We start from the raw sequence: 72,089 nt of genomic DNA on the forward strand, positions 1-72,089 counted from the left end.
AGCTCCAGAGCTGAAGTTTTTGTTTTGTAACTGGCGAACTTCAGCTCTAGAGCTGAAGCACTACAATTAGCAGTGATTTTTTAAGAAAAATAGTGTACATATTCTCAGCTCAAATACGAATAAACATACAAAAACTCCAAAATTTTACAGCTCATCCTATTAGTAACTTAAACTTTTTCCTAAGACTAATTTGCTGTAAATTTGGAGCAGAAGTACAATTGCCGAACTGTTCAATTAAAAAAAATTGATCTTATAACTAAAGCAGCGTTGCTTCTGGAGATAAATACCAGTTTGTTTTGTAACTTGAAGAAGAAAATGAAGGAGGAGAAAGGGGGCTGAAGTTATTTAAAAAGTGGATACAAGTTAAAAGTTTTAAAAAAATGAGTATATGTTAAATGGGGGCAACCAAATAGAACGCCCCGTGCAAATTTTACTGATTTGTTGCTTCTCTTCATGTGTTCCTGAATGGCTTCCTGCCTCCTATTATTGGGCTCGGTGGATCCAAAGAAAAATTGAAAAATTAATACTCTTTAGTCGCCCTCATAATAATAGCTGAAATATACACACACACACACACACACACACACACATATATATACATATATACATATTTTTTATGGCTACCAGATGTAAATAGTTTCGAGCGTGAGTTTTTCGGCATGTTTGACAGTTCTTCTAAGAACATTCATCAACATTAAAAAAGGGCAGCCCGATGCACATGGTATCCCTCGTTCACATAGGGTTAAGGTAAGGACCATACTCCACGAGACGTGATGTAGATAACCTACCTTAATACAAGTATTAGTGACGGCTTCTATTGCTTGAATCTGTAACCTATAGGTCACAATCAACTTTACCGTCGATCCAAGACTCCCTCCAACACTCATCAACATTGATCTCCCCAAAATCATTTCCAAAGTGTTAACAATTGATCCACATATGAAAGTGCGAATACTTTTCTGTATAGAATAAATTCTTTTGAGAGTAGAGAAGAGATGAAGGAAATTAGTATCACTGAAATTATTCAGTTTTGCGTCCCGCTAAATTTCCACTTTTTCCTTCAGTCTAAACGAAAGAACTTCATCTTATTTCCAATTCTTCAGTTTCTACTAGACAATTCTTACGTTTCACAATCTAAGAAAGCTAGGAGTACAATTCTTCGAACACCAATTGAGCGTTCACGATGTTAAGTTTGGCAGAAATGTTTGTCCCACATCGGTGGGAAATGAATAATTGGGGGGATTTTCCCCCTATAAAAGAAGGCCTAATGTTTAGGATTGAAATACACCTCTCATTTGCCTTCTCATCTGTTTAAGGCATTTGCATCTTCTCTCTTTAGTATCACTTGTATTTTTGGAGTGGAATAAAATATTGGCTGTGTCCGAGGAGTAGGCAAAATTAGCCGAACCTCGTAAATTCTGATGTTCCCTTTATTATTGCTTTATTGTCTTATTTATTATTTGGTGGCTGTCATAATTTTTAGTATAGTAGTTGTGACTTATTCACACTATATACATTTGGCTTCCGCAACAATTGGTATCAGAGCCAAGGTATTGTCTAAGTATGCTCTGTGGTTGCAGCATAGTCTGATCTTCCACATCAGAAAAGATTTATCTTGGTAACTGAGTCAAGGTTCTGTCTGAGTATGCTCTGTGGTTGCAGCTTAGTCTGATCTTCCACACCAGAAAGGAAATAATCTTGATTTGTGTCGTCAGCTATTAAATAATATTTGTGTCAAAGATGGGAGACAATAAACAAGAAGAATCTACATCAAGTGTCAACAATACGTCATCATTGACATCTTCGCTTATGACAAGAATTGTGTCAAATGCGAAATTTGCGGTCGAAATCATTCATCGTGGTACCAGGAACATAGGTGAAGTGAAACAGTCTCTTCTTCATGTACAATTTATTTTGACTGTTTTTCTTCAAAAATTTATCCTCCAGTGCTTTCCATAATTTACTTGCAGAAGTTTCCTTTGTGTATGGATATTTCTGCTCTCTAGCAAGGTAGGATCGAATGGTACCGCAAGCAACACGGTTGATAATTCTCCAATCTTCTTCTCCAATAACATCTGGTTTCTTTTCTTCAATGGCCAGATCTAGCCCTTGTTGAAAAAGGACATCTAGAACCTCGCCTTGCCACATCCCAAAATGTCCGGACCCGTCAAATATTTCGACCGCAAATTTCGCATTTGACACAATTCTTGTCATAAGCGAAGATGCCAATGATGACGTATTGTTGACACTTGATGTAGATTCTTCTTGTTTATTGTCTCCCATCTTTGACACAAATATTATTTAATAGCTGACGACACAAATCAAGATTATTTCCAAGGGCTAGATCTGGCCATTGAAGAAAAGAAACCAGATGTTATTGGAGAAGAAGATTGGAGAATTATCAACCGTGTTGCTTGCGGTACCATTCGATCCTACCTTGCTAGAGAGCAGAAATATCCATACACAAAGGAAACTTCTGCAAGTAAATTATGGAAAGCACTGGAGGATAAATTTTTGAAGAAAAACAGTCAAAATAAATTGTACATGAAGAAGAGACTGTTTCACTTCACCTATGTTCCTGGTACCACGATGAATGAACATATCACCAGTTTCAATAAGTTGGTCACAGATTTGCAAAATATGGATACAACTTATGATGATGGTGACTTGGCCTTAATGTTGTTGGCGTCACTTCCTGATGAGTACGAGCACCTTGAAACTACTCTACTCCATGGAAATGACGAAATTTCTCTCAGAGAAGTTTGTTCGGCTTTGTACAGCTATGAACAAAGAAAGCGAGAAAAACAGAAGGGCGGAGAAGGAGAAGCACTGTTTGTGAGGGGTCGTCCTCAAAATCAAACGAGGACAAAGAAGGGAAGATCCAAGTCAAGATCCAGACCCAGCAAAGATGAATGTGCCTTTTGTCGAGAAAAAGGGCACTGGAAGAAAGACTGTCCGAAGTTGAAGAATAAGGCCAAACATAACAATGGAAAGGCTATTATGGATTCAAATGTAGCTGATTGTGATGATTCAGACTTCTCATTAGTTACAACAGAGTCATCAACATCATCAGACATATGGTTGATGGACTCGGCTTGTAGCTATCATATGTGTCCCAACAGGGACTGGTTCGTGGAATTTCAAGAAGGAGAATATGGAGTCGTCCACACAGCGGATAACAGCCCTCTTACCTCATATGACATTGGTTCAATACGATTAAGGAACCATGATGGAATGATCAGAACATTGATAGATATTCGATATGTACCGGATTTGAAGAAGAATCTCATCTCTGTGGGAGCCCTAGAATCAAAAGGGTTCAAAATCATTGCAAAAAATGGAGTGATGAGAGTATGCTCCGGTGCACTAGTGGTAATGAAGGCTAATCAGAAGAATAATAATATGTACCGCTATCGTGGCAGTACAGTTATTGGGACAGCGACAGTGACATCCAGTGATGACAAAGAAGCAGAAGCAACCAAGCTATGGCACATGCGCTTGGGACATGCTGGAGGAAAATCCTTGAAAACTCTATCAGATCAAGGATTGTTAAAAGGAGTAAAGGCTTGCAACTTGGAGTTTTGTGAGCATTGTGTTAAAGGGAAACAGACAAGGGTTAAATTTGGTACAACGATCCATAATACTAAAGGCATTTTGGATTATGTACACTCAGATGTTTGGGGTCCTTCCAAAACACCTTCATTGGGTGGGAAGCACTATTTTGTAACCTTTGTTGATGATTTTTCCCGAAGAGTATGGGTGTATACAATGAAGAGCAAAGATGAAGTGTTGGGAATTTTTCTCAAATGGAAGACGATGGTGGAGAATCAAACAGGCAAGAGGATCAAGTGTATTCGCACAGACAATGGAGGTGAATACAAAAATGATCATTTCAATAAGGTCTGTGAAAATGATGGCATCGTCCGACACTTCACTGTTAGACATACACCACAACAAAATGGAGTGGCAGAACGTATGAACCGGACCTTGCTGGAGAAGGTACGGTGTATGTTGTCCAATGCTGGCTTGGGCAAAGAATTTTGGGCTGAGGCAATTACATATGCATGCCACCTCATTAATCGTCTACCATCTGCTGCTATTGATGGCAAGACACCATTTGAAAAATGGTATGGAAAACCTGCTGTAGATTATAACTCTTTGCACGTGTTTGGCTCAACTGCATATTATCATGTGACAGAGTCAAAATTGGATCCAAGGGCAAAGAAAGCTATTTTTATGGGAATTACTTCTGGAGTCAAAGGATATCGCTTATGGTGTCCTATGACAAAGAAAGTAATATTCAGCAGGGATGTTACCTTTGATGAATTTGCTATGGTAAATAAGGTAACAGAAGATACCAAACAAAATGAAGGTGCTTCTAAGCAGGTGGAGTTTGAGGGAAAATTTATTTTTCCTACACAAGAAGCAGATGAGGAAACAAATGAAGATTACCCTCTGGAAGGAGAGCCAGTACAGGAGATTCCAACTCAGGAACCTCAACAACAACTTGAATCAATAGCAACCAGCAGGCTAAAAAGAACAATAACGAAACCTGTTCGTCTCATAGAGACGGTTGCTTGTGCAACCTCAATTGTAGCTGATGATATTCCTACCACTTATAAAGATGTTGTCCAAAGTTCAGAAGAAGATAAGTGGAGGATTGCCATGAATGATGAAATACAGTCCCTTCATCAGAATCATACATGGAGATTGGCCAATCTCCCGAAGGGAAAGAAAGCAATTGGGTGCAAATGGGTATTTGCAAAGAAGGAAGGATTTCCTAACCAAGTAGATGTTCGCTACAAAGCAAGATTGGTGGCCAAAGGATATGCTCAAAAGGAGGGAATTGATTACAATGAAGTGTTTTCTCCAGTTGTAAAACATTCCTCCATTAGAATTATGTTGGCTTTGGTAGCACAATTGGATTTGGAACTAGTTCAGATGGATGTAAAAACTGCGTTTTTACATGGAAACTTGGAGGAGGAAATCTACATGACTCAGCCAGAAGGATTCAAAGTTGTTGGAAAAGAAAATATGGTGTGCAAACTTGAAAAATCATTGTACGGATTGAAACAATCTTCTAGACAATGGTACAAGCGATTTGACGAGTTTATGTTGCGGCAAGGGTACAAGAGAAGCAAATACGATCATTGTGTGTATTTGCACAAGCTTAAAGATGGTTCCTTTGTATATCTTCTCCTATATGTTGATGATATGTTGATAGCTTCCAAGAATTCGGAAGAAATTGATAAGTTGAAGATTCAACTGAAGAAGGAGTTCGAGATGAAGGATTTGGGTGAGGCAAAGAAAATTCTTGGCATGGAGATAATTAGAGATAGACGTTCAAAGAAACTCTGTTTATCTCAAAAGGAATATTTGAAGAGAGTACTTCAACGTTTTGGCATAGATGACAAGACTAAGCCAGTTAGTACTCCACTTGCTTCCCATTTTAAGCTAAGTACTACTATGTCGCCAATGGATGAAGCTGAACGAGAGTATATGTCAAAGGTACCATACGCAAATGCTGTTGGTAGCTTGATGTATGCAATGGTTTGCACAAGGCCTGACATTTCACAAGCTGTTGGAGTTATTAGCAGATATATGCACAATCCAGGGAAGGAGCATTGGCAAGCTGTGAAGTGGATTCTACGGTATATTCATAATACTGTAGATGTCGGGTTAGTTTTTGAGCAGGAAGACAATCAGTCTGTAATTGGATATTGTGACTCAGATTTTGCGGGTGATATGGACAAACGAAGATCAACTACTGGTTATGTGTTTACTTTTGCAAAGGCACCAGTTAGTTGGAAGTCTACTTTGCAGTCAACAGTTGCTTTGTCTACAACAGAGGCAGAGTACATGGCTATTACAGAGGCTGTGAAAGAGGCAATTTGGCTTCAAGGATTGCTAAAGGAGCTTGGTGTTGAACAAAAAGGTATCACAATTTTTTGTGATAGTCAAAGTGCTATTCAATTAGCGAAGAACCAAGTTTATCATGCAAGGACGAAGCACATTGATGTTCGGTATCATTTCGTACGAGAAATCATAGAAGAAGGTGGAGTCACGGTGAAGAAAATTCATACTACGGAGAATCCTGCTGATATGCTGACAAAGGTGGTGACTGCGGTCAAGTTTCAACATTGTTTGGATTTGATCAACATTGTTGAAAACTGAAGATTGAAGATGAAGACACAATCAAATTTTGTTATTGAGAGAAAATTGAAGATGTGAAATTTTGCCAAGGTGGAGATTTGTTAAGTTTGGCAGAAATGTTTGTCCCACATCGGTGAGAAATGAATAGTTGGGGGGATTTCCCCCCTATAAAAGAAGACCTAATGTTTAGGATTGAAATACACCTCTCATTTGCATTCTCATCTGTTTAAGTCATTTGTATCTTCTCTCTTTAGTATTATTTCACTTGTATTTTTGGAGTGAAATAAAATATTGGCTGTGTCCGAGGAGTAGGCAAAATTAGCCGAACCTCGTAAATTCTGGTGTTCCCTTTATTATTGCTTTATTGTCTTATTTATTATTTGGTGGCTGTCATAATTTTTGGTATAGTAGTTGTGACTTATTCACACTATATACATTTGGCTTCCGCAACAATTGGTATCAGAGCCAAGGTACTGTCTAAGTATGCTCTGTGGTTGCAACATAGTCTGATCTTCCACATCAAATTCAAATGTTGTGCAAACCGTTTTATTAAAAACTGAAGTTGTCAATACTTTCTTATTTATTTTAGTTGTTGTAGTTTATGATGGTGAAAATAAACCAAAATCTAGTGGTCGCAATGAGTTCCTCAGTTCGAGAGAGCTGTCAAGCCATGTGCCTCGTCTCCGCCAGCAAAATTCCCACATCACAATATATGCCACTTGGCCGCCAGCCAACACTAGATCTCCACAAACCACATATCTTTGCTTCCAAATTTATTTCCACACATTATCTGTTTCCCACATGACATCACATTCTTCTATTTGAGAAAAGCCTAAAGATGTACTATTCATTATCCACTTCTTTTACTTGTAGATAGAGAATGATGAAAGCCTAGTTGGCCACACCATTAACATGAGAAGACAAGTAATAGCTCGCAAGTTCAAAACATAATGCTAAATTGAATGCCGGGTACACAAGGCATTTTGTGTTCATGCAGGATCGGGGAAGGATCGCACCCCAAGGGGTGTGACGTTGACAGCTTACGATAATGCAGATTGCTTCCACACTATTCCAACATGTGACCTATATGTCACATGGAGACAACTTTACCTTGCTTCAAGGGTCTCCTTCACATTGCTAAACTGAATATGATTAAGTTATATATACTGATAATGTTAATACTATTAGTGATCCGATCGATGAATATGCTATTTTATTAATTACTTTAATTTTTGAAGTATCATATCATGTTTACTATAGAAAGTTGCATGTTATTGTAAATTTAAAAAATTTATATTGCCCACTGTTGGCCATACAAAACTTAATGAGATATGTTAAGATAACAGAACCACAAATGAAACGATGTTGCCAAGTATGTTGGTGTTAAAGTAGGCCAGGCATATGAGTTACCTAAGTGTCAAACCAAAGTCATCACATATTCACATGCATGAGTTTACATGCGCCATAGATGTTGTGCCAACTCTGCATTAATACTTTTGTGTCTATATATACACAAGCTGTTCCTTTGAGTTTGCATGAACCAAAAGCAAGCTTGAAATTATGGGTTACAGAAAAAGGCTAGGCGTAGAAAGGGTACTCATGAAATCAACAAAGAATACAAGGAGAATTAGGGGGAGGAGGAGATCAAGAATGGGCTGTGTTGATCTTCAACAGCAGCAAGACAAAGTGGTGAAGCTACAGAGGCTAATCCCAGGCGCCAGACAACTACCTTCTCATCAATTGCTTCTTGAAACTGCTAATTACATTATGCAATTAAAGCTGCAAATTCATTTCTTGCAATCTCTTTTAATTTTCTCTTCATCACCAGATAATCATCATGCTAGCTAAGCATCTTAAATTATAGCCTAATTTGCTTTCGAGGGTAATTATTTGTAGTTTTTTTCTTGTAAGAATCTCATTATGGTCATTTCATCAGAAAACACATACAGCTTTAGAACATATTTTGTGCTCAATTGAAATTAAAATGTACCTTCGTACTTTGACATGTTATAAAGTTTCCCCCCCTCAAAATGAATGTTTGAATTATTTAAAACTTCTCTGTTTCGTTATATTGATAATATAGCTTTCTTGCAAGTTTTCTTAGAATTTGGGATTCTCAACCCTACTCATGGATTGACAGTTATATTAGCTGTTATTGAATACTTCAAAATATTAACTAAATATCCTTATTTTACTCTCTATGTATTGGTATATAGTACTTGTTAAGTCTAATTTTTTCATGCAAGTGTCCTACAGATCGAGCTAACCTATAGCCAATTATTGCTATCTCTCCTGAGATTAGAATCCTATTGATTCAATTTCATGTTTCAAGAGTCTATAGAAGAACAACAAAAAGAGGAGAAAGAAAAAAAAAGGAAAAAAGAGAACACAGAAAGGAAAAACACAGGTAGAGATAGCAGAAATTTGTGACAGTGATACCATTCCTTTTGTGCAAATAATAAGAGGTCCCATCTAATAACTCAATCAATTCTTGTGCAGTAGTTACGAACCATGCAATAATCTCTCTGTTTATAATAGTAAAAGAACCTGTAAAGTAATTTATCTGTTTACAACATTGAATGAAAAGATATATTCATTGTGATTCCATATTAATTATCAGGCTAAGGTCTGTGAATCACAGAAACAGGCTACATTCATCATCCTGATATCACACTGCAGGGACTAAAGACTTTTAATTTAGTGCAGAAAAACCTCATTTCTTAATCGAAATTTACAAGAAAACACACATCTTTAAAGGTTATAAAAGCTTACAAAACATGAGTGCGAACATAAGAAGATTTTACAATAGCTAGGTAGCACTGCAAAAGATGTCAATAGGTTAACCAGGTTGGATCTTATGAATCTATCTCGGAGATAAAAAGAGAGGGAGCTGGCTTTGAGTCAAACCAACTAATTTATCCATGAGACTCTTAATGAAATGGCCTGCTGCATAGCCAACACCTGAGGCCATACTTGCAGCTATACCATAGAATAGGACAGTTTTGACGTATTTACTGAACTTGTTTGCTCCTCGCGTATAAGCCTTTGCAGTAGCAAGCATGATAATGCACATAGAAGAAGCGATGGCAACTGCTATAAGCTTGCATTCTTTGTTATCACTCTTAAGATATGTGAAGCCATATACTAATGGTGGAACAAGGCCAAATATAAAATATGATAGCAGGGCAACAATTGCATGAAGTAGGAAATGCTCTTTTGGGCCAAGTAGTTCTTGGTATCGATCGATTTGATCACTTAAATTGGAACCTACTCTGGTATATTTAATTTTCAAATCCATCAACTGCAAGCTTACATGTGATTCAAGAAAAGGATTAAGATGCAAGAACTGATGCAGAATACCAACTGTAGAGTTGAACTAGAATTATGGAATACTCACATTCTGACAAATGACAAAAAGTCCACCGATCAAATTTGCCACTCCAATAATTAGGATCTTAACTGCAGTATCAACAAAACTCTATAAGCCATATCATATTCTGTCAAAGACTAACCAACCAAAAGAGCAGAGATTGAGAACTCAAAGACTTACGTGTATCAGCGTCGGAAGCAGCTGCGGAGAAAACCACAACTAAGCTTGTAATTGACTCTATTAAACCTCCATATACTATGCTTTTTACGATCTCCATTGATTGGAATTTTTCACTTTAACTACAAGAAATAGATTTTGTGTCACGCTGGAATTCACTGGTTTGAAGGAAGATGTATAAAATATTTGCAACTTTGATCAAACGTATCAAAGGAACAACCCGTGATTGTACTGGTTACTGTGTGCATCTAGATTTCAGTCAACCGAAAGAAAAGAAACAACAAAATGAAGAAACTATTGTACAAATTAACACCACCTGGCTTAGTCACTTTGCCTTTATCTGTGAATGATTTGATATGCTCCCTTCGCTTCCCAAATAACCAATGAAGATCAAAGCATCCTTCTGTTCAGTTTTATAGTATCACATAAAGTCCAAAACTCCACGTCAAGGACTGAAGAACAAAGAAAATATCTACTCTCTTTAGAACCACTTCTTCCTTCAATGGTTCAGCAGTAACTAAATCAGTGGAGTATTAAACAACTTAACTAGTCACACGAGAAAGTGGATTGAGAACCTGGATTTGTGAATGGCTTTCCCCTTTCATTTGCAGAACCAGAAGGTTCAGAGTATTGAGCCTCTTTCCTGCATAAATCAAACAACCATCTGAAAAATGCATACAGGGACCAAGATTCTTTTTCCCTTTAAATCATATGTGGAAATTTGATGGATACAGTGGCGAAGCCAGAAAGTTTTATAGGGGTGTTTAGATTTGAAAGAAATAAACAAAATTCCGGACAAGAGTGTTCAATATATATTTTATATATCTAAAATCAATACATGGTCTAATTTTTCGTAACGACCAACCTTAGCAAAAGGTGGCTCGCCGTGATTGATTGGCCGTTCATCTAAATAGAGATTAATATATAGTCTATACTTTATCCTAAACTTGCACGAAAAATTCCTTTTACACACATTTTTATTGCAGGTACTTCAATTTGTGAAAAGTGGAATTATTACCCCTATCAGGCTTAGAGAACAACAAAGTCAAGCACGTGAAGAACGGTAAAAAAAAAAACTTGTATCTGAGACCCTATTTGAATGCCACGTGTCCGACAAATTGCCTGTCACCCGGTTTTTTGCACCAGATTGAAGAGAGATATGGTGTGGGGTTTACCCATGACGACAATTATGAATGTCATTAGGAACAAAGCCAAATGGGTTGTTGATACAGTCCCTTTTATATACCTTTTTAAAATTTTTTATACTATTGTTAATTGACAATTTATAGAATCAGAGCTTTGATCTTGCCTCAAACTTTGTAAAATGTTTTAATAATGTGGACCCAAAGAGATCTATTTTGCTGATCTCTTTCCACCGACTAGCTCTCTCCCCCAATCTTATACTCGAATTTCTGATGAACATTCAGTCATAGCAGCCACTTTATTCTTAATTTCAACCTTTAAAACTTAAATAAGCATTCTCGTAATCATTAATTATTTATATTATTGCTGTTTGCATTCTCATGTGACTGTTTTATTAGGATGTGTTATTGAGGTCTAGTGGCAAAGTGAAAAAAAAAAGATATCCGCGGATATTATTCACTAAAGAATGAGTTGGATAATGAACTTTTTGACTATGAGTCATGAATAAGATCCATATTATCCACTTAAAAATAGATAACCAATGAGTTTAAAGTCACATTTGCAAAGATTCAAATTGGGATTCCTCAAGTTTTGAGAGAGTAGTAATTCTCCCAAGAGATCATATTCAAGAAGTCATAGATAATATGTACATCTATATTATCTGTAGGTGAACTCATTTTCTATCCATATTAAATATGGATCGGATCGGATAATTTATTTGTTCTTTGTATTTCTCATTTTCGACCTGCTCATATCCGACCAGAACCGCCCGTTTGCCACCGTTGTTAAGGGGTAAGCTTTTGAATATTTGAGGTTTTGAACAGTTGAAACCATTATCTGGATTATTGAACCGTATGAAAGATTTAGATGATGTAACGCCTGGAGCTGACTTCACAAGTGTTCCGGACTCTTAATTAGCATTCATCGATTTGGTTCTCATTTTCTTTTACACTGATTTTCCCGGAGAGTAAGTTATTTGTTGCTTCCTCTTTGGAGCAATCATTAAGCATTCAATGAGATAGTGGGAAGAAGAGAAAAGCAAAATTTCCTGCAGATTTTAGCTGAGGGATGCACGTGTACATATTATACAGAAAAATAACAAGTAAAAATTCTTGTTTTTGTAGGTTTGTAGTGTTCTATGTATTCTTCCTTTTGATACAAGTGGTATATAGCAGGTGGGAAAAGTCATTGAAAATAACTTTGTTATCGTGAAGCGCTTTGGACCTTTTAGAATGTTAGTCGTAGTGATGCATAAGAAAAGGACCACTTGGATCATTCTTAATCTCTATAGTAATGCATCTACTCAGAAGCAAACTTACAAGGAGGAACCATGCAAATCTTTGATACTTTTGCCGGCCTTCAATATTTTAAATACTTCTTCTCCTTCTGTTGCCAATTTTCATTAGATCATCTGTTTTTTGTTATGATTGAGTCTGCACTATATTGACCACGTCTTTGCAGAATCAGCCAACTGGCCTGTTTAGCATTAGCTAGACCCTATTCATACTTTGTTAGCAAAATGCCAATTACCAATCATTTCATCATTACATACTGAAGAGGTCTAAGCTAAAAGAGATTTCAGCTTTTTTAGTCCCTTCCACCTGAAATGATTCCAGTTACAAAATGGGTAATCTTGAGCATATTCTTTCACATGTTATTAGTACTGTCAAATTCAGAAACTTTCGAAGTGAGACAAGCACTGGTCAAGTTCATGAACGAGATTTCTCTTGGAAATATCTCAAAAGATGTAAACTTTGGATGGAATTTATCATCTGATCCCTGTACAAACAATTGGGAGGGCATAGCTTGTGATACAGGAAATCAACATGTAAAACACATCGTTCTTGATCAGAAGAATCTCACTGGAATTCTTGATGCTGCTTCTGTCTGTGAGGCTACTTCCCTTGCTGTACTAAGCTTGAATGAGAACAAAATTATTGGACTTTTACCACAAGAAATATCCAACTGCAGGCGTCTCACACACTTGTATTTGCATGGAAATAAATTCTCAGGCAGTCTTCCAAGCTCTCTTTCGCGATTAAACAATTTGAAAAGGCTTGTTCTTTCAGACAATGCCTTCTCAGGGCAGCTACCTGATATGTCAAGAATCTCAGGGTTGCTAACTTTTTTGGCTGAAAGAAACCAGCTAACAGGGCAAATACCAAATTTCGATTTTTCCAATCTTGTAGATTTCAATGTCTCCTACAATAATTTAACTGGTCCAGTTCCTGATGTCAAGGACCATTTTGATTCCAACAGTTTTTTGGGTAATCCTGGATTATGTGGAGTGCCATTGTCAAACACATGTCCACCATCGCCATCGCCACCTCCTCCTCCAGTTTCTAAGAAGAAGAAAATCTCATTCCTTATCTATCTTGGCTATGCTATTCTTGGGTTGATTATCATATTTCTACTTGCATTAAAGCTTTTTAAGTGCATCAGGAAGAAAAAGAGCAAGAGTACTGCTCTAAAGGATCAGACCAAGAACAATAGCCCTGGTGAGTCAAAGGCTCCTGGAAACAGGTCAGAATATTCAATAACATCTCCAGAAAACTCAATGTTCTCAGCATCTTTTGAAATCCTTTCAAGTCCTATGGCTAACAAATTGAGATTCGAGGATTTGCTTCGAGCTCCTGCTGAACTGATTGGTAAAGGAAGACATGGAAGTGTTTACAAGGTCAAAGCTGATGGAGGAGTAACATTGGTAGTAAAGAGGATCAGAGGTTGGAATATTTCGAAAGATGATATCAAGAAGAGGATGCATGGAATACATAGAATGAAGCATCCTCATGTGTTGCCCCTTATTGCTTTCTACAGTTCCAAGCAAGAGAAGCTAATAGTTTACAAGTACCAACAGAATGACAATCTCTTCAAGCATCTCCATTGTAAGTTTATCATTTGTAAACATAATTATTCTCCCTTCTAGTAAATCAATTTTCGCTTGGAGTCCAGGCCCTAGAAGAGTAATAGGCCACCCTACAAGACCTATGAAGAATTAAGGGAAGCCCGGTGCACTAAGCTCCAGCTATGCGTTGGGTCCGGGGAAGGCCGGACCACAAAGGTCTATTGTACGCATCCTTACCATGTATTTCTGCAAGAGGCTGTTTCCACGGCTTGAACCCGTGACCTCTTGGTCACATGACAGTAACTTTACCGGTTACGCCAAGACCTATGAAGAATTGATTACACTAAAGGAAAATATAAAAGAACTATAGGCCACTTTCCAGATTCAGGGTCCATCCAAGTCAAAATCTCAGGTGCTCTTTGGTTGATGAAGTAGGATAGAACTAATTATTTGTTTGGCTAGCATATGGACATGCTTTCATTGGAATTTAACTTCCTGAACCTAGTTCCCGAAATAATGTCAGCATATCAGAGTTTTTCTTCTATTAAAAATAATTGATTTTTTGGTAATAATAGCATTTTATTTACCAAATCAAAACAGTACAGCTCAACGGAAGAAAAGAAATCTGAACCATGGACATAAGCCCCATCATAAGTAGCACCTCAACTAACTATATCAGCAGTTAACTCCCCTATACAAAAACTAGACTCTCAGCAGTCAGCTCTCCTTCAAGTCCCACAGCTCTAAATGTGTCTATTCCTTCGACAACACAATTCATCTCTTTCCAGAGAGAGCAAAGACACACCCAGTCAGCGCCATTCTGTATAGTTCAGCTCTTGCATTCCTACTCTGGCATGTGTTACTGCCCATTTGATCTCATTCTGCCATGTCATTAACTGTATACTGTTGCGGAAGCCAAATGTATATAGTGTGAATAAGTCACAACTGCTATACCAAAAATTATGACAGCCACCAAATAATAAATAAGACAATAAAGCAATAATAAAGGGAACACCAGAATTTACGAGGTTCGGCTAATTTTGCCTACTCCTCGGACACAACCAATATTTTATTTCACTCCAAAAATACAAGTGAAATAATACTAAAGAGAGAAGATACAAATGCCTTAAACAGATGAGAAGGCAAATGAGAGGTGTGTATAAATCCTAAACATTAAGCCTTCTTTTATAGGGGAAAAGTTTCCCACCAACTCCTTAACCCACCGATGTGGGATGGAAATTTGACATAATTCAACAAATCTCCACCTTGGCAAAATTCCACATCTTCAATTTTCTCTCGGTAACAAATTTTGGTTGTGTCTTCATCTTCAATCTTCAGTGTTCAACAATGTTGATCAAATCCAAACAATGTTGAAACTTGACCGCAGTCACCACCTTTGTCAGCATATCAGCAAGATTCTCCATAGTATGAATTTTCTTCATCGTGACTCCACCTTCTTCTATGATTTCTCGTACAAAATGATACCGAACATCAATGTGCTTCGTCCTTGCATGATAAACTTGGTTCTTCGCTAATTGAATAGCACTTTGACTATCACAAAAAATTGTGATACCTTTTTGTTCAACACCAAGCTCCTTTAGCAATCCTTGAAGCCAAATTGCCTCCTTCACAGCCTCTGTAATAGCCATATACTCTGCCTCTGTTGTAGACAAAGCAACTGTTGACTGCAAAGTAGACTTCCAACTAACTGGTGCCTTTGCAAAAGTAAACACATAACCAGTAGTTGATCTTCGTTTGTCCAGATCACCCGCAAAATCTGAGTCACAATATCCAACTACAGACTGATTGTCTTCCTGCTCAAAAACTAACCCGACATCTACAGTATTATGAATATACCGTAGAATCCACTTCACAGCTTGCCAATGCTCCTTCCCTGGATTGTGCATATATCTGCTAATAACTCCAACAACTTGTGAAATGTCAGGCCTTGTGCAAACCATTGCATACATCAAGCTACCAACAGCATTTGCGTATGGTACCTTTGACATATACTCTCGTTCAGCTTCATCCATTGGCGACATAGTAGTACTTAGCTTAAAATGGGGAGCAAGTGGAGTACTAACTGGCTTAGTCTTGTCATCTATGCCAAAACGTTGTAGTACTCTCTTCAAATATTCTTTCTGAGATAAACAGAGTTTCTTTGAACGTCTATCTCTAATTATCTCCATGCCAAGAATTTTCTTTGCCTCACCCAGATCCTTCATCTCGAACTCCTTCTTCAGTTGAATCTTCAACTTATCAATTTCTTCCGAATTCTTGGAAGCTATCAACATATCATCAACATATAGGAGAAGATATACAAAGGAACCATCTTTAAGCTTGTGCAAATACACACAATGATCGTATTTGCTTCTCTTGTACCCTTGCCGCAACATAAACTCGTCAAATCGCTTGTACCATTGTCTAGAAGATTGTTTCAATCCGTACAACGATTTTTCAAGTTTGCACACCATATTTTCTTTTCCAGCAACTTTGAATCCTTCTGGCTGAGTCATGTAGATTTCCTCCTCCAAGTTTCCATGTAAAAACGCAGTTTTTACATCCATCTGAACTAGTTCCAAATCCAATTGTGCTACCAAAGCCAACATAATTCTAATGGAGGAATGTTTTACAACTGGAGAAAACACTTCATTGTAATCAATTCCCTCCTTTTGAGCATATCCTTTGGCCACCAATCTTGCTTTGTAGCGAACATCTACTTGGTTAGGAAATCCTTCCTTCTTTGCAAATACCCATTTGCACCCAATTGCTTTCTTTCCCTTCGGGAGATTGGCCAATCTCCATGTATGATTCTGATGAAGGGACTGTATTTCATCATTCATGGCAATCCTCCACTTATCTTCTTCTGAACTTTGGACAACATCTTTATAAGTGGTAGGAACATCATCAGCTACAATTGAGGTTGCACAAGCAACCGTCTCTATGAGACGAACAAGTTTCGTTATTGTTCTTTTTGGCCTGCTGGTTGCTATTGATTCAAGTTGTTGTTGAGGTTCCTGAGTTGGAATCTCCTCTACTGGCTCTCCTTCCAGAGGGTAATCTTCATTTGTTTCCTCCTCTGCTTCTTGTGTAGGAAAAATAAATTTTCCCTCAAACTCCACCTGCTTAGAAGCACCTTTATTTTGTTTGGTGTCTTCTGTTACCTTATTTACCATAGCAGATTCATCAAAGGTAACATCTCTGCTGAATATTACTTTCTTTGTCATAGGACACCATAAGCGATATCCTTTGACTCCAGAAGTAATTCCCATAAAAATAGCCTTCTTTGCCCTTGGATCCAATTTTGACTCCGTCACATGATAATATGCAGTTGAGCCAAACACGTGCAAAGAGTTATAATCTACAGCAGGTTTTCCATACCATTTTTCAAATGGTGTCTTGCCATCAATAGTAGCAGATGGTAGACGATTAATGATGTGACATGCATATGTAATTGCCTCAGCCCAAAATTCTTTGCCCAAGCCAGCATTGGACAACATACACCGTACCTTCTCCAGCAAGGTCCGGTTCATACGTTCTGCCACTCCATTTTGTTGTGGTGTATGTCTAACAGTGAAGTGTCGGACGATGCCATCATTTTCACAGACCTTATTGAAATGATCATTTTTGTATTCACCTCCATTGTCTGTGCGAATACACTTGATCCTCTTGCCTGTTTGATTCTCCACCATCGTCTTCCATTTGAGAAAAATTCCCAACACTTCATCTTTGCTCTTCATTGTATACACCCATACTCTTCGGGAAAAATCATCAACAAAGGTTACAAAATAGTGCTTCCCACCCAATGAAGGTGTTTTGGAAGGACCCCAAACATCAGAGTGTACATAATCCAAAATGCCTTTAGTATTATGGATCGCTGTACCAAATTTAACCCTTGTCTGTTTCCCTTTAACACAATGCTCACAAAACTCCAAGTTGCAAGCCTTTACTCCTTTTAACAATCCTTGATCTGATAGAGTTTTCAAGGATTTTCCTCCAGCATGTCCCAAGCGCATGTGCCATAGCTTGGTTGCTTCTGCCTCTTTGTCGTCACTGGATGTCACTGTCGCTGTCCCAATAACTGTACTGCCACGATAGCGGTACATATTATTATTCTTCCGATTAGCCTTCATTACCACTAGTGCACCGGAGCATACTCTCATCACTCCATTTTCTGCAATGATTTTGAACCCTTTTGATTCCAGGGCTCCCACAGAGATGAGATTCTTCTTCAAATCCGGTACATATCGAACATCTGTTAATGTTCTGATCATTCCATCATGGTTCCTTAATCGTATTGAACCAATGCCATATGAGGTAAGAGGGCTGTTATCCGCTGTGTGGATGACTCCATATTCTCCTTCTTGAAATTCCACAAACCAGTCCCTGTTGGGACACATATGATGGCTACAAGCCGAGTCCATCAACCATATGTCTGATGATGTTGATGACTCTGTTGTAACTAATGAGAAGTCTGAATCATCACAATCAGCTACATTTGAATCCATAATGGCCTTTCCATTATTATATTTGGCCTTATTCTTCAACTTCGGACAGTCTTTCTTCCAGTGCCCTTTTTCTCGACAAAAGGCACATTCATCTTTGCTGGGTCTGGATCTTGACTTGGATCTTCCCTTCTTTGTCCTCGTTTGATTTTGAGGACGACCCCTCACAAATAGTGCTTCTCCTTCTCCGCCCTTCTGTTTTTCTCGCTTTCTTTGTTCATAGCTGTACAAAGCCGAACAAACTTCTCTGAGAGAAACTTCGTCATTTCCATGGAGTAGAGTAGTTTCAAGGTGCTCGTACTCATCAGGAAGTGACGCCAACAACATCAAGGCCAAGTCACCATCATCATAAGTTGTATCCATATTTTGCAAATCTGTAACCAACTTATTGAAACTGGTGATATGTTCATTCATCGTGGTACCAGGAACATAGGTGAAGTGAAACAGTCTCTTCTTCATGTACAATTTATTTTGACTGTTTTTTTTTCTTCAAAAATTTATCCTCCAGTGCTTTCCATAATTTACTTGCAGAAGTTTCCTTTGTGTATGGATATTTCTGCTCTCTAGCAAGGTAGGATCGAATGGTACCGCAAGCAACACGGTTGAGAATCTTCCAATCTTCTTCTCCAATAACATCTGGTTTCTTTTCTTCAATGGCCAGATCTAGCCCTTGTTGAAAAAGGACATCTAGAACCTCGCCTTGCCACATCCCAAAATGCCCGGACCCGTCAAAAATTTCTACCGCAAATTTCGCATTTGACACAATTCTTGTCATAAGCGAAGATGCCAATGATGACGTATTGTTGACACTTGATGTAGATTCTTCTTGTTTATTGTCTCCCATATTTGACACAAATATTATTTAATAGCTGACGACACAAATCAAGATTATTTCCTTTCTGATGTAGAAGATCAGACTAAGCTGCAACTACAGAGCATACTCAGACAGAACCTTGACTCAGTTACCAAGATAAATCTTTTCTGATGTGGAAGATCAGACTATGCTGCAACCACAGAGCATACTTAGACAGTACCTTGGCTCTGATACCAATTGTTGCGGAAGCCAAATGTATATAGTGTGAATAAGTCACAACTACTATACCAAAAATTATGACAGCCACCAAATAATAAATAAGACAATAAAGCAATAATAAAGGGAACACCAGAATTTACGAGGTTCGGCTAATTTTGCCTACTCCTCGGACACAACCAATATTTTATTTCACTCCAAAAATACAAGTGAAATAATACTAAAGAGAGAAGATACAAATGCCTTAAACAGATGAGAAGGCAAATGAGAGGTGTGTTTAAATCCTAAACATTAAGCCTTCTTTTATAGGGGGAAAATCCCCCCAACTTTTGTTTTCCCACCGATGTGGGACAAACATTTTGCCAATTTCAACAAATCTCCACCTTGGCAAAATTCCACATCTTCAATTTTCTCTCAATAACAAATTTTGGTTGTGTCTTCATCTTCAATCTTCAGTGTTCAACAATGTTGATCAAATCCAAACAATGGTTAGTGCATAGAACTTAAACTCTTTACTAATTAGTACCTTATAACTGACCTGACTGTGTAAATATATTTTTTAAACTATCCTTGCGTATAACTTAATCTAGAAAAATAATGAGGTACTGAGTTTGTATATTACTTCATAACGGTTCATTTCAGCCTCTCAGGGCAGCCAAACATTCGACTGGGCGAGCAGACTAGGCATTGCGGCCAGTGTAGCAGAGGCCTTAGCTTACATGCATGAAGGCCTTCAGAATGATGATATTCCTCATGGAAACTTGAAATCCACCAATATTTTGCTGAACGAAGACATGGAAGCCTGTATCAGCGAGTATGGTCTAATGGTCAACAATCAAGACCAGTCATTTGTTGTTCAAAGCGATCATAGCATCAGAGAAGATGATTCGGTTGCAATTAGTGCACGTAACGCTTTCAAGATGGATGTTTATAGTTTTGGAGTGATTCTTCTTGAATTGCTCACAGGAAAGCCTGTTCAGGCTAGTGGAAATTATTTGGCTAGGTGGGTAAATTCAGTGGTTAGAGAGGAATGGACTGGTGAAGTTTTCGACAAGTCCCTTATTAGAGATGGTGCAAATGAAGAAAGAATGATCAATCTGTTGCAAGTTGCTCTCAAATGCATAAATCCATCACCAGATGCAAGGCCAAACATGAAGGAAGTTGCTTTAATCATCAATTCTATTAAGGAAGATGACGAGAAATCCTTGTCCATATTCAGCAGTGAGGTCTGATTAATATTCACATGAACTGGTATATTTTTAAGAACCAAGATTCTTTTGCTTTCTTGTGTTTATTGTGGAATTTTAGCATAGTGTCGTTTGCTTTAACTGTAATCAGAATGGTTTATGGACTTGCAGTACTATATTGGTTTACATTCTCCTCTTCTTTTGCCGTTTCCTTTAACTGTACACAAATATATGGCTAATCATAAAGGTTTTAGGTGTCTCTTTTAATAAGGATATGTGTTAGGTGTTTAATTTTCAAAGTATAGTCTCTTTTGCCTCAAGAGTCGTCAGGATAGACTATGGGCTTATATAATATCAAGGGTTTAAATACTTAATTTTAAAATTACAAAGGATTGATCCACAAGTGTCATATTATGAGGGTGTTTGAAGTAATTTAATTTTAAAAAAATCACGGTGACAGCTAATGACTAACTATCACTTCAATAAAACTGATTATTTTAGACTCAATTGTCAATGATAGTTTCTTAATCCAAAATGAAATTGGAGGTTGTTAACATCGAAAACTCTCTATCATTTGTTGTAGAATGCATTTTAAATGAAAGTTTATCAAATTCTAGAAGAACTTCAATTCATGGAGTTTATGTCTTTTCAAAGCTTTAATCTAGCTGGGATTGTAATTCTTTACTTGGTAATTAATAAAATTCTTCTGGTTAGCAAAAAATAATAGTAAATCTTTAACAGGTGTAGAGGTACAAGTTAGATTTATGCGTTAAATGTGAATCACTATACATGGAATCTAGCTAGATTGTGAGCAAATATTTCCACAACTACTCAGCTCATAAGTCACAGTATTTAGTGAACTGCCTCTTCTACTTCTAGATAACCTAATGACCCTTTAAAATATTTCCAGCAAAACTTAATTTTACCTAACTAGACCTTAAAATGGTTCTTGAACTATCATCCATCTTGACCAAGAAACATCACTAGATTTTCAATTGGGCAAGTGCAAAGAAATGAAGAAGCAGACAAGTTTTCCAACTACTTTTGTCGGTCGGGCTTTAAACATCACATAGATTAGTTAAAATCACTTGCCCCACATGATTAGTTAAATTCAACATCTTCAATGATTCTGTTACGTAACAAAGATGGCAAAGCGTGCGGGAACCACCCATAAATAGACACCTTACTGTATAATTTCTTGTCCATGCGCTTCTTTGTCATCATATACAGTTCCTAAGAGTCAACTCAGGTCAAGGATGATTATAGTAATCTATTGGGTCCACTCGATGCAAATCCAGATTAGTCGGCCAGGCCAGTTAATTTCGAATACAGATAATTAAAAAGAAAAGGAGAAGTTGAGTAAAAAATGGAGGAATCTTTACCAATTACCAACCTATCTTTTCTGACCTTTTTCTTTTTGGGATCCCTCTATCACGGGACCATCATTGAGAAGGGATGCCAAAATGCATAATTAAGGCCAAAGTTTATATGGTAAGTAGACCTACCAGGATGAGTAGAAAACTGCCTTGACAAGAAGGCAATGAAAGAAGAAAATAATGTGTATCACTTGAATAATACATGGACACAAGCAAAGTGGTGGACCAATTAATTATGCCATGTATTCTTTGTGGGCTGTCTAATATTTATCAAACTATAAGATGGAAAAAGCAATGTGAATTGGAGATTTCATAATCATTAATTGCAATGATTTGTACCATTTGACTACCCTAGTTGTTAATTTAGAAAGCTAGTTTTTGTTCAAGGCTGCGTGATGAATGCAATTTCCAATAGTATAAAATAAAAGTAGTAGAAACATTAATTAGTTCCTTAAAAACCCAAAGAAAGTGACAGAAATGAACCAAGTATTATGTATTGTTTCAATTAAGCCACAGACGACAATGTTGTCCAGGGAATAAGATAATTGCATCCACAAATACACAAAAAGGACAGCAGTGACAAAGACACATGTGGCAATCCTTGAAAAAGTCAGTTTATGTCATAAACTGAATTTATAATCTGGGAAGCATTGTCATCAGGCCTTGTCTTTAGTAACTTCACCTTTCCCTTTTTCTTGTTCTGTTTTGCCCACATCTAAGCACAGTGTTGACAAGCAACTTATCAATAGGGAGCAAATCACTTATTTTGGTCATATTTCTATGGCCATATCTTTTACCTATCAAATCCAGCATACATAAGTCCATCCATATACTGTATTTTTCTCTCCAGGGTAGAGGTAGGTCAACTGCTACTTCTAGATTTTTATTCCTTCTGATAATCTTTGTATGCTGCCTCTATTTTTGTGTAATTCTGGACATTTCTTGTCTATTTCATACTCTCTTTACCTCAAGTCTTTCATAAGCCATCAGTGAAAGATCAGTCTTCATTTTATATATTCTTCTATTCAAATAAAGCAAGTTTCTTGGAAGGTGCTTAGCTTATTAAAGATTTGTTTTACCCCACATCTTTCTGAAAATGGCATGCCAGTAGTAATATAATGATTTATTTTGAAAACTTTTTAAGCTTTTTGTGCTCTAATTCCTCTCCACTTTTCACTAACCAGAGTTAGAAGTCAGGATTCTGAAAGATTTACTAGCAAATTTTGACAACAAATTGTTATCCATGAGCAGAATCAGCCCAATTCTCCTGTTGGTAATAGTAGTTGTTGCTGTTTTATTTTTTGTCTTTGGTCTTCTTCATCTTCTGATTAGGTATTGTTTAAAGATGCCTTCTTTTTCATCACTTTCTCATTCCAATAGAATCCCAGAATCAAGTAGTTCTCAGGCTCTACAAAGGCAGCTTCAACAGCTCTTTCGGCAACATGATTCTGGTTTAGACCAATCTATCATTGATACTCTGCCTGTGTTTTTGTATAAGGATATTATGGGGTTGAAGGAGCCATTTGATTGTGCTGTTTGTTTATGTGAATTTTCAGAACATGACAAACTCAGATTGCTCCCTTTGTGTAGTCATGCTTTTCACATCCATTGTATAGACACATGGCTCTTATCAAACTCAACTTGTCCTTTATGTAGAGGTGTAATTACTTCAGGAATTTCTATGGGAAACTCCTTGTTTAGCTCTAATTATGAGTCAAGAGAACATTGGAATTTCCATTTGGAAGATGGAATTAGACAGAGTCACAAGCCAGGAGTACTCATGCAAGAAAATGTTGGAGAAATGAGAGTTTTCTCAGTTAGATTAGGTAAGTACAAAAATGTAAATGAAGGGAGTGAAAATTATGAAGACAAAAGTCAAGGGGAAATTAGCAGCAGCAATTTGAATGCAAGGAGATGTTTCTCAATGGGTTCATTTCAATATGTGGTTGGTGATTCAGAATTGCAGATAGCTTTGCCCAATGTGAAGATTCTCAAAGCTAAGTGTGAGAACAACAATTTTGGTGCCTGCCGCACTTGCTCAAGCTTGATAGGCTCCTTGCTATACATCATTGAATTCTCAATATCACGATATCCTGAAGTCAATGAAAATAGCAAAGCACATGCAAGCGTCTCCTCCTCCCTTTTAATTCCTGCAATCTGTAAGTCCATGACAAGTTTATTAAACGCATCTAAATGATCTTGTAACGAAGTACCTGACCCCATCTTAAATGTGTGAAGACGCCGTTGTAACAACATTCTTGTTGTCACTGATCGGTCTTGGTATAGCCCTTCTAGCTTTTCCCACAACTGTTTGGCCGTCTCTTCGGTACCCGTACTCACTTCACAAAGCACGTTAGGTGCAAGGGATAGTTGGATTGCACTCAATGCATCCCCTTCAATCTTCTCCTTGTCGGGAGCTGATATATCCGTAGGATACTTTCCGTCAATAGCATGGATTGAACCTTCCCTCCGCAGTAACGCCATCATCTGGATCTTCCAGATATTGAAGTTGTTGCGTCCATTGAATCTATCAATTTCAAACTTCATGGAACTCATATTTGCTTGTTCTTTCTCCTTGGATCGTTAAAGAATCCTGTCGCTCTGATACCAATTGTTAGCGGAAACGTAAAAGAAAGAACACAAGATTTAACGTGGTTCGGATCAAAATAATCCTACGTCCACCAGAGAACAATTGCCCTTTTAATATTAACAAAGGAAGGGGAGATTTCCCAATTACACTTAAGAGAATTTCTCTCTTAACTCTCTACTCACTACAATGTATTGTATTATTTTGGGATGATTTCTACAAGTGAAGGAGTGCATCTATTTATAGAGGTAAAGACCTCCTCTTGATGTCATTGCTGACATCAAACTACCTCCTCTTGATGTCATGGGTGACATCAAAGGAGGAAGCTTCCTCCTAGCATCCACACCAACTCTTTCCACCAACTCTTCCAATTGGCATGCCATTGTTGACTAAACATAAACCAACATTTTCAGCATGCCATTGTTAACTAAACATAAACCAACATTTTCAATCTCCACCTTGGTTTGCGTTTCGAGCGTGTGAACAACTCTGGCCAAAACTTCTAAGCTTACTGGGCAACCCCGTTGTAAGAAACAAGAAGAATCAAACCATTGTTGAACATACCACCTCCACCTAGCAACTGTTCTCTTCGGAGTTGCATCAGTTGATGCACACCCCCGCCAAGTCCTTGCAGTGTGCAAACTTAGCGAGCGGGACTATCTTGGTCAACATGTCTGCAGCATTATCGTCTGTGATAACCTTCACGACCTTGATAGTTCCCTCATCAATAACATCTCGAATAAAATGAAATCTGACATCAATGTGTTTAGTGCGCTCATGAAATCTCTGATTTTTCATTAGATGAATAGCACTCTGACTATCACATCTAAGAGTTGATTCCAGCTGAACCAAACTCAATTCCGCTACTAAACTTTTCAACCAGATAGCTTCCTTTACCGCCTCCGCTGCTGCCATGTATTCTGCTTCTGTCGTAGACAAAGCGACAATCGACTGCAAAGTCGACTTCCAACTGACGGCACTGCCAACGAGGGTAAAGATGTATCCAGTTGTGGACCTTCTTCTGTCAAGATCTCCTGCATAGTCAGAATCCACATAACCGAGAATTGAAATACCTGTACCACTTTTTCGAAAGGTAAGACCAACACCAGAAGCTCCTTTGAGATATCTCAATATCCACTTGACAACTTCCCAATGCCTCTTTCCTGGGTTGGACATGTATCTACTTACCACACTTACAGATTGAGCAATATCTGGACGTGTGCATACCATAGCATACATAATACTACCAACTGCACTGGCATAAGGAATCTTTGACATATGCTCCACCTCATCCTCGGACTGAGGCATTTGTGACTCTGAAAGTTTAAAATGAGGAGCTAATGGTGTACTTACAGGCTTGCACGTTTGCATATTGAATCTTTCGAGAACCCTTTCAATATACCTCTTCTGAGAAAGATGTACAACATCGTCTTCTCTTGAAATCTCCATACCAAGGATTTTCTTTGCAGCTCCTAAATCCTTCATGTCAAATTCCTTACTCAATAGTTTCTTCAAAGCATTTATCTCTGTAATGTTGTTAGCAGCAATAAGCATATCATCAACATACAACAGTAAATAAATCATTGAGTTACCAGACATCTTCTTGTGATACACACAACTATCAAATGCACTCCTTGAGAATTCATGTGTAGTCATGAATGCATCAAACCTCTTGTACCACTGTCTAGGGGATTGCTTCAAACCATACAAAGACTTCTTTAGTTGGCATACGTGATCTTCTTTTCCCTCAGCTAGGAAACCTTCAGGTTGATCCATATAGATTGTCTCTTCTAGATCACCGTGTAAGAAAGCAGTTTTGACATCAAGCTGTTGAAGCTCCAAGTCAAATTGTGCAACCAATGCTAGTAGCACGCGAATTGAGCTATGCTTCACGACCGGAGAGAAAATCTCATTGTAGTCAATTCCCTCCTTTTGGCTGAAACCTTTTGCAACCAATCTCGCCTTGAACCTAGCATCTTCCACTTCAGGAATTCCCTCTTTCTTTCGGTAGACCCACTTGCATCCAACTGTCCTCTTCCCCTTTTGTCTTTTCACTAAGACCCATGTCTGATTCTTGTGAAGAGACTCCATCTCTTCAGTCATGGCTAACCGCCATTGTGCGGCATCCTTGCAAGAAGTTGCTTCAATATACGAGGAGGGCTCCAGATCTTTAATCTCTTCTTGTGCAGCTACGAACGCATATGCAATCAAGTTTGCTTGATTTATAAGGCGTTCCGGTTCTCGTGTCTGCCTCTTCTCCCTCCCCTTCGCAATTGTGTATGGTTCATTGACAGCAAGTTCTTCAACGCCTACATCTTCTGACTCATCTTTAACCTGAGTCTCTTGATCCTTTTCCTTGGCAAGCTCCACCGGAAGCTCCACCTGCTCGTTGTTCTTGTTTCCTGAAAACTCCACGGAAACTTTACGGGGATCAAGTATAGAGGATTCATCGAAGGTGACATCTCTACTAACTATAAATTTGAGTAAAGACAAACACCAAAGTTTGTACCCTTTTACTCCATCCACATACCCTACGAATATGGCCTTCTTAGCCCTTGGTTCAAGCTTTCCTTCATTAACGTGATAATAAGCTGGACACCCAAATACTCGTAAGTATGAATAGTTAGAGGGTTCACCTGACCATACCTCATTCGGAGTCTTAAAGTCAATTGCCGATGCTGGAGATCGATTGACAATATGAGCAGCAGTGTGAACTGCTTCAGCCCAAAATACTTTGGACATTTTGGCTTGTAGGAGCATACAACGAGCCTTTTCAAGAAGAGTTCTGTTCATTCTCTCGGCAACTCCATTCTGCTGTGGGGTATGCCTGACAGTCCTATGTCTTGAGATCCCATGAACCTTGCAGAATTCATTAAACTCTTCATTGCAAAACTCCAAGCCATTGTCTGTGCGAAGATACTTGATTTTCCGCTCCATTTGATTTTCAACCAAAATCTTCCACTCTTTAAATGCTTCAAAAGCATCACTTTTTGCCTTCAAAAAATACACCCAAACCTTTCGTGAGAAATCATCAATAAAAATGAGAAGATACCTCTTTCCGCCCTTCGATGGAAGTTTAGAAGGACCCCATAAATCTGAATGGATGTAGTCTAGCACTCCTCTTGTCTTGTGTTTGCCAGTGCTGAAGCTGACCTTCTTCTGCTTCCCTAGAACGCAGTGCTCACAGAAGTCAAGCGTGCTGATCTTCTCACCTTCCAAAAGTTTACGATTGCTCAACATCTCCAGTCCACGTGCGCTCATATGACCCAGTCTCATGTGCCATAGTCTTGCCTTGTCATCATTAGATAACTGCACTGTAGATGCATTTGCAGAGCCAACAATGGTGCTTCCGGCCAATGTGTAAAGGCCGTTCTCCAGCTTGCCTTTCAGCATGACTAAAGAACCTTTAGTCACCTTCATAGTTCCTGCTTCGCTCATGTACCTGTAGCCTTGTTCATCCAGAGTACCCAAGGAGATCAAATTCTTCTTCAGATCAGGAACATGACGGACTTGTGTAATAGTCCTCACGATTCCATCATGGCAGCGAACCCGAACTGAGCCAATGCCAACTATTGCACAAGTTGCATTATTGCCCATTACTACGGTTCCTCCACTTTTCTCGTAGCTGCTAAACCAGTCTTTTCGGAACGTCATATGCAGAGTACAAGCAGAGTCTAACACCCATTTGTTTTCATAACTACTATTATTATTACACGATGTTGTTAGTACATAATCATTATCAAAATTATGTACCTGTTCAACTGTAGATGCACTCGCCTTTTCCTTGGACTTTGACATTGGGCAATCTCGTTCAAAGTGCCCCTTCTTGCCACAACCCCAACACTCTGTATTCTTCTTGTTCACACGAGACTTTGATCTGTGCTTTGATTTGGTCTTTCCCTGTTGGCTAGTCCGGCCTCTTACAAAGAGGCCACTTGCCTGGTCATCTCTATCTCCTTCAATGTGCCTCCGCACATCACTAGAGTTAAGTGCCTGCCGCACTTGCTCAAGCTTGATAGGCTCCTTGCTATACATCATTGAATTCTCAATATCACGATATCCTGAAGTCAATGAAAATAGCAAAGCACATGCAAGCGTCTCCTCCTCCCTTTTAATTCCTGCAATCTGTAAGTCCATGACAAGTTTATTAAACGCATCTAAATGATCTTGTAACGAAGTACCTGACCCCATCTTAAATGTGTGAAGACGCCGTTGTAACAACATTCTTGTTGTCACTGATCGGTCTTGGTATAGCCCTTCTAGCTTTTCCCACAACTGTTTGGCCGTCTCTTCGGTACCCGTACTCACTTCACAAAGCACGTTAGGTGCAAGGGATAGTTGGATTGCACTCAATGCATCCCCTTCAATCTTCTCCTTGTCGGGAGCTGATATATCCGTAGGATACTTTCCGTCAATAGCATGGATTGAACCTTCCCTCCGCAGTAACGCCATCATCTGGATCTTCCAGATATTGAAGTTGTTGCGTCCATTGAATCTATCAATTTCAAACTTCATGGAACTCATATTTGCTTGTTCTTTCTCCTTGGATCGTTAAAGAATCCTGTCGCTCTGATACCAATTGTTAGCGGAAACGTAAAAGAAAGAACACAAGATTTAACGTGGTTCGGATCAAAATAATCCTACGTCCACCAGAGAACAATTGCCCTTTTAATATTAACAAAGGAAGGGGAGATTTCCCAATTACACTTAAGAGAATTTCTCTCTTAACTCTCTACTCACTACAATGTATTGTATTATTTTGGGATGATTTCTACAAGTGAAGGAGTGCATCTATTTATAGAGGTAAAGACCTCCTCTTGATGTCATTGCTGACATCAAACTACCTCCTCTTGATGTCATGAGTGACATCAAAGGAGGAAGCTTCCTCCTAGCATCCACACCAACTCTTTCCACCAACTCTTCCAATTGGCATGCCATTGTTGACTAAACATAAACCAACATTTTCAGCATGCCATTGTTAACTAAACATAAACCAACATTTTCAACATATATTATTACTTGACATAGCAGTTTCTAGGATACTAGTTTCTAGGTACTTGTATTGCACGTATATTCCTTGTCAATTGATTTAAATTTTGTATAACAATGATAATTTTACTTGCATGTAGACCTATTAAATTTACTTAGATATTTGTTGATTTCGCTCTATATTTCTAAATAATTTTCTAATTATGGAATGTCATGCTGCAAAGCTTTTTTTTCTTCTTCTTTTTATCCACAAATAATTAAGTTCCGAAGCAATTTAGGAAAAGAAAAAGAGGCCTAATGAATCAAGAAATAGTCATATACTGGTGGTGGTTAGTGAATCAAGTTTTATTTTGTTTGACTAATTTTACCGAGATTCTGTTACCTTCTTTTGTAGTTCAACTTTTATGCATGACATAATTGAAAGTTAAAGAGTTTGGATGTGAAGTTGTCTTACAATTACGAAGATACCTGAATGCATGATCCTAGACGGATTAATCACAAATTTGGTTTGCTTCGGAATACATACTCATTATGATTCAAAGCTCTTCTCTAATGTCTCATAAATCTTTGGTATCCATGCATATTAACCTTCAAATAAACTTGTATTTTGGGGCTTTATATCTCTATGACTATCTTAGTATATATGGGTCGAGTGAAGACCGTTTAAAGCAAATAAGAGATGTGTCATGATTATCTGAATAATTTTAATATCTCGTGTCCAAACACTTTGACAAGTCCCAAATATCTCCAAAAATCAGTGTTTGTCCCTAGTTATTTACCGAGTCAATAACAAAGTTATTATAATTAGAGAAAGCTAAAGGAGATCATAAAAGAGGTCATCCAATGAGATCTTACATTAAAGGTAATGATAGAGAATTTTTTCTTGAAGAAATATGCATCATCAGCCATTGTTTATTAGATCAAGTATCACGAATTAGGATAAAGATAGTACAATACTAACCCAGTTGTTTCTCCATTACGCACATAACACAAATAAGGAGTCTATTATCCAATAATGACGAAAATATTCCTCCAATCTGTATGCAAAATTCTTCAATTTTCACTTATCAAATAGGTTAAAGAAAAGGTAAAATTAAAGATCCATATATATAAATGTCACGACCCAAAATTCACTAAGGGTCGTGATGGCGCCGGACGCCGCTGTCAGGCAAGCCAACCAAATTACTTAATTAAATTCTCATTTTAATAATTTTGAAAACTATGATTTTTCCTTCGCATTTACTAGTAAAAGGTAATCATTTCAAATTAAATATGATGTTAAGAGGTTAATACAAGGTACCCAATAATCATCACAGAACCCGGTGTCACAAGTGCATGAGCATGTACTAGGAAGTGCAATAAAATACAGTAACTGTTCGGAATACAAAGTGGACATAAATAAAAATACAGTACAATACTCTGAAGGAGACTCTGCTGGCTGCGAGTCATCTCGATAAATACAGCTCACATAAGTCTCCGTATCAACCATGCCGCTATGCCACTGTCGCCCCCCTTTTTCCCTCTTCACATCGGAAAATCGGGTTTATGACATTTTGGGTATGAGACAACTCATTCCTTTTGGGAATCGGGGTTGCATTTGAAAAGTCGCCACCTAATGATTTAAGGTGCATTAGGACACCTATAGGGTTCATTTCTAAGTTTGTTTGATAATCAGAGATAAGATAAGGGCTTGAGATTATCCTAAGGGGAAAGTGTTAGGCACCCCTCAGGATCTACTAGTGTGGTTCCAGGCAAGACAGTTTTGTGAATTTTGTACAATTAGCAAATAGACAAGTATAGGCTCAAATAGTAGGAAATTTAGGTTTAAACACATAAGGGTTTGAAAACAACTATTAAAAGACGAATTTTGAAAAGGAGTTACAGTTTACACATACTTGAGAATGTAAAAAAATGAGGGGGGGGGGGGTCCTAGGTTTGTTTATAATATGGATCACATCAATGCAATACCCGGTATGACACTCCTCAGAAGAGGGGATACACGTGGTATTAGCGCACCGTGTCACACCTCCTTTTTCCTACACCCCGAAAAGGGGTATAAGGGAGTTTTTTCCAACTTAAAGTGACAATCGAAATGAGTTCATTTTTATTAAAAATTCAGAGTCGCCACTTGGGATAATTTATGGTGTCCCAAGTCACCGGTTCAAAACCCAAATCGAGGAAAAGATTGACTCTGTATTACAGTCCGCGAACCAGAAATCCGGGTAAGAAATTCTGTTAACCCGGGAGAAGGTGTTAGGCATTCCCGAGTTCCGTGGTTCTAGCACGGTCGCTCAACTGCTTTAATTGGCGTAGTTATCTGATTTGAAACATGTTTTAACCTATGGTATAATTTTAACTTTAAACCGCTTTTAATTATTTTAAGGAAGATTTCAACGTCGTCCAAAATATGTCTTTGGACCGCGCCACATGAAATGCACCCGCAGTCCGAAACACATTTTATTCAACGTTGTTGAGATTTGGAGTTGGGTCACATGAAATGCACACCCGAGTTTAGGAAAGTAATATTATTAAAATAATGCGCCTAAAGCAACTACATGTTTTTAACTTTGCGAGGGCCATGAAAAATTCGCTAAACGGCACACCTTGAATGCTAAGGATTTGAAAGAAATAATTAAGTGAGGGCCATGCATTTTTAGATTTTACTTGGCACAACACACCTCAATTCTAATTTTCAAGGGAAATCGAAACTAACTTTGGAGGGCCATAAGCTATTTATGTTACCCAATATAGCACACCTCTAATCTAATTTTAAAAGTTAATTAATTAAATAAAGAAAAATTGTGGAACTTCTACTTATTTTATGAAATTGTTAAACTAAGTTTTGGTAACCAATGTTGGCATTGAACAACCCACATCTGAGGGTGAAACAAAGAATTTGGGCCAACACAATAAATAATGGGAGGGCCGGTCAACAATAGCCCAAAACAAATCCAAGTTTCATCTGGTACGTGCTCTCAGATTTGGTGCCGGGAAAGCGATATAAACTAGAATAACACTTAGCCCAAAACTTGGCTAGGTTGCCCCGCCTGGGCCCGTGATAGACCCAATAGAGGTCCTCCTTGATACTATTTATTTTAACACACACATACAACCTGGACGGGACAATATTTGCCAAAACTAACCTCACTACACATGCATCTAACGTTCAATTGTTATTAAGCCATTACAGGAATTTCGACTTAGCAAGTTAACGTGAAGTAAGAGAATAGGCCCAATTCCAATAGTATGCTATTGTCTTTCAAAATAACTTACTAATTATCCCACATTCTTATACAATTGTCATCATCGAATCTAGAGCATGCCATAGTAACAACCAGACTTACAAACTTCTTTTGAATTGCAACCTAAAAATGATGTGATTTATTCAACTAGCATAAGACTATACCCACACCTCTCAATATGTTTAACAGTCAAAAATCCCGTCCCAAACAGCAACCCAATATATGACACTAAGGGACTAGACTATAGCTTGCTAACAGAGTAATAAATTATCCATACTTAGACATTAGCCTTTGCAGTTATGCAAACAAAACTGAGTTTCATAAATACAAAAATTGCAGAACCTAATCATTCATAAAGGATCACTGCTACATATATCTAAAGCTAAATTCTAACTTGCATGAATGAGATAAAAATAGAACAAAAACAGAATTGCTATTCAAAATCTGGAATTCAAGCCATGTATTCACATAATATTTGCTAGTGAGGCAACTGATGATCCAAATCCTCAAGTACACGGTTCAATGGCTAAGGGCCTGTTCAATATACATACCTGGAAATGAAAAGAAATAAGAAATGAGGGATCAGCAGTAGTAATAGCAGGAGTCAGCACCAGCAGAGCCAATTGCAAACCAGAATATGATATGCAACAGTCCAAAAAAAAAACAGTTTCAATCGAACAGTAACCCAACAACTTCAAACCAAACTTCTGCAAACCCAAGTTCAATCCACTTTTAACCCCCAAATGATTCAGAAATTACTTCAGAAGTTGAAAACCTCAAAGATTATAGAAGAAAATTCAATGGAACAGTAATTTTTGGTGTTTCTAGCCGTTTGTGATTTTTATTCAATCTGATCTCTATCCTTTTTTGAATGCTAAGTTAAAGAGCCTTTATAGGCAAGGCATTTAGGGCAGCTTCAATGAATTCACAATTGCACTTCAAACCTTCAAAATTTTTCGTTTTTGCTTAGGTGTCCTTAAGGTAAAATATAGAAATTCAGAATAACCCCAACCCCAGCTTCCTAGAAGCTTCCCTAGTTAGTTACACCTAGATTCCTTAAGCCAATTACCTAGACTACCCCTTTAAAACCTTATATTACCCCTGAGCCCAATGGGTCAAGTTGACCCGTTAAAGAAACCAAAAGTGGGTTCAATTCTGACCAAATGACCCAAATCATACCCCCATTGGGGTGAGGTCTGCAATGGCTTTAAATCTCAAACATAGATAGACTGAATCAAATCAGTCAAAGAGCAAATACTTGAAAAATTCCGAGATATAAGCATGTACCAATCAACTGATTACCCAAATGAGCAAGAAATTAATCAAGTTATCCAAATAGCCCTAATTAAATTAACTAGGTGACTAATTGGAACAATAGCCATGCCATTTAATCAAACGAAACCAAACAAATCAAGCAGGACCGGAGAACAGTCTTGGAAGCAGAAATAACAAAAAAAAAAGAAAAACCAGCGAAAACTAAACAGACAGATCCCAAACTCGGCCGAAAATTTGGTTAAATTTCAAATAGGGAAAAGTAAAAGAAAGAAGAGGGACAAAAAGTGAGAATGAAACCAGAAATAGACCCAAAAAATGAAATAGAACTCACCGGCTAAACTCGAACTAGAGACCTGACACTCCAACTTCATCCCCAAATACGGTTAGTCACTTGTTCTTTGTCAAGAACAAGTGAACAACACTATTTCGTGACAAAACCGGCTCTAAAAACTCATGAGGGTTGGAGCAATCATCCTGCATGCCCAGGTTTGGATTTGGCTCTTAGAACTCGGATTTTGAATTTAAGATTCGAGGAGTTTAAGGAGGGTTTGAGGGAAATAAATTGTGGATTTAGTATGAGGGGGTCTTGATGGTTCCGTGGTGTGAATTTGGGATGGATTAGGACCGATGTCGCCACCAGAGGGGAGGGGGATTTTAGGGCGGTGCTAGGGTTTGGGAGTATAATTCTGAGAGAGGGGTGTGAGAGAGACGGGTTTGGGGGGGGGGAGGAGGTTCCGACATTTATATGCTAAGATAGCATTAGTTCCGGACCGTTTGATCAACGGTCCAGATTGAAGTGCGAACAGTAGTGCGATAACCCAGCAATGCAAAAGGCAGCTTCTCATGCCATTGCCTGGAGCCTTCCACCATTTTCCGAAGTATCTTCTTTATATTCTTGTTGGCCGCCTCAACTGCTCCGTTTGCCTTGTGGCGGTAAGGTGTGGAATTGCGATGCGTAATCTTAAATTGCTGAGATACCTCTTTCATCAGATGACTATTGAGATTAGCCCCATTGTCTGTAATGATCACCTTTCGTATCCCAAATCGATAAATGATATTTCAGTGCATAAAATCAACTACCGCTTTCTTGGTTACGGACTTGAACGTTTTAGCCTTTACCCACTTGGTGAAATAGTCAATGGCCACCAGAATGAACCTGTGCCCATTTGATGTTGATGGCTCAATTGGCCCAATGACATCCATGCCCCACGCAACAAAAGGCCATGGTATAGACATTGTGTGCAGTTCATATGGTAGAGAATGAATCAAATCTCTATGCACTTGGCACTGATGACACTTGCACACAAAATTGATACAATCTCGCTCTATAGTGAGCCAATAATAACCTGCTTGGAGGATCTTCTTTGCCAATACGTATCCGCTCATATACGGTCCACAGACTCCGTAATGTACTTCGGTCATGATAGCTGTGGCCTGTCTAGCATCTATGCATCTCAACAATCCAAGATCCGGAGTCCTTTTGTATAAAACCCCTCCGCTGAAGAAAAATCTGCTCGCTAACCACCGAATTATTCTCTTTTGATCGCCTGTGGCTTGTCCTGGATACACCCCCATCCTGATATATTCCTTGATATCATGAAACCAAGGCTCTCCATCAAGTTCTTCTTCTACCACATTACAATAAGCATGCTGATCATGAACCTGAATATGCAACGGGTCAACATAAACCTTATCCGGATGATGTAATATTGACACCAAGGTAGCCAAAGCATCAACAACTTCGTTATGGATCCTTGGAATGTGCATGAACTCTACTGTTCAAAACCGTTGATAAAGATCATGCAAACATTGCCGGTACGGTATGAGTTTTAGATCTCGTGTTTCCCATTCCCCTTGAATCTGATGCCCCAGAAGGTCCGAGTCCCCCAAGACCAAAACTTCCTGGACACCCATGTCTGCAGCTAACCTCAAACCCAAAATGCATGCCTCGTATTCAGCCATGTTATTAGTACAGTAGAAACGAAGCTGAGCCGTAACAAGGTAGTGATGTCCTATTTTAGAAATCAATACAGCTCCTATCCCAACGCCTTTCATGTTAGCAGCTCCATCAAAGAAAAGTTTCCAACCTGTCTCTCCAACTTGTTCCAACTTATCAATATGCGTCACCTCTTCATCAGGGAAGTATGTCTTTAAAGGCTCATATTCTTCATCCACTGGGTTCTCAGCCAAATGATCGGCCAAAACCTGGGCTTTCATCGCGGTCCTGGTCACATAGACGATGTCAAATTCTGTGAGCAAGATCTGCCACTTTGCGAGCCTCCCTGTGGGCATAGGCTTCTGAAAGATATACTTTAATGGATCCAAATGAGAGATGAGGTAAGTAGTGTAAGATGACAAATAGTGCTTTAACTTCTGTGCTACCCACGTTAGGGCGCAACATGTCCTCTCAAGGTGAGTGTACTTAACCTCGTAAGATATGAACTTCTTGCTGAGATAATAGATGGCCTGCTCTTTCTTGCCGGTGATGTCATGCTGACCCAACACACAACCAAACAAATTGTCCAAAACCGTCAAATACAGAATCAAAGGTCTCCCTAGTTCTGGTGGCACCAACATGGGTGGGTTTGACAAATACCCTTTTATCTTATCAAATGCTTCTTGACACTCATATGTCCACTTAACCGCATCATATTTCTTTAACAGTTTGAAGATAGGCTCACAAGTTATCGTAAGCTGAGCAATAAACCTGCTGATGTAATTCAACCTCCCTAATAAACTCATCACCTCAGTCTTATTCCTTGGAGGTAGCAATCCTTGGATAGCTTTAATCTTTGACGGGTACAATTAAATACCTCGGTGGCTGACTATGAATCCTAACAATTTTCCGGATGGCGCACCGAATGCGCATTTTGTAGGATTGAGCTTAAGATTGTACCTGCAAAGCCTTTGGAAGAATTTTCTCAAATCTCTGACGTGGTCAGACTGCTTTCTAGACTTTATGATTACATCATCCACATAAACCTCGATCTCCTTGTGTATCATGTCGTGAAATATGGTTGTCATTGCCCTCATGTAAGTTGCCCCAACATTTTTCAACTCGAAAGGCATGACCCTATAGCAGTATGTTCCCCATGGTGTGATGAATGTCGTCTTCTCCACATCTTCCTCATCCATTAAGATCTGATGATAACCTACATAACAGTCCACAAAAGACCCAAGCTCGATCTCCTTGTGTATCATGTCGTGAAATATGGTTGTCATTTCCCTCATGTAAGTTGCCCCAACATCTTTCAACTTGAAAGGCATGACCCTGTAGCAGTATGTTCCCCATGGTGTGATGAATGCCATCTTCTCCGCATCTTCCTCATCTATTAAGATCTGATGATAACCCGCATAACAGTCCACAAAAGACCCAAGCTCGATCTCCTTGTGTATCATGTTGTGAAATATGGTTGTCATTGCCCTCATGTAAGTTGCCCCAGCATTTTTCAACCCGAAAGGCATGACCCTGTAGCAGTATATTCCCCATGGTGTGATGAATGCCGTCTTCTCCGCATCTTCCTCATCCATTAAGATCTGATGATAACCCGTATAACAGTCTACAAAAAACCCAAGCTCATGTTTGGTGCAATTGTCAATCAGAATGTGGATATTTGGCAGTGGGAAGTTGTCCTTGGGACTCACTTTGTTGAGATCACGGTAATCAACACACACCATGGTCTTTCCATCCTTCTTTGGCACAGGTACTACATTGGCTAACCAAGTGGGATACCGAGTGACCCGAATGACTTTTGCATCAAACTGCTTAGTGACCTCTTCTTTGATCTTCACACTCATATCAATCTTGAATTTCCTCAGCTTCTGCTTGACAAGAGGGAATGCCGGGTCAGTGGGAAATTTGTGAACCACCAAGTCAGTGCTTAAACCCGGTATGTAGTCATATGACCATGCAAAGACGTCTTTGTACTCAAGTAATGCTTTAATTATCTCTTCCCTGAGTTGAGGCTCAAGATGGACACTTATTTTAGTTTCTCTGATATTATCTGGGTCCCCTAAATTGATTGCTTCTGTATCACTCAGGTTAGGCTTGAGTTTTTCTTCAAAATGACTTAGTTCTTTACTAATCTCTTCAAAAGCCTCAACCTCGTCGTATTCTGATTCATCATCACATTCTATTTCTTGAATTACTATTTTAGAATTAGATTGGCTTTTAAGACTGGGCCGAAGATTCCTCATGCATGTCATGTTATTGAAACCAGCATAAAAAGTGCTGTACAAAGAAGAAAAGAAAACAAAAATAAAACTGTCAGGAATGAGGAAAAGGGAAATTGCATTTCATTGAAATTGAAAGATAACAAGGTTTATACATCCAAACGGACGTAACATAGAATCTGAATTACAACCCTGGAATAATCCAGATAAACTAAAAGAAAATCAAAGCAAACTACCAAAACCCCTTCCTAGTGGGGAGAGCAGTAGCTTCCCAATTGTTAATCTTTGCACTGGGCCCAACAAATTGCACATCCGCCTTGCTAGAATCCTTTACAGCTGCCACCATGTTCACCTTATCAAATAATTTCTCAAACCTTTCAAGCAACTCCTTATCAGGACCAACCACAGAACTGGGAACTATTGTTGCTGGGCGTTTCTTATTGCCGGACCTGACAAATGATCTGGAGAGACGTGGGATGGGCTTTGGGAGGACCCATGCTCTCTGTTTCAACCTTTTGGCTCTTTTTATGTCCGCAACTGTGGGCTTGAACCTCAAACCAAATGTATCCAAGTTTTTGGGGAGAGACACCGGCTGTACGATACCTTGCAGAGATGCACCCAAACCCTTGCCTGGTACAAAACCATTTTCAACATTCAACGGCTACCATGACTACTGAAGCAGCTACCCTCGGCGTTAGAACGCACTTCCTTTCTAGAATTTTCTCTACCGATACCATGTCAAAAACCTGATAAACCCATGGCCCCTTGTCGTCTTCAAACTCTATGAACGGAACAATGGCATCGCTGTGGGCATACAAATTATCCTCGCCGTGCGCAACAATTTCCTGTCTATCCCATTCGAACTTGACCATTTGATGCAGAGTAGACGGGACCACTTTTGCAGCATGAATCCAGGGTTGACCTAACAATAGATTGTAAGAAACAGCCACATCGAGCACCTGAAACTCCATGGTAAATTCAACTGTCCCTATTGTAAGCTCAAGCACTATATCCCCGACTAAATCTTTCCCCCCACCGTCGAATCCCTGAACGCAGATACTATTCTTGTGAATTCTTTCATCATCCACCTTCAATTTGTTCAGAGTGGAGAGAGGACAAATGTTCGCACTGGAACCATTGTTAACCAATACTCGGGTAACCACGGAATCTTCGCATTTCACCGTGAGATAGAGGGCTCTATTGTTCAGTACCCTCCACGGGCAACTCATCATCAGAAAAAGTGACTCTGTTTACCTCAAATATCTTGTTAGATATCTTTTCCAAGTAGTTTACTGAGATTTTGTCAGGAACATGGGCCTCATTCAGGATCTTCATCAAAGCCCGACGGTGCTCGTCTGAATGGATCAATAATGACAATAGTGAAATCTGAGCTGGTGTCTTCCTCAATTGCTCCACAATGGATTAGTCATACACTTTCATCTTTCTCAAGAATTCCTCTGCTTCTTCCTCGGTCACAGCTTTCTTCACTAGCACCGGGTTGTCTTTGGGGCTCTTAGCTTTTCTCAACTCTTCGGGGCAAAGCATCTCCCCGATCGAGTCAAACCGTGGGTCTCACAAACTTATTCTTTAACCTCTTTCCCCTTATAAGTCACTATCACTCGTTCATAATTCCACGGGACCGCCTTGCTGTTGACTATCAGTAATTGAGTTACCGGCTTGATAATGACAGGGTCTGTGTGGGCACCCTCCACGATTATAATAGGCTTGTTCGCCACTCCTGGCACAATCACTTTTGTTCTTTCCTGTTTCACTACAACACCACTTGAAAACCCCTTCTTGCCTACCGCGGATGGTTCACCATCTGCCTCGCTCAACCGGATCACTGATTTCTCACTTGCTGGCTTTTCAACCGGCCTGACTTCACTAGACCGAATCATCATGATGGTCTGTGAAGGATTCTTGGGCTCCCCTCCCTTATGCACTATCTCAATCATATTTGTCTCAGGATGGGCCGGCAATGGATTCTGGTTGATATTGGGTGCCTCCGGACTTGGACCTCAATCCGATTAGTATCAATGAGCTCTTGAATAGCTGTTTTCAATTGCCAACACTTCTTTGTGTCGTGCCCCGGTGCACCAGAACAATATTCGCAACTCACAGAGTGATCAAGATTCCTCGGGGGAGGATTTGGCAGTTTTGGATCGATCGGACTCAGCATACCCAATTGTCTCAACCTGTGGAACAAACTGGTATAGGATTCTCCTAGTAGAGTGAAAGTTTTCTTCTTTTGCTACCTCTCATTCTTAAATGCCTGGTTGGGCCGGAAACCAGATCCAGGAGGGTTCCGGTAGGCTCTTAGGAGTGGATAGGCATTTTGTGGAGACGGGTATGTATTTTGTGGTACTGGCGCACGCCATTGTGCGTGGGCCGAAGGTTGGCTGTATGTTTGGGCATGGTGGACAGAAATATGGGGGTCTGGTGGTGAGTAGTAGTGTTGGGGTAGATTATATGGGGTATGTGGGTAGGTTTGGTGGTGGGGACAAGGCTGATGATAGTGGTGCGTTGAACCTCTTGGTCCGAACCAAGCTCCTGAATCAATCGTTGATACATCCTCTTTCTTCTTCTTCTTCCCAATCACTTCCCCAGTTCCGCTTTGAATGCCTGGGTGGTTGCCTTAATAGCCGAATAACACATGATTTTGTTTGTCTTGAGCCCTTCTTCTACCATGCTTCCCATCTTTACCACTTCATTGAAGGAATTGCCTATAGTTGACACCAGATGACCATGAAAAGTAGGTTCTAAGGCCTGCAGAAAATAATCCACCATTTCACTTTCTTTCATTGGAGGGTCAACCCTTGCTGCCTGTTCTCTCCTCCTAAAACCATACTCCCTGAAATTCTCATTGTGCTTTTTCTCAAGTTTCGTCAAAGTTAGGCGATCCGGAATAATCTTGAGGTTGTACTGGAAGTGACAAGCAAATGCCTGGGCTAGATCATCCTATGTGTACCATCTTCCGTGATCCTGCCGAGTATACCATTCTAGCGCTGATCCACTCAGACTCTGACTGAAATACGCCATTAGCAGCTCGCCTTTCCCGCTAGCTCCCTTCATTTTGCTATAAAAAACCTCTCAAATGTGCCACTGGGTCACCGTGCCCATCATACAAATCAAACTTGGGCATCTTAAACCCTGCCAGTAATTGCACATCTAGAAATAGACATAGATCTTTGTAAGCCACACTTACTTGACCTCCCAACCCTCGCATATCCCTGAATGACTGTTCCAGGCTTTTAACTTTCCGGAATATCTCCTCCTGTTCGGGATTTTTAGATGGCTTTTCAGTTTCCGCATGGAGGTCAAAATGAGGAGTGTAGGAATAGGGTTTGGGAGCCTTGAAAGTGGGCTCCGGGGGGTAATACTAGTTGTCGTGAGTCTGGAACAAAGGCTCACTGGAGGATCGATTTAATGCAGCAGGTGGAGGGGCCACAAAAACAAGAGTGACTGGTGGAGGATGGTACGTGACTTGTTTGGGTGGTAGAGCTCATGATGTATAGGAAGTGGTGCCATAGCACTGTTGGTAAAGGGGAAAGGCCGGAGATGAGTTTACAGTGGGAGGTTCCTGGGTCTGAGCCAATGGCGGGATAAAAGCAGGGTTGGCGGGGTAAACTGGCGGTGGGTGCCCTTTTGCCCATGCTTGGTACATTTCAGCCATCTGTTGCTTCAGCTTATACAACTCATCTTTCAGATTAACCTCCGATTCTTCCACCTCTTTTGACGGATCGACGATACTTGCCTCAAGTTCCTGGTTGGCCATGTTCAGCTTATTTTTGGACCGGGTGTTGTAAGAGTGAGTTTCCAGAATGCCAATCAAACTAACCACCTGCCTGGATTATAATTTAATCAATAACAAACTTGTTAGCAATTAGGGCTTTAACAGATAAGCAACCGCACATTTGAGGAGTGAATGCACCTAAGCAGTTAACCGTTTCTATTATGCATTTGATCGCTGCTTGCGTCATCCCGACTTTTCCTTATTTCCGTTTGCAACTACTCTTTTCTCTCTCCCTTTTTTTATTTTTGCCTTTCCTTGCTTGGTCTCTCTTTTGTTTTTATTCTCTTGTGACTCTTTCTTGCTTTGCCATTATTTCCTTCTCACTGTTTCTCTCTTCTTTTCCTTCTCTCTCTTATTCTTCCCTTTTTTTGATCACTCTTTTTTCTTTCTTTTGGTTATGGTTAAATCCTATGGAGATTGCCTACGTATCATGATCCTGCATGAATCAGACCAAGCGTAGTTCTGGAGATAAGTGCATAATAACAAAACAAAACATTTTGGGATTTTCAAAATTTTCCATAAAATAAAACAGTTTTGATTACAACCACTCATTCTACCAAATTATAACATTAACGGACTCGAAACGGGAAACTAACAGACTCTGACTCAAAACAAGATCAACAGACTCTAACAGAAGGTAAAAACAACAGACTCGAAAACCAACTAGCAGACTCCGATAAAATAAAATTCACACTCGCAAACAGACTAACAGACTCTAATGAAAATCATGAATATATTAATGCCTCAAATGCTCCTGGGGCCCGCGGGACATTATTCGGTCTCGCCCCGGGCCTGTGTGTAAGATCCCTTTAGAGCCTCTCCAAGTCACTCATTATCTGTCGGACAAATATCATCACTGCCGCAAAGAAGGTGGTACGAGTCATATCCTCACATGCTTGGCATTTCATAACAATATAGTCGGCAATAGTTCTGATCCGCTCTCGGATTCTGCCCTTTTCCTGAAGCAAACGCCCGACCTGTTGATTCCGGGTTTCTAACACATGAGCATCATGGAGATGTTGATTTTGCAACTGTTGCATTTCTTCATCCATCCGAGCCATCAAATCATAACAGTGTTCCCGATCAGCTTTAAAGTCCTTGGCCTACTTGGCTGCCTCATTCTCGAGAATAACTATTTTTCTTTTCAGGCTAGTGATTGTCCCTTCATACTTTTTTTCATTTGTTGCACAAACTGTGTCCGACCTTTTGCGTTTTCTGGAAATTGAGCCCGGACTTTCGCTAGACTAGCCTCAAACTTTTCTAGGTCATCTTGATACTCAAGGGCTTTCTTTTTCAGACTGCTTATAAGCCTTTCATCCGCTCGGCTTCTTTCCGGGTTTCTAGTAGCTATTTTCATCTTTCGGATTTAAGCTTTGAGGGCTTCATTTTCCTGGGTTAGCTTCTTCTTCTCGCCTTCATCTGCGGCGGCTTGCAACCCATTCTCAAACTGATTGTCTATGACTTGCTTTTCCAGCCTGCCTATGGTGGCTCGATACTCATTTTCTTTGGTCAACCAGTCCCATTGCACCTGTGCTCCATCGGTAAATTTTTGGACATGGGGTTTCTTTGTGAGCCTTTCGGGCTCCTGATGAACTCAGGATCTTTTACCATACCACACAACGTAACCAGGCTCCACCTCGCCTCTGGATAGATCTCGTACTTGAGTTCTAGGCTCTAAGAATCTACACTGATGCCAAATCCGACGCACTCTTTCTTCTGAAAAAACGGCTTTTGGTTCCAACTCAATAACTTGCTGACTCAAATCCTCATCGTGTGGGATGGTCTGGTATCGGCTTAACTAATGTAGAACTCGGTGCGGGGCATAAGGCTGGATACTCTGCAGACCTATTAACAGCAGAAAGCATTCCTCAACCGACATATAGATTACCTCACTGACCGAGAGCCACCCGAATGTCCATTCGATCTTATTTGCGATCAAAATCTCAAATGAGCATGCCATGCTTCCGTACCATCCGGGAACTCATAACCCTCTACCCGTTTTTCTTATTTTTTAATGCACTCGAGGCCAGTCATACCACAATTCAAGTATCCAGGACGGCGGCAAAGGTGTTCCTCCATCCATAATTGTAACAGTATATTGCACCCTTCAAAGAACTTTCCCCCTTCTCGACAGAGGGTCAGAGCTCGGTAAATTTCTGCCAAGATCAGTGGCACTATGGTCCCATTTGCCCTTTTCATCATAAAGTCGACTATCCCCACGAGTCCCAACTCTATGTTCCTGTCTTTTCTGGGGAAAATCAAAGTACCCAGGAACGCCGTTATCAAAGCTAATCCTCTCCGAGCTTCCCACTTGTCTTAATTTCCGGCGTGAGTAAGACCGGTATCTGGCGTATCGAAGCCACAGGGATTCCCGTAATGTCGGTACAAAAAGTAGAAGGTACAAAATCTTTTGGCTAAATTTCCATCTCGGATGTCCCGACTGATGCTCAACAGGTCCAAAAATTTGTGAGGGGTTACTGTTCTCGGTGCTACCGGGTATTGATTTCTAAGATTCCCTTGAAACCGGCGTAGCCTGCTATCTCTTCCAGAGTAGGAGTTAACTCGCAATCAGCAAAGTGGAATACATTATGTGCTGGGTCCCAAAATGGTATCAATGCCTCGATTATGTCCTTTCTCGGCCTAACCTTCAAGAGCCCGACAAGACCACCTAATGCTTTTGTCACAACTTTTCTGCTATTGTCCCCCAAATCATGCCACCACATATGTAGCTCCAAAGGGATCTCTTTACGGACTGCGAAAGGTTCATTTTGAATTGTGCTCATCCTGCACATTATTAAGGTGATTTTAATTACAAGAAAATTATGACTCATTTTGACTCAAGAAAAATGACCATTTTTCAAAATTCTCACAAAAAATATCCGGCTTTGCCAATACGGCCTTTTAGCACTTCGAAAACGAAGATTTTAAGGCTGTGTCGGCTAACCAGCCGAATCCTTTAAAAATGACTAAAGGTGGTTATTCTTGCAAAAACATCCTTCCAACACACCTTTGAGGGACATTCGGCTATTTTTGACAAGAATGACATCACCTTACTTATTTGCCATAAAAATAAAATTTTTGTTCTTTTGAGCTATTTTTGCAAAAAGGGAAGTTGGACCCGATGGGGGTTGCCTACGTATCTCACACCTTGTGAGAATCAAACTGACGTAGTTCGAGCAAATAAAATAAAAATAATTATTTTCAAAACAAAACCGTTTTTTTCATCCTCTTTTTTTATTTTTCTCAAAGAAATTTGGCAGAGTTTCAATACCATTTGATTTGATTCATTTAACCCTCACATTGCTATTCTCTTTTTCTCAACCTTTCTCCCATTATTCAAAAGCCGGTCAACATGCAAATCCAAATCAAATAAATGCACAAGTAGCAAGTAAGATGCATCATGATGGTCTTTTCATGAAATGCACACCCGAGTTTAGGAAAGTAATATTATTAAAATAATGCGCCTAAAGAAACTACGCGTTTTTAACTTTGCGAGGGCCGTGGAAAATTCGCTAAACGGCACACCTCGAATGCTAGGGTTTTGAAAGAAATCATTAAGTGAGGCCATGCATTTTTAGATTTTACTTGGTACAACACACCTCAATTCCAATTTTCAAGGGAAATCGAAACTAATTATGGAGGGCCATAAGCTTTTATGTTACCCAATACAGCACACCTCCAATCTAATTTTAAAAGTTAATTAATTAAATAAAGAAAAATTGTGGAACTTCTACTTATTTTATGAAATTGTTAAACTAAGTTTTGGTAACCAATGTTGGCATTGAACATCCCACATCTGATGGTGAAACAAAGAATTTGGGCTAGCACAATAAATAATGGGAGGGCCGGTCAACAATAGCCCAAAACAAATCCAAGTTTCATCTGGTACGTGCTCTCAAATTTGGTGCCGGGAAAGCGATATACACTAGAATAACACTCAACCCAAAACTTGGCTAGGTTGCCCCGCCTGGGCCCGTGATAGGCCCAATAGAGGTCCTCCTTGATACTATTTATTTTAACACACACATACAACCTGGACGAGACAATATTTGCCAAAACTAACCTCACTACACATGCATCTAACGTTCAATTGTTATTAAGCCATTACAGGAATTCCGACTTAGCATGTTAACGTGAAGCAAGAGAATAGGCCAATTCCAATAGTATGCTATTGTCTTTCAAAATAACTTACTAATTATCCCACATTCTTATACAATTGTCATCATCGAATCTAGAGCATGCCATAGTAACAACCAGACTTACAAACTTCTTTTGAATTGTAACCTAAAAATGATGTGATTTATTCAACTAGCATAAGACTATACCAACACCTCTCAATATGTTTAACAGTCAGAAATCTCATCCCAAACAGCATCCCAATATATGCCACTAAGGGACTAGACTATAGCTTGCTAACAGAGTAATAAATTATCCATACTTAGACATTAGCCTTTGCAGTTATGCAAACAAAACTGAGTTTCATAAATACAAAAATTGCAGAACCTAATCATTCACAAAGGATCACTACTACATATATCTAAAGCTAAATTCTAACTTGCATGGATGAGATAAAAATAGAACAAAAATAGAATTGCTATTCAAAATCTGGAATTCAAGCCGGGTATTCACATGATATTTGCTAGTGAGGCAACTGATGATCCAAATCCTCAAGTACACAGTTCAATGGCCAAGGGCCTGTTCAATATACATACCTGGAAATGAAAAGAAATAAGAAATGAGGGATCAACAGTAGCAATAGCAGGAGTCAGCACCAGTTGAGCCAATTGCAAACCAGAAAATGATATGCAGCAGTCCAAAAAAAAAACAGTTTCAATCGAACAGTAACCCAACAACTTCAAACCAAACTTCTGCAAACCCAAGTTCAATCCATTTTTAACCCACAAATGATTCAGAAATTACTTCAGAAGTTGAAAACCTCAAAGATTACAGAAGAAAATTCAATGGAACAGTAATTTTTGATGTTTCTGGCCGTTTGTGATTTTTATTCAATCCGATCTCTATCTTTTTTTGAATGCTAAGTTAAAGAGCCTTTATAGGCAAGGCATTTAGGGCAGCTTCAATGAATTCACAATTGCACTTCAAACCTTCAAAAATTTTCGTTTTTGCTTAGGAGTCCTTAAGGTAAAATCTAGAAATTCAGAATAACCCCAACCCCAACTTCCTAGAAGATTCCCTAGTTAGTTACACCTAGATTCCCTAAGCCAATTACCTAGACTACCCCTTTAAAACCTTATTATTACCCCTGAGCCCAATGGGTCAAGTTGACCCGTTAAAGAAACCAAAAATGGGTTCAATTCTAACCAAACGACCCAAATCAAACCCCCATTGGGGTGAGGTCTGCAATGGCTCCAAAGCCCAAACATAGATAAGCTGAATCAAATCAGTCAAAGAGCAAATACTTGAAAAATTCCGAGATATAAGCCTATACCAATCAACTGATTACCCAAATGAGTAAGAAATTAATCAAGTTATCCAAATAGCCCTAATTAAATTAACTAGGTGACTAATTGGAACAATAGCCATGCCATTTAATCAAACGAAACCAAACAAATCAAGCAGGACTGGAGAACAGTCTTGGAAGCAAAAAGAACAAAAAAAAGAAAAACCAGCAAAAACTAAACAGACAGATCCCAAACTCGGCCGAAAATTTGGTTAAATTTCAAATAGGGAAAAGAAAAAGAAAGAAGAGGGACAAAAAGTGAGAATGGAACCAGAAACAGACCCAAAAATGAAATGAAACTCACCGGCTAAACTCGAACTAGAGACTTGACACTCCAACTTCATCCCCAAATACTGTTAGTCACTTGTTCTTTGTCAAGAACAAGTGAACAACACTATTTTGTGACAAACCGGCTCTAACAATTCATGAGGGTTGGAGCAATTATCCTGCATGCCCAGGTTTGGATTTGGCTCTTAGAACTCAGATTTTGGATTTAAGATTCGAGGAGTTTAAGGATGGTTTAGGGGAAATAAATTGTGGATTTAGTATGAGGGGGTCTTGATGGTTCCATAGTGTGAATTTGGGATGGATTAGGACCGACGCCGCCACCGGAGGGGAGGGAGATTTCAGGGCGGCGCTAGGGTTTGGGAGTATAATTCTGAGAGAGGGGTGTGAGAGAGACGGGTTTGGGGGGGGGGGTTAGGGGGTTACGACATTTATATGTTAAGATAGCATCAGTTCCGGACCATTTGATCAACTGAGATCAACGGTCCAGATCAAAAAGGACGAAACGGTGTCGTTTGGGTTTTAAGGTAGGGCGGACCGGGTAGAGGCGGGTTTGGGCTCAATTTTGGAACGGGTATAGGAGGATTTTAATTGGGCCTGTTGTGAAGACATAATTAAAGCCTACAAATCTGATCCCTTTCATTTCCTCTTCTTCTTTTTCAAATTATTTTTTTTATATTTTCCAACTCTTTTTTTTCCTTTTTCAAATCTTTTCAAATTAAACTAAGATAAAAACCTAAATTAATTCCTAAATCAAATTAATCCTTATCACATTGCATTAATTAAACTTAATTAATAATTATCACAATTAACCAAATTAATAAAAAACCCACCAAACTTCAAGACTAAATTTAAAAGTGTAAAACTAAGTTATTTTTGTGATTTTTCCATTTTCTTAAAAGCAACTAAATTACTAATTAATTTTAAAAATGCAAGTTAAATCCTAAATGCAAATGCAACATATTTTTTGTATTTTTCATAATTTAAACGAAATTAACATGCGCAGACAAATGCAAACAATTGATGAAAAATGCTACGAAAATCTGCGAAATTGCAAATAGTGGGGAGATTTATTTTGTTTTGAATTTGTGGGAGTAATTCATATAGGGCAAAAATCACGTGCACACACACTGGTCATCATATCCATATCTACCATTCCCACCCCGTTAAAGTATTAAAGCCGGACTGGTCTCGACCTCTATTGCATGCTATTACCCGTCTCATTCCTATCTGTCCTGGAAGGATTTAGGGCTATTATTCCTATAAGAGGGAGGATTTTAGGCTGACTCTTAGGTTTAAAGGTAAAAGGCTAGAGCGACATACAAAACATGTAGGACTACATTTTTAGGGGAAATATATAAACAATTTAAAAGCTCATGTACACCTCCGCAAATAGAGCATATAAATAGCATGACTTAAATACAGTTAGGGGTTAGAATTTAAAGTACTAAAGCAGGGTGTTTAAATTGTTGAAGCAAACCAAATTTATTACATAACTCAGATAAAAAGTCCGAATCTGGCCTGCCCGCTGGTTGTAGCAGTTGCTAATTAACAAAGGCAGATTCAGTTTTATCATTATTACCTAAGGCTTGCCTAGGCGTGTAATGGTGATGCCTTATAAGCATGATATCTATCGCTGATTAAGAGTACAGTAAGGTAGTGATCAATTTTTAAACGAGCGATTTGGATCCTATAGGCATGCTTTCTAATCGTATTAATTAAGAGGAGTAGGTTATTAATCTGATTCAGACGGACATAAGTCAAACTGATTTTTAACTAAACTGGTTTTAGATCCTATAGGCATGATCTCTATTATAACTGATTTTAATTCCTATAGACATGGTATCTAAGTATTAAAGACTGATTTTGGTCCTATAGGCATGATATCTAATTGAACACGAAGTGAAGTTGGCAGGATTTATTTGATCAAAGCGAAATTCCTATAGGCATGATTTCTATTAAAAGTGACTTTTAATCCTATAGGCATGATCTCTATTTGTGTGAAAGTAAAGCAAGCAGAATTTCATTAAACCAAAGCAGATCCTATAGGCATGTTCTCTAACAGATCATATCGAGATACACCCTATAGACATGTTATCTACTCTTCTAATAGCTAAAGCATGCATAATCACCCCTATCCCTTTCCACTAGCCAACCCCAATATTTGTTACAAATTCTTACAGACCAAATGATTTAATTACATCATAAAAGGTGCAAAATAAGGAGTTACAACCATAGGAAGCCTGATTCTAACTTCATCTATGAGTTATGGAATAAACCGCCTCAAATGCCAATGATGTTTCAAAGTCTTTCTCATACCTGGATGTGTCAAAGTTGCCTAAGGACTTCATGGGATCCCGTGCAGTGCTCAACCCAGGTTTGCATAACCAGACAGAAATGAGTGTAGTGTGGAAGGGCTAGCCCTTGTGTGTCCAAGTTCAGAGGGAGCTCAAGGGTCCCAAGGCAAGGCTCACACAAGAGGGGCATAACCTAAATTCTAGGAATATAGTGAAAGTGTAGAACATAGTTAAAAAAAGAGTTTGTTTAAAATTGGACTGGCAAGTCTATTTTGAAAGTAATCAGTAGTAGAAGTATTTGAAATCAGTTGGGGTAATGAACAAAACTCAAACACACAGAATCAGTAGTCACACAAAGGGATCAAGGGGTTTTGGTAATATATTGTATGAGGCATATGACCCCAATAGGGGTCAGGTTTGGTCATGCACAACAATAGCTGATGCTGGTATGCCCATAAACCAGCTAGAGAACACAAACACATAGAGGCTATATGGGGGTTTGGATTCATAAGTCAGCAGAGTACACACATAGGGAAGCATTAATTTAAAGGGGAATGGAACATATTACAGCATGCTAGTAATATAAATTAACTGCAGAAACATAAGCAAAAGTAGACAAGAATGAAGAAATTGGAACAATCAAAGAAACATGTTGTTGTTGGGGTTTTAAAAAATTAACTAGGACATACCAGTAGAGAAGCAAAGTGCAGAAAGGAAAAATAAGCAAGATTCCACAGTCTAACCTTGGCTTTTAGTCGGCTAGACAAAGCAGTAGAACAAGTAGTAGTAAAGAAAAAGAGAGTTTTTTGAGTGTAAGTGTGTGTTTTGAACTCAAATTGTTTGTGTGTTTGAAAGAAGAGAAAGTGGGTATTTATAGTTCTGAAAACGAGTGAAGAATAAGGTAATACATAAAGTCTTAACACAAACATGGAAATAATCACAATCAGAACCAATTAACACAAGTGATTCCCTTTAATTAAGGGATCACTGCTTAACAGATACTAATATGTTTAATTAAGGAAAGAAATCGATTTGAAATCGATTGATTCTTTCCATATAAGGGGGCAGTAAAAGTATGAAGTAAATAATTGAGACTAAGTACAAAAATACGATCAGTTTTGAGAAAAGATTCAGTAAGGTAAAACATCACAATAATTAAAGGAGGGGAATCAATTAATTCAAATAAACGAGTAAGATTAGGGTTCATAAGAAAACTTTTGCAATCAGTCGCAACATTGAGGGAGTCAGAATCAATCAATGATTCTGCACCTCAACATATAAATAGCAAGGAATGAACATTCATGCAGGGTCAAACATGTTGACAAAAAGAAACAACACAAACATACAATAGTAGTAGGGGTAAGCTAGGATTCAGCAGTAAGAAAATATTCGAAGCACAGTAGTCAAGTAGGTCAAGTAATCACATAGAATCAATAGTGAAGAACATAGTAACAGGTAAGAGAGTCAGAAGTAAGTAAAGGTCTCACAATAACAAGTGAGGAAAAATCTTTTAATAAATTAGGGCTTCGACAGTAGTCGAGTTTAAGAAATGATAAGAACTCAGATCAGATAAGTCAAATAAGGAAAAGAGAGTCAAAACAATGAACTTTATCGAACAAGTACACATTTAAACAAACAGTTTCAGAATTCAGATGAGACCAAAAAGGAACTAGGGTTTTCAACATGCTGACTCAAGTAGAAGGAAAGCATAACAAGTTGTTTGAACATGGTAAAATCATAAAACAACACCAGAAATCGGAGAAGAGATCTTTTAAAGAAGTTAAGAGAAATCCTAATCGTTGAAAAATGAAAAGTCCTTTTGAAAGACAATCGAAGAACCTTCAAGAAAACACTTAAGAAGTTCATAATAAGCACAAATCTAAGATAGATCTGAAAGAAAATTAAAAGACCTTAAAGCTAGGGTTTCAGAGAACCCATAAAAGGTGAGAAAGACTTTGAAAGTTACCGATCTAACCAGAAAAGTCAAAGATCTGACTTGAACGGCCATGTCTGGCTGGAGAAAGACCGGGGACAGAGGTTGAGCAAGGACTGGACCAGATATCTTTGAGATATGGCCATGAAATCATGGAAACAAACATCCAGGAGTCATATGAGGCCGATACACATCTCAAATGGCCATAAGAGGCCATGGATTAGGCAGAGGTTGAGGTGGATTAGGGTGGAATTAGATGGCGACGACTAGGATTTGTGTGAGGATGTAGAGAGAATTGAGAGAAGAAGGATTCAAGGGCGGCGTTTGGTGGAAAATGAATATAGGGTAAGGGGTCGTTTAGGTTTATTTTAGGAAGGGTGAACAGTGGCCGTTGATCTGAATGATCAACGGCCTGGATTAAACGGGTAGGTGGGAAATCTGGGTTTGGGTTGGTTGAAATTGGGTTGGGGTCGGGTTTAATTGGAATTGGGCTGGGGATATTGGGTCTGATTTGGGGTTCAATTCAGGCTAAAAATTAAATACAAATGGGCTGTTATTTAAATAGCCAATTTTTTCCTTTTTAAATTATAAAAAATAGTAAATAAATTTCTGGAAATAAATTGAAAGAGCTAAAATGATTCACAACATGTAAATAACAATTTAAAAATATAGGGCTTAATTTTTTGAATATAAAACACAATTAAATCTTACAAGGCTAATATTGCAATTATGTGCAATTAGCTTTAAAAAATACTAAATAAAATTGTAAAAATATGTAAAAATTATTTTATCCATACTTTGGAATAAAGATGAAAATCCAATAGATGAATTACCAAAATAATAATTTTAGAAATAATTATTGGATTTTTTATGGATAAAAGAGGGAAACAAATTGATTTAAAAGCCTTTAGAAACCATGGAAAAATAATAAAATATCTGGATATGCTTATATATGCATATATATATATATATGCCATTTTGAAGTTATTTTGCAAATTAAAAATATATAGGGAATAATTGGGTATCAACAGCTGCCCCTCTTTACCCGGAAAGGATGAAAGAGTTGCCGGGTGAAGATATGATGGCCAATTTTGACCGAGCGAAACAGTTTGAAGAGATTTAGGCCGCATCCTAGCTTCTGAGCTACCTACATATCCCTGATTTTACAGGAATCAGGCCATATGTAGTTCATGATCCATCGACGGAGTATGCTGATGGAGACTTTTCAAGAACGAATGCAATATCTAGGGCGGGGTGAGCGGACGGCTTGTGAGAATGATTAAGGCTTGATATGGCTGCGGGAGCTGGAGTAGGATCGCTCCTGCCAGGATGACCGTTGCTCACTGGTTTACCGGCAATGAAATAATGCAAGCGTATTCTGTGCATAAATTTAAACATGATGCAAATTCCCGTCGGACCATGAGCATTGTATTTGGACGGTTAGGATGACGTCCTTAGACCATAACGTCCTGGGCCTTGAAGCGTATGATAAAGGATTCACAGGCCATGAAATTATGCTTTCGGGCTATGAGGATGGTGCCTCCGAACCATGACGCCTTTGAATAATGATATGCAAAAGATTGAAAGAGATCCTCAGGCCATGACATGGTGTTCTCGGGCTATGAGGATGGTGCCTCCAAACGATGACGCCTTTGGATGAGTTGGCGATATTTCATCCCATGAATGGTGTGATAGCATGATGAGGACAAGACAGAGCTTAGTCTTGCAAATTTAAGGGCAAAGCTTAGCCCGTAAGAAAAACTAAATAAATAGAGCTTGGGATAGCGCTTAGTTTCGAAGAAAATTTAGAGGTAGAGCTTAGTCTCGGAAGGTAGAATGATAGCCTTATGCAAAGATGCAAATGTAGAAAGAGGTAGAGTTAACCTCGGAAGGCATAATGGTAGCCTTATGCAGGAATGCAAATGGAGACAACGTTTAGTCTCGGAAGGCAAAATGGTAGCCTTATACAAGAATGCAGATGGAGACATCATTTAGTCTCGGAAGGCAGAATAGTAGCCTTATGCAGGAATGCAGATGGGGACAACATTTAGTTTCGGAAGGCAGAATAGTAGCCTTATGCAAGAAAATGCAGATGGAGACATCGTTTAGTCTCGGAAGGCAGAATAGTAGCCTTATGCAATAAATAAAATGACAGTTGGTAGTAGAGCTTTCTTAGCTGATAGTAGATTGCGTCGTTGTGATTACTAGGAGCATTGTGACATACAGGACATCATTAGTAGACAACAAATGCTGGCGAGTGCAATGGTTTGGATAGTCGTATTCTTGAACAACATTCGTTCTGCGAGCGTACAATATGTTTAATGACTTTGCGATCCTTGTGCCTGTATCCAAAGAAAAATCATGAGTTTTGTAAAGAGGGAGGTTAGTTCGTATCCCCGCTGGCCTTGCTTGACCTACTCGGCTTTTGATCTGGTGATACTGTATGTATCATTGGGGTAGCATTGCTAAACAAAGCAGTTTCAGTAATAAACATGCATGATTTCATAAAAATATGACATAAATATATAATTAAAATAGCTTTTTGGATGAACCAATGACTGCGACGTAGCTCGAAACATTGCAACCTCTCCAGCTACGTAATTTTGAGGGCTTCCCTCAAAATTCTGCCCAGTTTGATGGGTTGACGTTTTTGGCTGTTGCTCGTGGCGATTAGCTGAAATTACTTCGGAATTTTGAGGGTCCTCCTCAAAATTCTGCCCCAGTTACTAATTACGAGGGAAATAAATTTTTTTTATTACATTATGACTGCCTACTCTTAAATGGGAATCAAGTCGGGCGTAGTTCAATTTACATCATATAAGGAAAGCATAAAGATTACACATAGTAACGCTAGACTGCATCTGAATTAATCGGCTTTGGTCAGACTTCTCCGTCCATTTCTGCAAGTATGAGGGCTCCTCCTGTCAGAACCTGGTGAACCATGTATGGACCCTGCCAGTTGGGAGAGAACTTCCCCTTGCTTCGTCTTGATACGGAAAAATTTTCTTTAACACTAGCTACCCCGGTGTGAACTGTTTTGGCTTGACTCTCTTGTTGAAGGCTCTGGACATTCTGTTCTAATAGAGTTGACCATGGCAAACTGTATTCATTCTCTTTCCGTATATAAGGTCTAGTTGCACATAATGTCTTTTTACCCACTCTGTGTCATCGAGCTCATCTTATTGTATGATCCTTAGGGAAGGAATTTCTACCTCAACGTGAATGACAACCTCTGTACCTTAAACCAGCATATAGGGGGTTGCCCCGGTTGATATGCGGACTGTGGTGCGATACCCTAATAGAGCAAATGATAACTTCTCGTGCTACTGTTTATGCTTCTTTATTATTTTCCTCAATATTTTCTTGATATTCTTGTTGGAAGCCTCCACAACTCCATTCATCTAAGGCCTATAGGCTGTGGAATTCTTATGTCTGATCTTGAAAGTTTCACACATAGCTCTCATCAAGTCGCTGTTGAGGTTGGAGCCATTATCAGTAATGATCGACTCTGGAATCCCGAATAGACAAACAATGCGGTCGTGGACAAAGTCTGCCACGACTTTCTTAGTTACTGCTCTATATGATGCTGCTTCGACCCATTTGGTAAAATAATCGATTGCTACTAGGATAAACCTGTGCTCGTTGGAAGAGGCAGGCTCGATTGGTCCAATAACATCCATTCCCCATGTGGCGAACGATCATGGTGAACTCGTTACATTAAGCTCATTTGGAGGTACCTTTATCATGTCTGCATGTATCTAATAATGGTGGCATTTCCGGACATACTGGATGCAGTCCGTTTCCATAGTCATCCAAAAGTAACCAGCCCGGAGTATCTTCTTCGCTAAGATAAAACCGTTCATATGTGGACCGCAGGTCCCAGCATGAATTTCCTCTAGTAGCCTTGATGCTTCCTTTGCATCGACACACCTTAATAATCCCAAATCAGGAGTCATAGTTATTTTGATTATATTATTTAATAGCTGACGACACAAATCAAGATTATTCCTTTCTGATGTAGAAGATCAGACTAAGCTGCAACCACAGAGCATACTCAGACAGAACCTTGACTCAGTTACCAAGATAAATCTTTTCTGATGTGGAAGATCAGACTATGCTGCAACCACAGAGCATACTTAGACAGTACCTTGGCTCTGATACCAATTGTTGCGGAAGCCAAATGTATATAGTGTGAATAAGTCACAACTACTATACCAAAAATTATGACAGCCACCAAATAATAAATAAGACAATAAAGCAACAATAAAGGGAACACCAGAATTTACGAGGTTCGGCTAATTTTGCCTACTCCTCGGACACAACCAATATTTTATTCCACTCCAAAAATACAAGTGAAATAATACTAAAGAGAGAAGATACAAATGCCTTAAACAGATGAGAAGGCAAATGAGAGGTGTGTTTCAATCCTAAACATTAGGCCTTCTTTTATAGGGGAAAAATCCCCCCCAAACTTAACTCCCAACCAATGTGGGACTTTGGCATTTTGCCAAACTTCAACAAATCTCCACCTTGGCAAAATTCCACATTTTCAATTCTCTCTCAATAACAAATTTTGGTTGTGTCTTCATCTTCAATCTTCAGTGTTCAACAATGTTGATCAAATCCAAACAATGTTGAAACTTGACCGCAGTCACCACCTTTGTCAGCATATCAGCAGGATTCTCTGTAGTATGAATTTTCTTCACCGTGACTCCACCTTCTTCTATGATTTCTCGTACGAAATGATACCGAACATCAATGTGCTTCGTCCTTGCATGATAAACTTGGTTCTTCGCTAATTGAATAGCACTTTGACTATCACAAAAAATTGTGATACTTTTTTGTTCAACACCAAGCACCTTTAGCAATCCTTGAAGCCAAATTGCTTCCTTCACAGCCTCTGTAATAGCCATATACTCTGCCTCTATTGTAGACAAAGCAACTGCTGACTACAAAGTAGACTTCCAACTAACTAGTGCCTTTGCAAAATTAAACACACAACCAGTAGTTGATCTTCGTTTGTCCAGATCACCCGCAAAATCTGAGTCACAATATCCAACTACAGACTGATTGTCTTCCTGCTTAAAAACTAACCCAACATCTACAATATTATGAATATACCGTAGAATCCACTTCAGAGCTTGCCAATGCTCCTTTCCGGGATTATGCATATATCTGCTAATAACTCCAACAACTTGTGAAATGTCAGGCCTCGTACAGACCATTGCATACATCAAGCTACCAACAACATTTGCGTATTGTACCTTTGACATATACTCTCGTTTAGCTTCATCCTTTGGCAACATAGTAGTACTTAGCTTAAAGTGGGGAGCAAGTGGAGTACTAACTGGCTTAGTCTTCTTATCTATGCCAAAACGTTGTAGTACTCTTTTCAAATATTCTTTCTGAGATAAACAGAGTTTCTTTGATCGTCTATCTCTTATTATCTCCATGCCAAGAATTTTCTTTGCCTCACCCAGATTCTTCATCTCGAACTCCTTCTTCAGTTGAATCTTCAACTTATCAATTTCTTCCAAATTCTTGGAAGCTATCAACATATCATCAACATATAGGAGAAGATATACAAAAGAACCATCTTCAAGCTTTCGCAAATACACACAATGATCGTATTTGCTTCTCTTGTACCCTTGCCGCAACATAAACTTGTCAAATCGCTTGTACCATTGTCTAGAAGATTGTTTCAATCCATACAATAATTTTTCAAGTTTGCATACCATATTTTCTTTTCCAGCAACTTTGAATCCTTCTTGCTGAGTCATGTAGATTTCCTCCTCCAAGTTTCCAAGTAAAACGCAGTTTTTACATCCATCTGAACTAGTTCCAAATCCAACTGCGCTACCAAAACCAACATAATTCTAATGGAGGAATATTTTACAACTGGAGAAAATACTTCATTGTAATCTATCCCCTCCTTTTGAGCATATCTTTTGGCCACCAATCTTGCTTTGTAGCGAACATCTTCTTGGTTAGGAAATCCTTCTTTCTTTGCAAATACTCATTTGCACCCAATTGCTTTCTTTCCCTTCGGGAGATTGGCCAAGGGACTGTATTTCATCATTCATGGCAATCCTCCACTTATCTTCTTTTGAACTTTGGACTGCGTTTTTATAAGTGGTCGGAACATCATCAGCTACAATTGAGGTGGCACAAGCAACCGTCTCTATAAGACGAACGAGCTTTGTTATTGTCCTTTTTGGCCTGCTATTTGCAATTGATTCAAGTTGTTGTTGAGGTTCCTGAGTTGGAATCTCCCTCTCTACTGGCTCTTCTTCCAGAGGATAATCTTCATTTGTTTCCTCCTCTGCTTCTTGTGTAGGAAAAATAAATTTTCCCTCAAACTCCACCTGCTTAGAAGCACCCTCATTTTGTTTGGTATCTTCTGTTACCTTATTTATCATAGCAGATTCATCAAAGGTAACATCCCTACTGAATATTACTTTCTTTGTCATAGGACACCATAAGCGATATCCTTTGACTCCAGAAGTAATCCCCATAAAAATAGCCTTCTTTGCCCTTGGATCCAATTTTGACTCTGTCACATGATAATATGCAGTTGAACCAAATATGTGCAAAGAGTCATAATCTACAACAGACTTTCCATACCATTTTTCAAATGGTGTCTTGCCATCAATAGCAGTAGATGATAGACGATTAATGAGGTGTCATACATATGTAACTGCCTCAGCCCAAAATCTTTGCCCAGGTCAGCATTGGACAACATACACCGTACCTTCTCCAGCAAGACCCGGTTCATACGTTCTGCCACTCCATTTTGTTGTGGTGTATGTCTGACAATGAAGTGTCGGATGATGCCATCTTTTTCACAGACCTTATTGAAATGATCATTTTTGTATTCACCTCCATTTTCCATGCGAATACACTTGATCCTCCTGCCTGTTTGATTCTCCACCATCGTCTTCCATTTGAGAAAAATTTCCAACACTTCATCTTTGCTCTTCATTGTATACACCCACACTCTTCGGAAAAAATCATCAACAAATGTTACAAAATAGTGCTTCCCACCCAATGAAAGTGTTTTGGAAGGACCCCAAACACCAGAGTGTACATAATCCAAAATGCCTTTAGTATTATGGATTGCTGTACCAAATTTAACCCTTGTTTGTTTTCCTTTGACACAATGCTCGCAAAACTCCAAGTTGCAAGTCTTTACCCCTTTTAACAATATTCAAGGATTTTCCTCCAGCATGTCCCAAGCGCATGTGACATAGCATGGTTGCTTTTGCCTCTTTGTCGTCACTGGACGTCACTGTCGCTGTCCTAATAACTGTACTACCACGATAACGGTACATGTTATTGTTCTTCCGATTAGCCTTCATTACCATTAGTGCACCAGAGCATACTCTCATCACTCCATTTTCTGCAATGATTTTGAACCCTTTTGATTCTAGGGCTCCCATAGAGATAAGATTCTTCTTCAAATCTGGTACATATCGAACATCTGTTAATGTTCTGATCATTCCATCATGGTTCCTTAATCATATTGAACCAATGCCATATGAGGTAAGAGGGCTGTTATCCGCTGTGTGGATGACTCCATATTCTCCTTCTTGAAATTCCATGAACCAGTCCCTGTTGGGATACATATGATAGCTACAAGCCGAGTCCATCAACCATATGTCTGATGATGTTGATGACTCTGTTGTAACTAATGAGAAGTCTGAATCATCACAATCAACTACATTTTAATCCATAATGGCCTTTCCATTGTTATGTTTGGCTTTATTCTTCAACTTCGGACAGTCTTTCTTCCAGTGCCCCTTTTCTCGACAAAAGGCACATTTATCTTTGCTGGGTTTAGATCTTGACTTGGATCTTCCCTTCTTTGTCATTTGATTTTGAGGACGACCCCTCACAACCAGTGCTTCTCCTTCTCCGCCCTTTTGTTTTTCTCCCTTTCTTTGTTCATAGCTGTACAAAGCCGAACAAACTTCTCTGAGAGAAATTTCGTCACTCCATGGAGTAGAGTAATTTCAAGGTGCTCGTACTCATCAGGAAGTGACCCTAATAACATCAAGGCCAAGTCACCATCATCAAAAGTTGCATCCATATTTTGCAAATTTGTGACCAACTTATTGAAATTAATGATATGTTCGTTCATTGTGGTACCAGGAACATAGGTGAAGCGAAACAGTCTCTTCTTCATGTACAATTTATTTTGACTGTTTTTCTTCAAAAATATATCCTCTAGTGCTTTCCATAATTTACTTGCAGAAGTTTTCTTTGTGTATGGATATTTCTGCTCTCTAGCAAGGTAGGATCGAATGGTACCGCAAGCAACACAGTTGATAATTCTCCAATCTTCTTCTCCAATAACATCTGATCTTTTTTCTTCAATGGCAAGGTCTAGCCCTTGTTGAAAAAGGACATCTAGAACCTCGCCTTGCCACATCCCAAAATGTCCTGATCCATCAAAAATTTCTACTACAAATTTCGCATTTGACACAATTCTTGTCATAAGCAAAGATGACAATGATGACGTATTGTTGACACTTGATGTAGATTCTTCTTGTTTATTGTCTCCCATCTCTGACACAAATATTATTTAATAGCTGACAACAAAAATCAAGATTATTTCCTTTCTGGTGTGGAATATTAGAGTAAGCTGCAACCACAGAGCATACTCAGACAGAACCTTGACTCAGTTACCAGGATAAATCTTTTATGATGTGGAAGATCAAACTATGCTGCAACCACAGAGCATACTTAGACAATACCTTGGCTCTGATACCAATTGTTGCGGAAGCCAAATGTATATAGTGTGAATGAGTCACAACTACTATACCAAAAATTATGGCAGCCACCAAATAATAGATAAGACAATAAAGCAACAATAAAAGAAACACCAGAATTTACGAGGTTCGGCTAATTTTGCCTACTTCCTCGGACACAACCAATATTTTATTCCACTCCAAAATACAAGTGAAATAATACTAAAGAGAGAAGATACAAATGCCTTAAGAAGATAAGAAGACAAATGAGAGGTGTGTTTAAATCCTAAACATTAGACCTCCTTTTATAAGGGAAAAATCCCAACAATTTTTCTCCCCAACCGATGTGGGAGTTTGACAACTTCAACATTTTTAAGCTCAATTAATTATTGACAGGGTTCAGCTAGTTGATTAACCTGAAGCAAAGATAATATACTTGCCAAATCAATAATGTTCTAGCACTTAAATTACATATTTTACCAAAGGAGATCAATTAATTAATAAATTTTTAAATGAAAGTGATATTTACTACAATAAGTGGCCGCTCAAATAACAATGTTTTGGAACAAAGCCATCGATCTTACCTATAATCAACAACAACAACAATACTTCCAAAATAGAAGTCTCTTGCCATTTGCAGACCAACACCAATTTCTTATAGATGGAAGATCAATTTGGAACCAACTACTCAACCAATAAACTTCACATGTTTACACACCATGATTAGACAAATGAAAGACAATTCCAATCAGCAGATAAGTTTCATAAATGAGCTGAAACCATTAGTCGAAACTTCTGTATAGGAAGACAAAAAATAAAAGTGCTCTAAGTCCTCATGAAATTCTACAAACACATGGTCAAATGAAAAGAAACCAAACTACTTCCTCTGAACTTTGATCAACAGATGTAGCTTACTAAATGCAACATTCAAAAAAGCTTACATGATACACACTTATAACACCTATGTATCAAAATGATAATGCAATGTCAATTTAAGTTTGATTATGTTGGTTGAATTGCACTAAAATAAATCTATATAAATCGTACCTTTCGACAAGCACAAATCCCTCTCAAACAGTTCCTCCACAACACCAACAGTGGAATGCTTGCTAATTCTAGAAAATTTGCCTACTCCAGTAAGAACGTGACAAAAAAATCCATATATGTGGGATACTAGATTGTACATGTAAATTAAATCAGAAGGCGTGTAGCTTGATGGATGAAATCCTTTACAACATGTAAGCTAACTAAGAGAGATTCATCGCGATCTCGCGAGCAATGATGTAGAAAGAACTGCATAGTACTTATAAGGGGTTGTTAGGTGTTCAAAAAAAATTAAAACGACTGCAGTAAAATGTGTTGTGTGTATGTGTAAAAGTAAGATAATGTTTTCTCACTCAAAGCGCGCAGATACATTTCCTATCTTTCCTAATGAGTTTCGCAATCAAAACAACAAAAGATAATTATTTTCAGTGAAACGAACAAGATACACTAGAATAATATAGGTAAAATCATGCCAAAATTATTATTAAATGATACTCCATATACATGAATACAAGTAAAATCTTCTGGCAAGCTTTTCTTAAGAAGTTTGTTCCGATGAGACACTAAGCTCTACTTTTCTATAAGTTCCATTGAGCAAACTTCATTCAATAAAAGTTGTAAACTGATTGCTGCTCTCTCCTTCCCTGCGTTCTGGTTCCACCATTCATTATTCAAGATTGTGAAGATCAACAGCAAATTATATCACCAAAATCGTCAATATCTAGGAGCACTTCATCAGCCCAATTGATCTCTTCTTGGTAGTTGGAGCAGTCATTAGTATAGCTGCTATTGTTATGTTCGTTCATCTTTTGAGCCTCGTCCATAACTTGATGTTTAGCTGCTTCACAAATTGTTATTGGTTGTACTGTAGTGCAGTAATCTTTATCACGTCCATGCAACATAGCTCCGATCACGTTGGCAACATCTTGTTCCTCCATATTTACCCCATGATTTTTCTCTGATCTTGTATTCTTCTTGATTCGGCACACTACAATATCCTCTTTAGGAATGTTGTTTTCTCTGAAGAAATCATCCCCGACGAAATATTCTTTCATCAGCCAAATTTTATTGTTCTCTCCTTCTTTTGTACTACTTTGAAACTTGAAACTTCTTCTAAACCCAACCACAGTTCCCTTACCATTCTTGATAGAATCAATACCTGTTTGGCCTTTCCATGTCCCGTTGGCGCAAGTTCGACGAACCCTTGTATGTTCGCTCTTCGGCTTCTTTAACCGTGTCAAAAAATAGTGAACCTTCTCTTCGGGATGATCAGAATTAGCTCCAAATATCTTCCATGGTGGTTGGTCTCCATAGATATCGGCAAGTTGGAAATTAGGGCATTCACTCGGCAAAGGCTCGCCCTTTAGGAACCTTTTAAGAAAGTTGATCAACTCTGCTTCAGTTGGGTGAAACCGAACACCCATGATACGCCGGCGTGCCGCTGCTACTGTCGACATGGTATATATGGTCGTCTTTTTTTCTTGCTTATAGAGAAAACACAAGAATGAGACAATAGTAATTGCCGCAAACAAGAAATAAAACTACTGATACGTTCTCTCAAGTAAGAAGACAAAGAACTATGAAAGGAAACCCTAAACGAATGGTGGAAGCTTATTGATGTGAAGGATTTAATGGACTATTTATAGATATCTGATCAGGTTAATTCCAACAACGATAATTAAGAAACAAATTTTTAGGAGAGAAAAAAGTGTTGACTTCTGCGGAAGGTTAACGCTTTGGTTTCCTCTTTTCCGTTTTCAAGGTTTTTTAATTTTTTACTTTAGGTAATAAACTGCAATTTGGTCTAATAGGAAATTTCTAATTAACAGTTCTTGGGAGGGTGGTACTTGAGACCCAAGTTACTTTCTTTCCTTATATTGCCATTCTTATTTCCAAAGATACTAGTTACCTTCTCTCTTTTTTCAGTTGGATACTAGTTACTTTCTTTTATTCATTTACATCTTGTTTACTTTTTCTAACTCCATTCATCGGATAAGAAATTTCTAATTAAGAATCTATCTATATTTATATTTATATATATATTAAAGGAGTAAAGTTTGGCTTGTTATTTAGCCAAGTGACGAGTTATTAACAAGCCAAGTGGCAATCTATTAACAAGCCACTTGAAAACCTTATTAAAATTATAACTAGTATTAGTACCCGTGCGATGCGCGGACACAAATCATGTCAAATTGTGATGTAGGTTGTTTGAATCATGTGCGAATAACCTTAAAATATAAACCTCTGAAATAAAAATTATATAACATTAGATATTAATTATGCAGAATACATAGGCAGCCCCTAAACTTGGCAATATTTTTCATTTGAACACTTAAACTAGTAATAATACCTATTGAATACTTAGGGGTCGTTTGGTATGGGGTGTAAGAAGGTATAGAGGTGATATACAAATTTAATATCACCTTAATATTCTGTTTGGTTAGCAAATTAGGTATAAGTTATTCCGGTGTTAATTTTAACTTAATTGTAACACCGGGATAACTTATATTTTATAGAGGGTGCGGTAATTAGCACCGGTATAACTTATACCTTCTTCTTAGAAATGATGCAATTGTCATTTTTAATACAACATACCAAACAATGGACAAAAAACAATCTTAGCACAACTAATCCCAAAATAACTTATCCCAATATAACTTATACCGGTATAACTTATACCGGCATAAGCCGTATTCAAACCAAACGACCCCTTAGAGTGAATATAAATTGTGTCAATTAGACACAAATTTGGCAGCTCCAAACAAACAAAATGCGTGCAAATCACTTGCTTGTGACGTGGCACATAAGACCAATGAAAAGAGAACACGTAGTAGAATACAAAAAAATACGAAAAGCAAAAAAAAAAAAAAAATGTTGACGGAAAATCAGATCCCTTCTTCTCTCTTAAACCCATTCTTCCCCCATTTTTCAGTAACCTCTATACTTTTCTGTAATTTTTGTATTGACAACATTGATTTGAAATATGAGTATACCAGTAATACAAATTCAAGCATGAAAAAGAGATTATTAATTCATCAGTATTTTGTAAATAGAATTGTTCACCATCGGGACCTTATAGAAAGAAGAAAAAGGAAAATTCAAAGCTCAAATTTTCAGAGAGAACCCATCTCGTTCTTCGTGCTATTATTATTATTATTGTTATATTTTTAAAGTTAATAATACTGATGTTTTGGATTGAACTAATGGATATTATTTTATGTGGTGGTGGGTAATTTGAGACTGTATGATGATTTTTGTAAGCAGATTCCATGGAAGTGCAGATAAAAGTGGAGACTGAAAAGCGATGAAAGTAAAAGAGTGGACAGATTTGGGCTTGGGGTTCGTCGTGGTGGCGATGAGGTAGAGTATGGCAGGAGTTGAGGTGGAGAATAGTAGAGGAAGATGAATGTAATTATGTGGTGCCCTCTTTCTATTGAATATTTAAGTGATTTTTAACTAAAAAATATAGTGTATTCTTGTTTACCTCAAAAATATGAGTAACAATTAAATTTGATTTGTGGTTTTAAAGATATATGATTTAGTTCAATACCAATTAATAATCAAGAAATATGAAGTAGAAATTAAAGAAACAAGTGAATCAAACCAATGTTACTCAACAGCAGTGACCTCGAGGTGGGCTTAGAATAATAAGAACAATTGAGTAAGAAAAGTAAAGTAAGAACAGTGGAGCTAAAGGATAATTCTGATGAACAGTATGCAAAAAGTAAAGAGTATATTCTTTGCTCAATGATTAGATGATGTTACAAATGATTGGGATCCCCTTTATATAACAAGGAACCCTAAATAAGGTATATTTCTATTTATAGTAAGGAATATTCTTGGTACAGCTGTCTAACTGCCTAGTACGGAATAATACAATCCTATTTCGGTATTTGCGCTGCAATCTTGGGGACGTGACAAGAATCTAGCCCATTCTATTACAAGTCCATAACGGTACTATTTCGGGGTCAAGCATACTTCGACCTCGGTATGTATCATGCTCTGTCTTCGAACTCGGTTCGGTCCTTCGAGCTCAAATTCGACCTTGTCTGAACTCGGGCTCAAGACGAACCCTCGAGCCTATTGATCGGAGGCATACGATTTCGACCGTATATAAGTATGTAAATTTTTTGGAAATTGAAATTGAATGTAGAGCTGGTTGCACAGTGGTAACTCTTAAGCAGTGACTATGGTGGAAATAAAAAGGAGGAAGAAAGAGATTGGAATTATTTTTGGAAAAAAGCAAAAGATAATGACTCTCACGCGCCTCAACAGTAGGGTGTTATATACACTATGACATGTCAGCAATTTGTGTCTAATTGACATAATTTATCTTCACTTTAAGTATTCAATAAGTACTATTACTAGTTTAAGTGCTCAAGTGAAAAATATTGCCAAGTTTAGGGGACGCGTATGTATTCTACCTTTTTTTATTTGTAGTAGCCTAACCTCTTAATTTTAGTACTTGCATTTCATTTCGCTGTCAATATTAAAGAATACTAAACATGTCGTGTTGTGATCCGTCTGGTTTGAGCACATTTGTAACTACCCGACCGGTCGTTTTGAGCTTTTGCACTTCGCTCGCCAGTTCTTGGGTATGACTAGCCCTGTGTGATATATTATGACTTATGTAAATCATCGAATTTGGTTTTCAGGGTAATCAGAATGAATTTGGAAGAACAATTCTCAGATTGAAGCTTAAAATTTGAAGACTTGATAGTACATGATCTCAGATTGAAATTTTTATGATTTGGTTAGCTCCGTTAGGTGATTTGGGACTTAGGAGCATGATCAGAATGTATTTTGGATGTCCATGGAAGGTTTATGCTTGAATTGGCGAAATTGGAATTTTGGCATTTTTCGGTTGATAGGTGAGATTTTGATATAGGGGTCGGAATGGAATTTCGGAAGTTGAAGTAGGTCCGTTGTATTATTTGTGATGTGTGTGCAAAATTTTAGGTCATTCAGACGAGGTTTGATAGACGTTTTGATCGAATTCAGAGTTTAGAAGTTTTTGGAATTCTTAGGCTTGAATCCAATGATAATTTGGTGTCTTGATGTTGTTTTGAGCGTTCCAAAGGTTGGAACAAGTTTGAATGATGTTATGGGATATGTTGGCATGTTTGGTTGAGGTCCCGAGGGCCTTGGATGAGTTTCGGGTGGTTAAACGGACCAATTGCTTGTTTGAGAAATTGTAGATTTGGCTTCAGTTCTGTTGCAGACTTTTGTTCTCTGCGATCGCGTAGAAGGGTTCGCGATCGCGTAGGTCTATTGAGGGAAGTTGGGAAATTTGTCTTATGCGATCGCCAATTTGGGTCTGCGATTGCGAAGGTTTGTGGAGTTGGCTATTGCGACCGCGTGGTTAAGGTCGCGATTGCGAAGAAGGATTTGGGGTAGTCGTGAGATGAAGGAATTTCTCTACGCGATCGCGTAGTGAGGGTCGCATTCACGATGTTTGCTGAGTTTGTTGTCCGCAATCGAGTGTGTGTTTTCCGCAATCGCATAAGGTAAGCTGGGGGGGCAGTCCTTTTTATGATTCGCGATCGCAAGGCAATTTCCGCGATCGCGATGAAGGAAATAACTAGCAGAATGTTTAAGTTCAAAATCGAGGGTTTAAGTCCAATATCACAAAAACCATTGGAGAGCTCGGGAAAAGGTGAAATTTGAGGAGATTTTCGGTGGAGCTATTGAGGTAAATATTCTTCAGTCATATTTGGTTTAATTCCATGACTTAGTCTTGAATTTCATCATTTAATTTGAGAAATTAGAGTGGAAATTGGGGAAAAATGGAAGAAAAGTTTGAGAATTCTTTTGGGGATTTGAATGAGCATTTGATGTCCGATTTTGATGTTCTTTATATGTATGAACTCGTGAGAGAATAAAGATTTTATAGTGTGATTTTTATCGGATTCCGAGACATTGACCCGGGGGTCGAGTTTGGCCAATTTCAAGATTTTTGATGTGAATTGGTTACTTTCGAGTGGACTTTGTTCCTTTAGCATATTTTGAGGGTATAAATCTGTATTTGGTTAGATTTGGAGCATTTGGAGACCGAGTCGAGAGTCAAGGGCATTGCAGGCTAGAGTTTGGATTGAATAGAGGTAAGTAATGATTGTAAATGTCTATTCTGAGGGTATGAAACCCCGAACTTCACATCGTTATGCTACTTTGAGGTGACACACACACACTAGATGACGAACGTGGGGTCGTGCACCATTTAGGATTGTAACTTAGTCCGTCCCGTATGGCTTTTTAACTGCATATTTGATTGAAAACTGTTTGCTATCATTGTGTTTTAGAAAGTATTATCCTGTTTTGGGCTGAATGGCATATTTGAGCCTCGTGCCAATTGTTTTGGACCCTTAGGGGATTTTTACTACTATTTCTCACTGTTTTGACTTCACAGTTGTACTCAGTCATGCTGTATTATACTATTTTCATAACTCATCCCTATTTACTCTATTTTGACATCTTAAATGATATTTTGGGCTGAGCATCATATTTTACTGTGCTCGAGTGTCTTTGAGAGATTTCTGACTGAGTGAGGCCAAGGGCCGGTGTTGTGAGGATATTATGGGATCGGGCTGCGTGCCGCAACAGTGTGGTACTAATTTATGATTATAAGGCCAAGAGTCTGATTTGTTATGCCACGAGGTGACTTGATATGAGGCCGAGGGCCTGTTTGATTATGCCACGAGATGGCTTGTTATTGCGCTTGGGCCGTAAGGGCCCCTCCCGGAGTCTGTATACCCCCAGTGAGCGTGGGTACCCAGTGTGAGATGTGATATAGTCCGAAGGGCTGATGTTGTTCTATGTTATTTCCCGATGGGTGGTTCTTGATTTATGTTATGCCCAATGGGTTGATTACGAGTGATTGTGAGGTAGCCCGAGGGGCTGGTTCTGTTGATATTATGCTCGAGGGGCGGTTTATAGTACATGTTTTGCTCGAGGGGCTGTTTACGTTTCTATCATGTTTACTCACTGTTTTATCACTCGTTTGAAATTATTGAAAATTGTTTTAAAGGGTTTTACCGAAACTGAGCATGATTTATGAAGTAAATGATTTCTGTACTGTGTTGGAAATATCCTGCATTTGTTGTAGCGTTTTGACGTGGCTTACGTGTTTTCTTACTGCTCAGCTTTCATTTACTTTTATTACTTACTGAGTTGGCATACTCACATTACTCCCTACACCTTGTGTGGAGATTTAGGAAATTCTGAACCCGGTAGTGGATATTGATTGCTCAGTGGCAGAGTCATCAGAGTTAGCAAGGTAGCTGCCCGACGTTCGTAACACTGCTTTTCTCCCTCTTATCTTCCTTACATTGTATTTAGGATATTTTTAGACTCTTAGTTGTATTCAGACCTTAGTAGATGCTCATGACTTGTGACACCCCGATATCGGGCTTGTGTATTTATTCCGCATTGTTCATTTAGACCTTCATTCTGAAATATTTGATTAATTAAAGACTTAAAAATGACTTTTATTGATTAATGGTTAATTCGGGAGTTATGTAAGTTGACCGAGTTTCACGATAGGCACCATCACGATCGAGTCGGTTTTAGGTTTGTGACAAGTTGGTATCAGAGCCTAGGTTACATAGGTCTTGTGAGTCATGAGCAGGTTTAGTAAAGTCTTGTGGATCGGTACAGAGACGTCTGTACTTATCCTCGGGAGGCTGCAGAACCATTAGGAAAAATTTCACATACTTGAATTCTTATCATACATCCTTGATTCAGCTTGGAATGTAACTCTTTGAATTCCTTCCGCATGTTCGTATGTGCACATGAGCGCTCCGTATCAGATATGCATCAATGGCTTGTGATTTCCTGATCGAGGGGTGAGATATGATCACTGTGTGTTGATGTTGGGCCAGTATGGAGGACTTAAGGTTGGGTTTTTGCCTACAGCTTGAACATTGAGGTGTTGATTGTGTGAGCACGTGCTTTTGGATTTATATGTCCGATAGTGTCCCTATTAGTGGGAGTGATGACTGAGTAACTATGTTATGAGTATGATGTTACTGTGAGATGTGTTCATATGAATTGAACGAGACAAGAAGGGTCTGCTTGGGGGTAGTAAGGACTATCCAGTGCTTGATTTCCATCGTGATTTGATGTATAGCCCGAGTTGTGGGCGTGTTGAAAGACCTTTTCATATTGCCTAGTTAGGAAGTGTTACGCCCCACAATATTACATGAATATTATATCCTGCAGTATTAAGATATAACGATGTTGCACCCTGTAGTATTGTGCGTTGAAATTTGTTGAAAGGTAATCGACATCAGTACAAGGAAAAGAATATTTGGAGGTTATAAGGATTGTAAGTGATGAATAAATTCATAAAGGTCAGAAGGGAAGCAAGTTGAAGAAAATGAATTTTCGTTCAAGTTTGGCATTTTGGGGTAAAATATGGCCCGAACTAAAATACGCAGTATTTATGGACTAGTACCATGCAAGGTACCATATGACCACGGTAGTATAACATATAAAGTATATATAAAATATTTTAGTAATAAATAAAATTTTAAGTAATTTGGGGTAATTTTTAAATTATACGGGTAATAGATTAATTACCGGGTAACGAAATATTATCCGGTTAACTAATAAGTGAATAAAATAATTTATAATTATCTTCAAGTCTACAACGTGGCAGCAACTGGAGAAAGACTTGATAAGTGACTCTTAACTTTACACAATTAAAAGGACACATGGATAATGTCCTAATCCATTCCTGGCAACACGTAGAAAGTGATGATATATTTGTCATTCCTACACTTATCTTCCACTCATCTTCAATTAATATAAAGATTCATTTGGTAAAGAAGTTGTAGAAGAAGGAAAATGAATAGGGATAGACATAGGCACAACATATAGTTCTGTTAGGGTGGTTAAATGATATGAGTTTTAAAATCATACCAAACGACCAAAGCAACAGAACAACACCTATCTAATGTTGCTTTTACTGATATTGAGCGTTTAATTAGTGATGCAGCCAAGAACCAAGTTGCTATGAATCCACACGACACAGTTGTTGATGCTAAACATTTAACCTGTATGTTCAAAGTGACATGAAATTATGGCCTTTCAAAGCTTTATCGGGTATGTTAAGGCTATCCCTTCTTTCTTTTGGCATGATCCCTACGATATGAACGAAACGTGCAAATGCACAAATTCCAAAAGTGACTCTACTCATAAAAGTAATAGAAATATCTATGTTCTTTAATTTCCAGGTGTCATAATATTTTATCATCTGTTTATGGGTCTCAGAAAAGTACGAAAGTTGAAAGGATGTTACTTTGTGATATCGCTCAAGGGGCAAAATGGTCTTATGACATTCTGAATGGTTTTATTGACGTAATTTTCATGCGTTGCATCCACGTGCATTGACCTATAACTAGATGGCGTTATATATGTGTATATATGTATATGGGATATGGGAAAGGTTATGGCGTTATATACGCACCACCACATGATCAGCTGGTATACGATGATGATGTTGCCCACAATGGCTGAAATATGATTCAAACGACGTTATATACGCATATATGGGTATGTATTCAAATGGCATTATATACGCATATATATGTATGTATTCAAATGGCATTATATACGCGTATATATGTATGTATATATATATGTATATGGGATATGGGAAAGGTTATAGCGTTATATACGCACCACCACCTGATCAGCTGGTATACGATGATGATTTTGCCCACAGTGGCCGATATGATATGATGGGATGCCCTCAGAGGCTGATGATGTTATGAAACATATACCTATGCACGACATGACATTCATACGCATATGCATGACGCTGAAAGTAATTTATGATTTACAAAGTTATTCAGACGTACGGGTTGAGTCATGTACTCCATATGTCTTCCATGTCTCCTATGTATTTATTTATGTGCCTTACATACTCGGTACATTATTCGTACTGACGTCCCTTTTGCATGGGGACACTGCGTTTCATGCCCGCAGGTCCTGATAGACAGGTCGAGAGCCTTCCAAGTAGGCTATCAGGTCAGCAGAAGATGTTGGTGCGCTCCATTTGCTTCGGAGCTGCGTATTTGGTTAGTATGGTTTAGACGTGTATTGTTTGGTATGGTGGGACTCTGTCCCGACCTTTATAGCATTTAGGTATTCTTAGAGGCTTGTAGACATATGTCGTGTACGTAAAACATTGTACGGCCTTGTCGGCCTATGTTTCGTGTTTATAAAAGATCAGGTTGGCCTATTAGGCCCGTATATCATGTGTATATGATGATGTAATAAGAAAGATATGTTACGTTGGTACTCGGTTGAGTAAGGTACCGGGTGCCCGTCGCGGCCCACCGGTTTGGGTCGTGACAAAAGTGGTATCAGAGCAGTTCTGTCCTAGGGAGTCTACAAGCCGTGTCTAGTAGAGTCTTGTTTATGGGTGTGTCGTGCACCACACTTTTAAGCAGAAGGCTATAGGGCATTTAAT

General features: G+C 38.6%; 4 protein-coding genes across 9 annotated transcripts; 2 read left to right on the plus strand and 2 right to left on the minus strand.

The window, feature by feature from the left end:
• Positions 1–8,529: 8,529 nt before the first annotated feature.
• On the minus strand, positions 8,530–10,631 carry LOC104234317 (membrane protein of ER body-like protein). 6 transcript variants are annotated; one of them, XM_009787864.2, is made up of 6 exons: positions 10,566–10,631; positions 10,276–10,343; positions 10,017–10,103; positions 9,704–9,822; positions 9,551–9,612; positions 8,530–9,454 (listed from the first exon to the last, which is right to left on the minus strand). In XM_009787864.2, the coding sequence occupies exons 4-6, from the start codon at positions 9,798–9,800 to the stop codon at positions 9,017–9,019; spliced, it is 597 nt and encodes a 198-aa protein (XP_009786166.1). In that variant the 5' UTR covers positions 9,801–9,822; positions 10,017–10,103; positions 10,276–10,343; positions 10,566–10,631; the 3' UTR covers positions 8,530–9,016. The 6 variants fall into 6 exon arrangements, 5 of the variants coding, with proteins under 5 accessions (XP_009786166.1, XP_009786165.1, XP_009786161.1 ...); XM_009787863.2 differs by having other exon boundaries at positions 10,017–10,152; XM_009787859.2 differs by having other exon boundaries at positions 10,017–10,197.
• A 1,322-nt stretch (positions 10,632–11,953) lies between these two features.
• LOC104234322 (probable inactive receptor kinase At2g26730) lies at positions 11,954–20,651 on the plus strand. Its single transcript, XM_070168638.1, has 2 exons — positions 11,954–13,728; positions 19,866–20,651. The coding sequence occupies exons 1-2, from the start codon at positions 12,450–12,452 to the stop codon at positions 20,453–20,455; spliced, it is 1,869 nt and encodes a 622-aa protein (XP_070024739.1). The 5' UTR covers positions 11,954–12,449; the 3' UTR covers positions 20,456–20,651.
• Positions 20,652–22,319: 1,668 nt separating this feature from the next.
• LOC104237519 (RING-H2 finger protein ATL46-like) lies at positions 22,320–34,880 on the plus strand. The gene is made up of 3 exons (XM_009791681.2): positions 22,320–22,643; positions 22,971–23,807; positions 34,870–34,880. Exons 2-3 carry the CDS (start codon positions 23,030–23,032, stop codon positions 34,878–34,880), a joined length of 789 nt encoding a protein of 262 aa, XP_009789983.2. The 5' UTR covers positions 22,320–22,643; positions 22,971–23,029.
• A 27,421-nt stretch (positions 34,881–62,301) lies between these two features.
• LOC104237520 (NAC domain-containing protein 2-like) lies at positions 62,302–63,072 on the minus strand. The gene has a single exon (XM_009791684.2). It carries the CDS (start codon positions 63,070–63,072, stop codon positions 62,302–62,304), a length of 771 nt encoding a protein of 256 aa, XP_009789986.1.
• Positions 63,073–72,089: the final 9,017 nt, after the last annotated feature.

The sequence above is a fragment of the Nicotiana sylvestris genome, chromosome 3, assembly GCF_000393655.2.
Source record: "Nicotiana sylvestris chromosome 3, ASM39365v2, whole genome shotgun sequence".
In the NCBI taxonomy this organism is placed as follows: Eukaryota; Viridiplantae; Streptophyta; class Magnoliopsida; order Solanales; family Solanaceae; genus Nicotiana; species Nicotiana sylvestris.

Bases quoted from the DNA above. Each gene is read 5' to 3' on its own strand.
- LOC104234317 (XM_009787864.2), bottom strand. From the start codon at position 9,800: ATGGAGATCGTAAAAAGCATAGTATATGGAGGTTTAATAGAGTCAATT. The intron at 9,613-9,703 runs GTAAGTCTTTGA...TTGATACTGCAG, and splicing joins TGCTTCCGACGCTGATACAC to TTAAGATCCTAATTATTGGA. The intron at 9,455-9,550 runs GTGAGTATTCCA...GTAAGCTTGCAG, and splicing joins TTTTTGTCATTTGTCAGAAT to TTGATGGATTTGAAAATTAA.
- LOC104234322 (XM_070168638.1), top strand. From the start codon at position 12,450: ATGATTCCAGTTACAAAATGGGTAATCTTGAGCATATTCTTTCACATG. The intron at 13,729-19,865 runs GTAAGTTTATCA...GGTTCATTTCAG, and splicing joins TCTCTTCAAGCATCTCCATT to CCTCTCAGGGCAGCCAAACA.
- LOC104237519 (XM_009791681.2), top strand. From the start codon at position 23,030: ATGAGCAGAATCAGCCCAATTCTCCTGTTGGTAATAGTAGTTGTTGCT.
- LOC104237520 (XM_009791684.2), bottom strand. From the start codon at position 63,072: ATGTCGACAGTAGCAGCGGCACGCCGGCGTATCATGGGTGTTCGGTTT.